The following is a 72089-nucleotide window of genomic DNA, read 5'->3' as shown; positions in this document are numbered from 1 at the left end:
TAAATTAGTCGTGTATTTCCTATAAACATTACTCATATTTGCTTAGTTGCTGTTAATGTTATACTGCCTCTTAAGGCTATTCTCTAGTATTGCTTTTGTTCCCTTATTCTGTTTAATTTGGTCTTCTGAAAAAATAACAGGTCTATGAAGAGGTGCAGTATTTGTGTCCCGAAATGTGATTTGATGAGTACCAATGAAGTCTAGTGAGATCTTCCAGAAACTGAGGGTGACAATACTACTGTAGGACATAAAAAATTGAGATACCCTAGGGCCTCTGTTGGAGAGAGAAGTTTGGAATGCAGCAGCTCCTAGTGTCAAAAACTGATTCTGCAATGTTCTGAACATGATTGTAATGAGCATAGGCACATAGGTAAGCACAAAATACCCGCCAGTGTTTAAACACTGTTTCTTGTAACCTCCTAATATTATAATAGGGAACTTTGGAACTGCCATAGATTTCATACAATTACTGAACAATTATGAATCTATTTTTTTGGACACAGATACCTAAATTACCCATGCAAACTCAGCACATAGTCACCCAATGATTCACTGCCATTGGCTTCAATAGTCATAAAAGGCAGAGTAACAACAGAATAACGTGAACAGATGACACTAGGAGCTCCTGCCTAAATATTGTACATACACAGCTCTGGTTAGGAAAAATCCCTACATAACTGAAATCGGGACAGTGTAAATAAAATTAAAACCGTGGCTGCCTAGGGTTGGATGTCAGTCTGGTGCCTTTCTCATTCCTAAACACAAAATCACTACACTTGCTCCCATGACACACGCACGCTACATGGTACCTGTCCAGGAGCTCCTCAACTGCTTTTGTTGAGGAGCAACAAATGTTGAGGTTGGAAGGGGCCTCTGGAGGTCATCTTGTCTAACCCTCCTGCTCAAGCAGGAACGGCTAGAGGCAGCTGCCCAGGGTTGTGCCCAGTCTGGTTTTGAATATCTCCAAAGATGGGACTCCACAACCTCTCTGGGCAACCTGTGCCAATGTTTGGTCACTCTCACAGTAAAAAATTGTCTTCCTGTGTTCAGATGGAATTTCATGCATTTTAATTTGTGCCTATTGCCTCTTATTCTGTCACTGGGGACCACTGAGATGAGCCTGGCTCTCTTCTTTACTCCCTCTCCCACCTCAGGTATTTATACAGATTGATAAGATCTCCCTGACCATTCTCTTCTCCAGGCTGAACAGTCCCAAATCTCACTGCCTCTCCTCAGAGGAAAGATGCTCCAGTGCCTTAATAATCTCCGCAGCCCTCCACCACCAAGGCCACATATCCACCACACTCAGAATTTTTTCACTCTATGCTTTAGACAAACTTCATAAAATTTTAAGGTGTTGAGTAAAGCAGAAATCCCTCAAGCTTAGATGAAGAAGACAAACAAAAGCAAACCATACGCACAAACAAAAAAAAAAAACCAAACAAAAAACCTACAAAACCCCAATTACTTTTCCTCTGGGCATTTGCATCTTTTTGCACTTTATGAGTAACATCTTTTGAGTAAGCCTTAAATGTGAATTGCTATAAAACATATTGTTAATCTGCTCTCATCCTCAAGAAATGGCACAGACTGATTCAAGTGGTGCTGCTGTCCTGGTTCTGTGTTTTACTTCGGTGACAGATGGCCAACAATTGTCTGTCAAGCTAGTTTTACTTCAGCCATCTGACTGGAAGGTTTCAGCACATTCCATCTTTTCAGAGACAGATTACAGAGTATATTCAGGGTCCAGTTTGAAATCACCAAGGTACTAAAATCAAAATTTTGCCTCTGTGCACAGAACAAAGACAGCAGTTTGAGTTTTCAAAGCAGTAGTAATTTTTATAGCCAACAATTAGCCGCTTTGAAAGAATGCTCAGCACTCCCTGAATATCTCAAGATGCCTTTCAAATGTCTCCAGCTGTGTAATTAAAAATCAATAATCAACTCATGGCTAGACGAGGAGCTGAATTTGACATAAAACTTTCATGTATATAGACTTTACTAGTCACATTCTTGTAGTCTTGAGATTATGAAAGAAAGAGCTGTGAAAAAGTGCTCAAGCATGTTCACATTGTTCCCATCAACCAGTCTAGTGATCTCACTTAATGACAGAGATTCAGTCCCTGAACTCTTTAGAAAACATTTGTCTACTACCACCAAACTCGCCCTAGGAAACCCCTGTACAGCGCTATTACTGCAGTGTACAGATGTGCTCGGCAGTAGCAGACAGCTCAGCTTGCCCACGTAGGCAGGCAGCCATTCCAGACTCTTCGCGTTCTCTTGCGACATAGAGGAGTGTTCAAGAGTCTGTGACCTGCTTTCTCTTGTAATTTCATCATGGCTTTTCAAAAAGGTTGTGCTAAAATCATGAAAGGAAAAAGCCAACTACATGGAAACCTGGGCCCAGTTCTGGGGGAGGAGGATGCTCCCCCAGAGCAGCTGTTAGGCTGATAGAAGTGGGTCAGTTCGTACGGCACCACTCTTATACTGAAAAGCTTCTCTTTCCTTCTACCTTTGTGCACCATTTTTCAGTTTTCTCTCTCCCCTTGTTTTTGTTTTTTTTTACCTTTCTTGATTGCTTCTCTTTTCAAATTTAATTTTTAAAGGCTTTCCCCATCTGTTCTTTTAAACCAGGACATACCTGAGCATCTTGGCAATGCCAGCACAGGGTGCCCATACTGCTCTATGAGTAATGTCAACTGGGAGCTGAGCAAGAAGATTGTGAAGCTGCAGAAACTACACCCTCCATCCTGGAAAAATTTCTGGGTGTTGGAAAAGAACATTATTTAAGATGTGAATTGACCAGACTGCTCAGAGGTAGCTGTGTCCTGTGAGAAATAAATTTTGAGATGCAATTTAAAATAGCAGTGAAATAGAATTTCTGGACAATATTCAGACACTACAATAAGTTAGGACGTACAGAGGTATAAGTAACCTAACCAGACACTGGTGAACGATACTGGCATTGAATCTTCCAGCTGGCTTGGCCATGGTAATGGCAGGAAGCAAAACAAACCACATTAAGAAAAATAATTACAGTTGATATTTATTCGCAAGAATAGTCTTTTATTAAAAAAAAAAACAAAACAACACACAACCTATTTAAGAAATGTTTGTTTGCAGTGTATTTCCAGAGTTTCAGTAGAGAACTGAAGTCACACACTTTGTTTGAAACTAAAGGTTTTCTGTTTGCCGAAAGCTGAATCTGTTTTAGCCTGCCACTTTTAAACCCCAGTTAAACCTCCAGCAAATACTTGCCAAGCCATCCCTCAGGACACTTTTCTCTCTCAAGCGAGATTTGTGCCAAAATCCTGGTTGCTGTTGGACCAACTGCTGCAGAATGGCCACAACCTTCATTCTCCAGTAGTAGCACCAGAGAACAAAAGCAAGGGAGGCATCAGCGCGTGGGCAACACAATGATACAATGATGTTCCAGAGCATCGTTCCATTGGAGATGCCATTCTCCCTCCAGCCAACTTAAACCTATTGGTGTTAAATATGCTTCCCTCTGTTACCTTTCCCTCAGCAGTAGTCCTCAAGCCCTGAGAAGTCTGTGACCTTCAGTCCGATATTGCTGCCATGGTGCCATGTCCCCAGCTTTCATTCAACAGCCCCTTCATGTCTCCAGACTTCTCCACTTTCCACTGTGTAGTACCTCTTTTGTAAAGCGGTGTTTTCAATGAATCTCATCAGTAGGGGCATTTTCTGTGGAAAGTTTACTTACTTATCAGATTTGATCACATCTGGCACGTTTTTGCTAGAGAAGATAAAGCAGCCAAACAATTAATTACTCATGAAAGGTTCATTTTCCAAAGTATGTAAAATCCTGTGGCACAGGCCACTAGAGAAGTACTTGAGGGTACAGTAAAATCTGAGTTTCTTGTTGGCAGTACTTATAAAAAAGAGATTGTATTGTAAAGACTCCTAAAAGTTATAGAAAAATAAAACATTACAAAATATCTGTGGCATTTCAAGAGAAAGAGCAGATGCCACGTGTCAAAATATGCATTGAGATTTTCGCTTTAGATCAGGGAAGGTTTGATGTTTTTTTTCCAATTAAAATGATGGGGAAGCTTTGTTACCATCTAAGAGAAAGCATTGCTTATTGCAATTAATATAAATAAGTCTAATTCAGCAGATATTAATTATGACAGTGGTTAGTTTTAGAAACCAAGAAGATAATAATGAAGTTGATATTGCCTACATTATCAATATTTTATTTTAGAAACTTATAAAAAAGTAAAATACTAGTTATATCTACCTTTGGATAGCTTGCTTGTCTGCAGTTTCACTCTTCAGCCTATGTTTAGGCTTTACTCTTAGTCTTTAGCACAATATGTAAAATCATGTGCAATGTTATAAGTTATGGAAGACATGTTTTAACAAACACCTTCTTTAAAAGCTTCTTAAACAAATCAGAAATAATCCATCTTTTATCATTTGTAGATTTAGTAAAGTTTTTAGGGAATCCTTATGTGCAAAATTATAATTAGAGACCTAAGCATTGACCTTACAAATTCCCATACAGCCAATTAATTTTGTAACTGTGAGAGAAGTTTAAATCATCTAATATGCTTGTGGGAGTGAAGTGAAACTAAACAGAAAATTGTTGATGTTCTCCATATGAAAATAGCTACTTTTCATTTTTTAAAATATGGATCTATAGTTTCCAGTGAACAACCAAAGAAAAAAAATTGTTGATGTTCTCCATATGAAAATAGCTACTTTTCATTTTTTAAAATATGGATCTATAGTTTCCAGTGAACAACCAAAGAAAACTCTTTTTCTTTTTTTCTCTTTTTTTTTTTTTTTTTTTTTTTTTTTTTTTGCAAATTAATATCAGTACTGGGCTTTTCAGTTCAGTTTCCAGAAGAAAATCATCACTTATGTAGAAAAGCAGCAAAAGCACCAATTTCTTCACAAAACCAATTTTCTACCAGCAGAAAAAAGAAAAAATTCTAATGGAAAAAGGCTTCCAGTCTTAATCAAAGCTTCAAAGCTACCATTTGCTACAAAAAAAAGGAAAAATATTTCCTTTGCCATGATTCTTCTGATTATTTGTTGTTGTTGTTGTTGCATCAGCAGAAAGAGGTTACATCTACAGCCCTCTGCATGGGCTGGGAAAATCACATGGCAGCCTTGATTTTAATTACTTGTTTCCCATCTCTAATAAAAACTTCCAGTACCTGTATCCATTTGGGAAGAAGCTTTTATGAGTCTCATTGCAAACTTTAGTGAATTTTGACCACCAAATAAGCTCTTCAGGGACTATAAAATGTTTCCTCTCATTTCCAGGTTCAGATTAGATTATGTGAAACCAAATTTTTGCACATGAGAATTCCTTTGCTCAGGAAGGAGCATTTTTCTAGCAGATTTCCCTTCATTCAGCTTAGCAGTTCCACAAAAATCAGATTTATTGACTTGATAATCAGCCAACCTGTTTCAAAACTTGCAGGCAAGTCCTGAAAAGTATCCTCTGTCTGAAATGTTTGCCCAAGCCTCTGAACACACCGAGGTTTATTTTTACTAATCTATCACTTTTGAAAATCAAACATTTTATTTATCGTATACTTCTGTAACCACACAGCAAAGAACAGGAGACAATTTACCAATCTGCAACCTCTCTCTTTATCTCGGTTCTGATAATGAGGTTACGGCACAAACCCAACCCTCCCAGCCAAAACTTTGTACTGCGGCTCTAAGAAATTCTCTGTTTTACTTTTCAGAAGTATAGAAAAGATGAGTTGTTCCCTTCTTCCTATTTTCAGAGAAACCTCACATTTGTCTTACCTAAAACACATTCTTTATTATGTATTAATTTCCAGTGTCACTTGATTACCAACATAAATTGAAGTTCCTAACTGCTAGTGTAAAAAGTACCAACAGAACACAGTTAAGAAATGAAAATCGAAATCTAAATTCACATTCTTATTGCCAAAAGGTTTCCAAAGTCAAATGGCATTGAAAAAGCTGTTTGTTCCTGCTTCTTTCTCTTGCCAGGAGCTTGACCCACAAGCAACGTAAGACCCTGAAGTCTATGCCTGGGATTTGTCACACCCAACCATAGACCACTGGAGGTTGGACGTCTCAGTCTGACGGAGAGGACCAGGTCTCAGAGGACACCTCCCCTCACATGCCTAACACCCTTGCTGCTGATGGAGCCAGAGGTGGGCTCTGCAGCTGCCTGTGGGCAGCACCTCAGAGTCTGCTGGCTCGCTTTCTGGCACCAAAGCTAGGGCAGACGACTCATACAAGGCTGTTATCAAAATGAGGGAAAATTGTGGTGTTTTACCAATTCACAGCATCAGAGTTGGTCACTGATTTGTTTTGCTCTCCCAGTCACTGCCCAGAAGTCCTTGTCATGTAACAACTGAATCTCTGGCAGATTAAAAATGAGAGCACAATGCTAAGGCTGAGCAGCTCCCTGTTTTGGAGGCTTTGACCTCACATGTCATGTTAAACCAGACATTTCATGTGCAAGTAATTGTCTTGCATTTTCTGGTACACACGTGTCCCTTCAAAACAAGATGCTTTCATAAACTTAATGGAATCTGTTACATACAGGAGCAATGATCACCATGTTGAAATTGACATGTTAATGCCTACAAAACAATCATATTGTTTGCCAAATGCTGTGCTTGACAAAAAAGTATTCTCCATTTTTGAGTTAGCAGAGTAAAAAAGAGCATCAGAGTTTATAACCCCTGACTCTGGGATTACCTACCTAAAAATTCTGTTATCTTTTTTTTTTTTTTTTTTAAATATAAAAAGAAAAAAGACAGAATCTGAATTTTCTTCTATTCAAGACTGGTAGGCGTCAAATTATAAACTGCTAAAGGAGAAAGGTTGTTCAAACCAGAAATTTTAAATTTTAGAGACATGTTTGATAAGAAGTATTAACCTAAGACAAAGCCTGGATAGTTTTAAAACAACAAAAAAAGTCAATGCAATGATAAGCATTGTCCAATGTTTATTTTGGAACTTCTGCTTCCCAAGAAAGTGTCAATATATTGGACTTTCTGGAACAAGCCTTTTATCGGAGCAGTCCAATTCATCACTTCCACCTTAATATCTGTGTTGAAATTTTTCATCTTTTCTTTGTAACATAATTAACTTGATACACTCACGAACTACAAGCCTGGTCTTACACGCTTTGAAGTCAGTAGGAGTATTATTTCTGCCTTCTGCAGAGCAGGGCGAGAAACATGATGGGCTAAACCATTGGGGAGCTCTTACCTCTCAAGGCCTAATGCAAAAGACAAATCAGAAAGTCAGTCTTCATGACTGCACAGCTTTTAGGCTTTACCACGGATACCTGATTTCCCCTATCCCTTTCACAGCGTTATGAACATCATCTCCACTCCTTACATGTGCTGCAGGCACCAGGAGCAACCCACTTTTGGAAAACTATCAGGCAAAATAGACTTTAAATCAGTGCAACTTTGTAGTTTTTGGAAAACTGTATCATTTTGAATGCCATCGCTTGAAACTAGGGCTACAGTTTCCATTGAAGAACCTTAGTGGTTCTTGCAGAAACAGCCATACAACAGTTTCAAGTCAGTTAGTCAAAGGCAGGATTTTCAGTCTGTGTTTTTCAAAGTATTTTGATTCATGTTGCCCTGAGCAAAACAGAAGAGGTTTCTCATTTCGTAAGATTTGTCCTTTCTCTTTATCAGTCCTAGGGAAGAAAAATGGGCTGATCTTGGGAATATGTAATGCTGTGCCTTAATCCTTCACACTCAAAAAATGCTTACAGTTGGGTTTCATGAGTTAAGTTGCTGAAGATAGACAGTTAGTTCTCCTCAAAATTATTTTTTTTCTCCCCTTAAAGGAGGAAAGATGTAGGAATATCTTCTTTTCTAAACCATACATCAGTGAATTCCACATTAAATTATAGCAAATGGTATCTGCGAATTTGGCCAGGGATTTGGAATTTAAAAGTTAAACAGAAAGAGTGATTTCCTAGACTTCAGAAGAAATTTTTTCACTTGCATTGTTGTTTAACATTTTTGCTAGCGATGGTATTCATACAGTTCATCTGATAAGGTCTGAAGCTGCATGTTAACCAAGAAAAAGGTGTTACAAATGGAAATGTGTTAAGAAGCATGAGTAGCTCCAGAAATGTCATCAGCTTTAGCATAGTTTGTGTTTTGTAATTTACCTCACAAATAAAACTTCCTAACAAATTCTTGAAAGGCACAGCATCCTGGTCTGGATCCCCTGAGAGGCTGCATTACTTTCCATCCTAAATATGTTATTTTATGTAACATCGGATTGGGTAGTAGCCTGGCAAAAATACCCTGGGTCCCACGGAACTGCATTGTATGTTTTCCTTCTTTCCACGGTCATTACCTTCTCTCTGGCAGCATCATTCATAAGCCTGAAATTGAGTGTAATGTCTCTGCCAGTCCTGCTTCGCATCAGCAGGCCAGTTCTGCTCCGGGTTACACCAATTTTACAAACATCCATCCAGTACTGATGAGGGCTGTGACTGAAAAGGTTATCAGGCATTTGCTGTTGTTCAATTGCAGCCCATACCTTCTTCAAAGCAGCTAATTGTTTAGCTAATTGTGCTTCAAAACACAGACTGACTTAATCCCATGCCTCTGGCTTACCATCAGGATAGCTTCGGTTCTTTTTGTATTGTCTAGAATACACTTCCAGTAGCAAATTGGAAATATCAACCTTCTGTTATTCTAGGTCACTTAAGGAGTATATATTCGGGCATTAAATATGTAAATCTCATAACTGAGTAACTCTCCATGCAATGTATTTAAGAGAAGTTTCTTAAACTGTCACCAGTACTTACTCAGCAGGATGTGGAAACTTCTATTCATGCTTTGGGTTCCTTTATCTTCAAAATATGAAGTTTCAGAGGTAGTTTAAATGTTTTATAATTATCTATGCAGGAAAAAAAATGCCTGTTCTTGTCACCTAATGTAAGCAAAGGAGAGGAAGAGCCAACAAAATGCAAATTTAGCAGTAGGTGGCTCTGTCAGTTTTTGTTCTGGAAGAGGTTCTCCAGCCTCTGCAATGGAGGTGTCCTCGATGAAGGATGTGAGGCAGGTGCCTTCCCTAACAGTGATAGGTCAAGGACTTCTGGGAATTACAAATAGTCCATGACTTGGAGGTGGTGTGAGAAAAGGAAAATAGGGCAACGGAAATTAGAATTTTGTGAACAACAGAGTTTCTCTTTGGTGACCCAACTGAAAAATTAAACCAAAAAAATTCATTTTGGGGTCAACCCAAAGCACTTGTCCAACTCAAAACGAAACAGCTCATTTTGCTTTCAAATCTCTTTTCAAACTTTGAAAGAAAATGTACATAAAATTCTAAACCAAAACACTATTTTGAAGTGTAAAGCCGAAATAATTTTATTTAGAAAATGTCAGAACAAAACATTTCAGCATGATTTTCCTTGTTTGAGCTATAACTATTGACTGAATTGAAAATCAGCTTGCCTGACAGGAACTACATCTTTATTTTCTTTTGGTCAGTAATTGTTTGTCCCAGACATTTCCCCTGGCTGTAAGGGAAATCTCCTCCGACTTCTACTTCCTTTGTCTGTTCACAATTGACCATCACCTGCCATCCTTCACACACCCACAAGTCACATGTGCCCTGCAAGAAAACCTATGGTGGAAATTCTGCAAAATTTGCTGTGTGGCATTTCCAGGGCTCCAGCTCATGAAGTTCCCATGATAGAGTCTTCTAGCTAGTGGTTTTCAGGGTTGGAGAAGTTAATAAATAGTTGACATGTTTACATTTTTGCAGACAAATGAGTTTTCATCTGGGTTTAGCCCCAGTGTAGAAAGCTTGAGAGATAGATTTGACATTTCTGAGTAGGACAGCCCAACAAGGACAAGGTGGAAGAGCCCTAAAGGAAGTAGAAGAAGGAAATAAGTTAATTATCCATTTGTGAAAGATGAGCTCAACAACGGACAGCATGTGTGGTTCACAGTCTAGACTCTTTATAATCAAGGAAGAAAACACGTACTTTTACAGCAAAGTCTCGTTATTCCGTCCAAAGGCACAATCTTTATAAACCTCTAATGCAGATGAGATGAATGACACCTGGATAATTCCTATTTCCCTCCACCGACTGTAAAGGGAACTGGGTGTTGCCTAGGGATAGGCAGTGTCTGTCAAAGGTCAGTGAGATGAACTCCCCGTTTGGTGCTTACCTTCCTCCTTTGCTGTCAGCTGTCACAATGATAAGAGAAATTATCAAATGATAAGAGAAATGATGTTGGCTAACAACTCTTGACAACATCATCCCTATGAATGCTGTCTGTCACTGTTGGGTCATTTCTGCCTGGACTGTGAACAGGTATGTAATTCATATGTTGTGAGATGCAAATGGAAGTGTGAAGTAAACTATGTTGATTGCATCTAGTGTGACAGGTAACAGGCACCCATGACCCAGATGGATCATATACCAGTCTACTATGTGGGTTCCCACAAGGAAGTGTTATAACTTCAATTCACAGAAAGCTTGTTCACATTAGGTATGGGTGGATGCTTTTGTCTCAAAAATTGTCTGGTTCAGGAACAAGACAGGATAGTTTAATTTCACTTCAATGCCATCCAACTTCAATATCTGATGTAAGACATGTTGAGACTATTTTTGGTCTAACTAATTTCTCTTTCAATTTAATTTATGAAGCTGCCAAGACAGGTCAAGGTAGGTTTCCTGCCGACATTTTTCTCATATTACAGTATCTATTCATGGGGTGACTTCTAGATAACCTTTTAGCAAGAATTTTTGCATTTGTATGTCCCAGATACTCTGTGTTTACAAAATTCACTCTCCTCACCTGCAGTGCCGCCCTGAGTCCTTTATTTGAGGATGTTTGCAGTGCTTTTTCAGACCCGGACAGGATGCCTGTTGCCCTGATAAATAAATGGTAAAGCCTTGCTGAAGAAGTTTTCACCAGTTGCTGAGAATCTGCTATTACATATTTCCTCTGGCTTTCTCACTATTTGTATGCTTTTCATCTCTTTAACCTTCCTTGGTCCAGCCACCAGTGTCCCTGGCTGCACTAGAGGAACTCCTTTGTCTTTGCCCAGGGGACATTGTTGAAGGACTTGTAATGATAGAATAAACTGTTCTTCAGTGACTTGGATTTTTTCCTCTGTCTGGGAACTTGTGTCAAGAGTAGGCACCAAGCACGTCTTTTCTGAAGCACTCTCAAATCCCTGATGCTGCAGAGCACCACACCGTTTGTCCTCAGCATGCCTATGGGGCAGCAAGAAGGCAGCACTCTGAGTTTTCAGTAGCAGCTGCTGCCTGACCGTCTCCATCTCATCTAACCCAGGGGGGACTTTTCACCAGCAGCTGTTCAAGATGGGATCTTGTCTATGGGCATACTGAGGCAGAATCAATGAACCAAACCAATGACTCTCAGGAGTGATGTTATTTTTCCCGCCACCCCGCACAAGAAAAGTTGACCCACATGTTCCCTGCTAAGCCCTGGCCTGTGACAAGTTGAAATTGCAGCCTTATTGTGAAGAAGCATGTCCCAGACCGAGCTCGCAGCCTTTCTGGATATAGAAATACCAGAATACATAAGAATACAGCCACTGGCCCAGTAGCCCCACAGGCACAGTATGTAAATGACGCATATTGTGTGGCTGACATATATAGATGATCCTTTGCATTTGAGTAAAAGAGAAAAGCTCTGTAAATGGCAACATTTGAGGACCAAAATATTTATTATAATAACTTAAAGAGTAAGCATTTATAAAACAATCCATCTGCATATAAATATCACACAGCATTTTCTTTCTAATTTCATAGTTCACTTAAAAGCCTCTGATACAGCTTCATAAATACATTTCCTTGGATATTTTTCAATCAACTCTATAAATAAAATTACTGTATAATTATTACCTTAAAATAAGTTACCATATAAATATGAATGACAAAAATTCTCTCTGAATTAGTCTGAAATACCAGCTTTTCAGGTAAAGGTCAGAAGGGGGCAACATATGCAAGAGAGATTTTCACGTAAAAGGCTCCAAACACCCTGGCTCAGTACCGCTGCCTACCTGGAGCAAAGCTGGCTCCTAGGTGTCAAAGCTCAGCATATAAAATACAGAAACAATTGCATTATTCCTATGGAGGTGAGGAGGACAGGAGCATGCCTTTGAAAATAACTAACGTCCCCTGTTGAAATGGAGCTGCAAACACTGTCCTGGAGTTTTCGTTCTCAAAGGCAGCAGCAGTATGTGTCCTGCCTGTGACCATTTAATTTGCTACTTCTGGCACAAGTGAAAAATATACTGCATCTAGGGGAGGGGAGGGTGGGGGGCGTCTGCAATAGGACATCAGTCCAGGTCACAGCAAGAGTTTCTTAGAGACATGTCTTCAAACTGGATCTGAAATTCTTTCAGTTTTTCATCTTTTTCCCTCCCTTCTTTGGGGCATCAGTACAGGCATTCTCTATGTAGTCAAACAGTAAATCCAGTTCTCCAATGGCTTTAGTCTTTCCATTCTCTCCCAACTAGAAAAGAGCAGAATGTAAGTTTTAGCACTTTGTTATTTTTCAGAAAATTGAAACCAGGTCTGTCAAAGCCCTTGAAATTAGAACTCACTCTCATTCTTTCAAGTACTTCTGTTTGAGTCATTATACCCTAAGATACAAACTAGCTCGTTCAGCTCTAGTTTAGCATATACAGCTACCTGCAATCTGACTTCTGAAGGTTTAAATTTCCATAACGTGTGCAGAGAGTTAACAGAAGTAAAGGGGTGCTGAAAGTGGAAACATCACTAATCCCCTATTTAATACCCCTGCAGGCTTCACTTCCTAAGTAACTTCCAGAGTTTGTTTCATAGTTAGGTCAGCCTTAATCCAACTAAATGACTGGGGTTAGGAACTGTTCTTTTTAAATGTTGGGGGGAAATGTACCTGTTTCATTTTGCTCTTCATTTCTTCCAGGTTCTTTTCTATGTGCTCTCTGTGTCCTGAGAATTCCTAAAAAACGAGAACATTCAGACGTTACATTGGCAACTGTATGCAACGATGTGCTTTTTTTTCCTTTTTCACACCTTTCTATCAGCCTCGGGTCCCATATCTTTGATCTGAGGTTTCCTTTCATATCACTGCCTTTTGCTGCTGTTTGCAGCATTTTGAGATTCAGGAGCAGTGTCAAGAGCCACAACTCAGAGGGAAAGAACCACAACACTACTCACACATTTGCTCAGCTCTGAGGTCAGGGATGCCAAGAACTGTGCCACCTCCTCAGTGTGTGGGTACTGGTCCTTGGCCTCAGTGAGGAGGACATCTTTCAGTACAATCTCCGTAATCGTCTTCATCATATAGCAGCGGTTGGTTTCCTATGTATGCAAATTATGTTAAATATGTTAAATCGTGGCAAGAGATCAACAAGTGCTACAGAAGGATGCACAGAGCAGCCTCCCAGTGTAAGGCTTACCTTGATGTTAGCATAGAGTTGCTGCCCAATGAGCCTGTTGTCCGTGTCCTGGTCCAAGACCCTAGCCTGAGAGGAAAAAAAGGAAATGTCAGGTGGGGGTAGGAACCTTACCTAAAAATTAATAATAAACCCTAAGTTTTTCATCAGTAATAGTGCAGGTGAAATGAGGGAACGGACACCACAGATAGCCTGCTACAGGTGGATAAGCTTGGACACTGTTCCTGTTTCTCCCCTTAACTGGGTGAGACTCAAGGTTAGTATCACTGGAAAATAAATAAGCAGCAGTCTGAATTCCTGTGACCCTCTTAAACGTCATATGTCACAGTGGTTATGATGACTAAACCAGATGCCACAGGTGGCCGACCTCACGCCAGCCCGCAGCACTGCTGGGAGGTGCTGCAGCACTCCATGGAGCCCACCAGCGGCAACACACCCACGGTGAGAGCAGCCAAGGAACCTGCACAAACGGAGCACCGTAAGATGCCAGAGGAGCTGCCTGGCCACGGCTGGAATCATGGACAGGCCCAGGTCCAAATGGACAGGCAAACACAGAAATTTAACCTCATGTTTCACAATTGCCCCAGTCTAGTAGCAGCCACCTGGGAGAAGGAACTGTGCTGTGCCAGGGGCTGCCTTTCCCCAGGGGAGCAGCAGGACAAGAGGCAGCATCTTCCCCCAGCTACGCAACCCAAAAGCAGCAGACACACTTCACATACCCGAGCTCTCCCTTACTGCAAATGCACGTTTTTTTATGGAGAAATGCATGAGAAAGAGAGAGGAATGCCGAAGGTGAGAAGCCAGAGTACTGGCAGAGGAGGAGGTCCTCAGATCCCACCATGAAGGACACACAGGTTACTGTACCATTTTAGCCAAGGTGTAGGTGCGATTCCTGATGTAGGGCTGCTGGAAGTTGATCTTCCTGAGCCTGCAGGCACGATGGGCAGTAGAAGCCACCCCTGCCCTTTTTGGAGGCAGAGGGCTGGTGAGAAGAAGAGGAAGACAGCAACAGCAGCAGAAGACAACCCATCCTGAGAAGCTCTTGGTCAAGGTCTGCATGGATGCCATGGCCCCCAACCCAAAATCGTCCGTCCCAGCACGTTGCAGGTACAGCACTCAGCACTGGTGAGAGAGAGCAGCGTTAGCATCAGAGGGAGTGGGCAAGGCACAGCGAGAAAGGCACAAAGGCTGCACACCTTACCTTTGCTGTGATTCTTGATGTGCTCTGCAGGAGGTGAGATGCACCTTATATAGGGCCACCAACATCTTTCTCAGCTTTTTTTCTTTTTCGGGTACTGGTGGTAAAATAAAAATGACATCAGCAAGTCTCTTACTTTCCAGTATCCTCTTCTGAGAACTACTTAACCACTACAAAACCCACAACTACAACTTCAAGGCCATTATAATCTTTAGTTTCTTATAAAATAAAACAGATTTTAATACGAGGCAAAAGCAGGGGCTTTTACTGGGGCAGGAATCCTGAATTCTTTTTGCATAAAAATGTTCAAGAAGTTTATGGGTTTGTGCCTCCTGTCCTGATTGTAACACACTAATTGGATTGGCAATTTGATGGCAGATAATACTACTTACATAAATTTTTGTTCATTTTCTGTGGTAGTAGACTGGTGCACTGCTGCTGCTGACTGGTATGCACAAGTGGTCAGAGACTGCACCAGACTTGAAGCACTGACAGCCTATGGTTCCTGCGATGCAAATACCCTTTCCTACACAATGGCTCACTGGAGTCACCGCCCACTTGCCCATCACTGCCCTTTCTGAGAGATCAGAAAGTGTGTAGGACCAACACTGCATTTATCACATCCCTGATCTCCAAATTCCCATTTTCCAAAAAATTATCCATATTCCAGGCTGTAACCAGGTGTAATGACCAGAGCTGTGGTCATGCACTTACATATCCAAGGGATTTCCGTCTTGTCAACCCTGTTCTACTAACACAAAGGCAGTGCTGCACCTTCAGTCTGCGATATTATGCAGGGTGCTAAAGGGAAGCTGTGCTCTCTTCAAAGAGTCATTTGCAGCCCAGCTGTCGACAGCAATACATGAGGACACAAAACCAGTAGAAATGCAAACTCCTGGCTCTCTAACACCCACAAGGCACACAGGTGACAAATGTCAGAAATCAGACCTGGAAAACCAAGCCTCCAGCTCTGCCTCTGAGAGTGAACAGGGGCATCCCTGGGGCTGGGCTTCACCCCTTCTCATTGAGGTTCTTGGTGCAAGAGCCAAGATCAGCCTTGCCCCTTTCAGTCAGCTGAAACGCCCAGCTCTTGTGCTTATACCTGAAGGGAAGCAGTTAAAGGCACCAGCTTTACACTTTAGCCTCCTCTGATGCATCCACAGCACAGATTCATCTCTTCATGCCTCAGTCCTGCCTCAGTTGCCCTCAGATATCTGCCCCACCAGCTCTGTGCCCTTGAAGCTGCACCCCCTTGTCCTGGAGCCATCATCAACATGTCCCTTTCCACGTCCCTCTCAGGTACCCACTCCCATGCCCGTTCTCCAACAGCACCCTGACTGCAACAGACAGCAGAAAGCAAGTCTGGGCTCAGGATGTCAGCAACCTAGTTCACACCCCAAATGTACCACAAAGCTATTCAAGAACATGTTTATAAACCCTTTTCCACAAATTTTTCATTTGCCGGGCTAATAGGGCCAGTGGGGAGCAGGATAATGAGAATATGGGAGGCTGATTTATACTTAGCCAAAAGACAGACACTGAAGACCAAACTGAGAGAAATCCAGAGAGGCTGTTTCAAAGGATTGGCCTCCCCCAAAGTGCCTTTCTGTGAACTCCTCTCTAGGTGTTAAACATAGTCTGATAACCAAAGTTTGCTTCTAACTGAGGTTTCTTGCACTTCTCCACCCGCTCATCCAGCAGAAGTCAAGTCCCAAACCCAGAACAAAAGCTGTGAATAGGCATCCAGACCCTACCTGGTCCAGATCCCCCGTCTTTCTGCCCTTCTGGCAGATCCCACCTATCCACCCCTTTGGTCACTTACTCTTGTCAGACATGGGTCCAGCTTGCCTGACCTCTTCTTGCGGCTCCAATCCCATGGAAAGGGTTCATGACCAGGGTAAGTGCTATGCCACTCTCACCTGTTCAAACCGCTGCGAAGAGCCCCCCTGCTCCCAAGCTGCACACACCGCCTGATGGACGTTTATGCAACATCAGGCAGAGGAATGAGGAATTAGATGTTGAATCTCTCTTTTGCCCTCTTTTATGCAGTCATCACAGCATCCCTTCTGTCTGCCTTCTCTAGTATTGGAAACCATACACTGGGAAATACCTATTTTCAAAGAAAATGTTGTTAGACTTGATAAGGCTCTCTTTCCCCCATCTATACTGTTAGCCACCTCTCTCAGTCATACTACTTTTTGGCTGTGCCATGATGTCCTTCTTCTAAGGCTTTAAAAAAGCTTTGTTCAATCGTTCAGTTTACTCCCTGCCTCTAGTATTCACCTTCATTTTCCAAACATTGAAATGCTGAAATGCATATTGTAAGTTCATTAAGTTGTATTTCACAAAATCCTTTTTGATTACATTCCTAAAGCCTTCGCATTATTTAACCTTTTGTTCGCAGTTGTGAGTTGTAACAACTCGTATTCCATCCCTCTAGCTTGCTGTGAGTATGGTCCAGGCCAAAAATGAACATTTAAAATCTTTCTGGAAACTAATTTTAGCAGATTGTGTGGTTCCCGTGCTCACCAGTCTACTCCTGCCCTCTTCCCAACCACCTTCCACCAGGTGACTGCTGGTCCTGGATGTACCACTGAGTAAGTGGCATCACAGCCATGGCTGCATTATTTCCCGTAGCGTGTCAAGAGAATTTCTTTGGAGGTGGAGATACGCCTCCCATTCCCAGGGTCTGCTGTTTCTGTTACAAGATTGCATTGAACAAGGATGTGACCAGCTATCACTGTTAGCACTTCTTTTGACCAGCTCACCACACCCTGGATGGGAGATACACATCCAGCATTGCAACCTATAGAAAGATGGGACTAAAAACCTGTGCTACCGCTAGATCCCACTCCAGTTCCCAGCTGAAGTCTAGAGAGGGAGGAAGGAATCCCGAGGTTTTCTGCTACAGTTGAAGATGAAATTCTTTCTTCTTGAGATGAAGATACTATAAACTTCTGAAAAACAAGCACTGAAGGTGAACCTCGGGGAAGTGCTTACTTAGACACCTCTCCCCAGACAGGCTGCTCTGAACTGTAGAGCTGACAGAAGAGATCAGTGTTAGGAAAGCTGCATTAAATTTAAAATGTGGTACCCTGGCTGAAACCATCACCGGTGGTCTTACTCTAGGGAGAAAGAATAAAGTAGAAAAAGCAAGTCTGAAGAACATGTCCTGAAAAAGCAGCCTTTCTCACTATTACTTTCCCGTGTTAACATCTAGCACGTGCTACGGGAACTGGTAATTTTGTAATTTCTCTTTGAGCCTGAACTATTGATGTCTTATGATACATGATAGTACCAAACTTTTCTTTACAAAACAATATTCTCTTGAAAACAAACAAACAAAAATGAACCCCCAAAAAGACCTCTCCAAGCTCAGGTGGCGGGGGAGTGGATGGGGGTGGGGTGGGAGTGGTAGAAGACTGTGAGGTAAAAAAGTTTTCCCTTTTTAATTTTATGGATTTTTCTAGGTTTAATGTTATTTTTAATGTTTAAGGCTAGTAGCAGTACTTAAAATACTAAAATCTTACAAGAAAACATACCTGCTATGCTTTAATTTTAATTAAAAACTACCAAAGACCTCTGAACTTCTATAAAGTATCCTCTGCATTGTTTTTTAAGTATAATTAATTTTGAAATTGTTCACAGATCGTATTTTCTTCCCGATGCTGTCCCACGAGTTAAACGTCTATCATATCACTGACCTTGCCGATAAACTTTTACAGTGTAATTACACGGGGTTTCCCTAATTCATTAAGAAACCATAGTGGTTGAATATTCTCGACAATGACTTTTGACCCATATTGAAGGCAGAGGATTTTTTGAGGAGGACTGGAACTCTACATCACATCTGCCTCAAAAGCCACAGACACTTCCTTCTTACTTTGAATGAGGCCACAGGTGAATAACCAATACTGTATTTTGATGTTCAGCTGTTCCGTATCAGCAGCAGCGTGCTGGCACACAGGAATTTTCTTTAGTACATTTATGATCAGCTTGGATTATATTGCATTACTAGAAATATCCGCAGGAGCGGACACCAGGCTAGAAGCATTGTCAAGAGTAGGCATATCGAAAAGTGAGCTTGTGTATTGTCTTGGATCTTTTACCTGGCAATTAAATTCTCCTCCCTTAAACATCTGTATGAATGGACCACAGGTCACATAATGCCTAAAACATGCAATCCATATGGAAACGTCCTTAACTTTCAGGTTACACTCATCCCCATTTTGCTTCAGCTCATTTGTGAGCTAGCCCATTGCGTTTTACCTCAGTTCTTCTCTGCTTTTGCCTAGGCTTTCAAGCCTAAAAAGATGAAAGCAGACTTTAAAAATGTTTCAGTTCAGCTCAAGCTCCAGAGTCAGCTTTCTGCCCAGCAATGAAAATGCTAGCAAAGGAAATTGATTCTTTACAAAACCGGAACATAAGCTTTTCTGTAATTCAGCCATTCATTATGGAAACATTCTAGTACACAGGTAAGTGTCTTCTGGGCACGATCATTAGGAATGGCAGAAGGGATTAATTTTCTATGGAGGAAATTATATCAACACAGAGATTGGGAGAGGACATACAGCATTTGACCATTACATTTTTGCTTTTTTTCATGATAGGTTTAATGCTGTGTAAGACACTGTGAACCTTTTAGCAGAAGGAGGAGAAGTATTAAAATTGCTTAGCCTGGGAGTATTAGTTGACTTTGGAAAAGACTCTTGAGTCAGATCTCAGTACAGACACTGCTGACTCAAGGCTTTTTGCAGAAGATGTGCAGTTCACCTACCTACCCTGACAGTAACACTTTTGTTACACAGTGAGTAACACATTTCCTCTGACAGTAACACTTTTGCTTGTATGTCTGGTACTTCAACAAACATCTTTGTCTCTGACCTTCACTTGGTTCTGTTACATAATTTCTGGGTCTGCTAAGTATAAGATGATATATATAATAAACATCACAAACCTGTCATAAAAAATGATCTGTCATAAAAGATCATAAAAAAATCTAAGTGGAAGGGAACTAATAGTTCATTGTGGTCTCAATTTTAAATTACATTCTGGGACAAAAAAAATCCTTGGTTTCAATAATATTATTCTCACCTCAGAAACATTCACGTAGTGAAGATCCAAGAGGAAGCCACCCAGAGACATGCCGAGATCGTACTATACAACTGCTACAGTTATTACTGCTACCCCAGGACCACTGATTTCGTAACTTCCACTGCAGTGCCGGGAGGATTCAGTGATCAATATGAAAACAAACAAAAAAAAACCCACCCAAAAACCAGTGCCAATGCAAGTGCAATAGATGTTAGTCTAGTGGTCCTGCCTCTGCAGACAACTGCTGCCACCATCGGTAAAGCACAAACAAAAGTTTTAATAAGACATTGGTAGGAGCCATTACACAGACAGGAAAAAAGAGAATTCTTGCTGCACGCAGCCTCATGCCACCGAAGGCACCGCTATTAACACTTCCAACAGATGGCTCATTTTTTAAATTCAGAGTGTAAAATCACACACATATTATGGGACTCTGTCACTTTATCTAGTGACCTACATATATCCAACCATGTCTTGCGACTAGTCAGGTCAGGCGAACCAAAACTTCTGTGCTTCCTGTTAATGTGGTGTGGTTGCACAGCAGTGACTCAGTGACATGGCAAAGTGGAATTACTGACATAGCGTATCTCAAAGAAAACCACTTTAACTGGGAACGGAATTTTGCAAGCCGGCTTATAATCCAAAATTCAGTGACAGTTACTCAGGTTAAGAAATAGCCCCGGTATTATGCACCTTGATTTACCAAGTACTACCAGTTTTATCATGTAATAAATCAATACCAACTTGAGTAATTAAACAAAGCCATTTTGCAGGGAAGCAATTATTTAAGGTGAAGTACTTGTGTCCAGACACTGCCCATACATCAGCACTTCCACTGAGGCTCTGAGCTCAGCATCATCTCCTGAAGGTAGAGCCCCTGGCCGCTCAGTTATTCTGTGTAACAGGGCTGCCAGCGAAAGAGGTGACAGTTCCCATGTTGTTAACAGCAGTCTTCTAGCCAGTATCCATCCCTAGGAAGTCAACAGCCCTTCCCCTGCCCAAGGTTATGCTACTGCCCATCTCCCAGGAGAGCCTCTCAGTCAGCAAGTTTCCTGTCGGAGTGGGACTGTTGTCAAAAATACAAGACTTATGGGGCCAAAAGGAGACGAAAAAAAATGGCTACAGTCCAGCAATCAAGATGCTGTTTTCCTGTGTTATCTGTTTTTAGCCACATGTCACATCAGCTAAAATATGTAAACAGGCTGGAGCCAGCTTCCCACTGGATACATGAAGAGCATTTTCCTCACGAGAGCACTGTTCTGGGAATTCAGGGAACCACTCAAGACGGGGGGCACCGAGCCTTGGCAGGTTTCCCCAGCCCCACAAGAGACCTCAGGATGAGAGCTGGGCACCCAGCTCTCCAGAACAGAGTGCATCTGCAGATGCCTGTATCTATCTGTTACACTAACCCAGCAACCTGAAAGGGACTTAGGAACGAAGAAATCCAGAAGTACAGGCTTTCTGCATCCTGTCAGCCATTCCTATTCTACTTTGTCTTGAAGAAAGTGCTTTGGAGACACCCAAGCACATGACAGTATTAAACAAACTCACCTTGAAACAAAAACTATTTTATATATACATATCTATATACATACACACACACGTGTGCATATAAAATATGTGCGTATATCAGATATAAATAGAGTTTAAATGAAAGGCCTGCTCAAAAACTGCACAGGTCACTGCCTTAGTTACCTCAGGAAAAGTAAACTGGCATAAATGTGCATCAGTCACATTTACAAAGTTGATGCATGATTACCAGAAGACTTTATCAAGACCTTTGAAGAAAGTGGGGAGTGAGCAGCTTTAGTTGACCTTCTCTTCTCCACTAAAGAACTGCCTGCACTACGGAGGATTTGCTGCCACAACCGTACCACCAAACTCCCCTGCAAAGAGCAAGCTCATACCAGCAAATGAGTGGGTTTGCTCTTATACTTTTATTCCAGCCCTATGAATGGAATAAACTGACCCAGCAAAAGATGTGTGAGCTGTAAACATCATCAGGCCTTGCTTGCCTTCCCAAAAGGACCACCATCCTCCAGGCGAATCTTGAGCAGGTCTCAGTCGTCCACCCTAACAAGACACTGCAGGACCACTGAGTGCCGTCGTTCAGTTTCTCAGGACTCTTCCCACATGCAGCACATTTGGCATGCCAAGTTCAGATCTGCTAGGCAGGACCCAGTTGCTCCGCTGGCTTCTCTAGTACACAGCCTGCGAAACAGACACCTAACAAAGCCAGCTGACATAGGACACAGATGAACTGTAGCAAGTATCAGACTATTTAGGAAGCTCATTCCCTTTTTTAACATGGAACTCCAGATGTCCTTCTTCAACACAATATTAAACTAGATCGAAAAGCAGAACAAAACTTGGATTTCTATGAAACTGGAGATTTCTGGTTAGCTACCATCCAGTACTCTCTCTCCAGCTTTTGTGGTCAGTGTGATCACTCCCAAGTAACACTTTCCCACCAGGTCCCAATGCAGAGCAAAGCCAAAGAACTGACTGGGCCCCAAAGAGTTAACCACAGCTCCACCTTCCTCTCCTCTCTTCCCCAGGCTCCTGTCTGCAAAGGTTTGAATAACTGCCGAAAGCAGGACGTAAATTTAGGTGTCATCACATGAAAATTACTTGCTTTCTTTATCACATACTTGTGTGCATCTGGGTAATGGAACAATTTTGCTTCAGGCTATGCTAAAATTTGGTCAACGAGGACACAGCAGAACTCCCACTTGCATCAGATGGTGATGGGGGTCTTTGCTGACAAATTTTACCGGACGGTAAGAACTGCTCTGATATCAGAACATTAGGTGCCAGCTCAGCCTTGCAGGAGCAGGCAGATGTGATGAAGCAATCTGGCATTATGCAAATGAGCACAGACTAAATTGTTCACAGCAGCTGTGCTTCCTGCCCCATCTTCAAGTACTATGAATTTACTTGTCAAGTATCATAGCTAGTATTTAGAAATCCCTTTTTCCTCCACTGCTATCTGCCAGAAAATGATGACACCAAGTGTCAGAGAAGGAAGACATCTTGGTACCCGGAATCAAAGAATTTGTGAGTGAAGAAGAAAGCTGGTGGCTGGTAGGTAACTCTGCTTCTTTTCACCTTCCTGCAACATAAAGTAGGTTTCAGGCTGTGGTCCGTAGGTCCAGGAGGAACTCAGGCTACCTGCAAGGCATCGGTGAAGGCAAACCTATTTTCAGGAGGTTGTTACTCAGTATGTAGGGATCTATTAACTGAAAAAAAGATGAAAAAACCCTATACAACAACATACCCATAGTGACTTAAGTACCACTGGAAGAGCACTGGGTGGCCTTAGGACTTAACCCAGACTGTATGTCCGAAAAACATGCCTTGTTGCCTACACCTTCCTTAAATGCAGTCCAGCTCTGATAGCTACACAAACTTGACTGCTTGCATTTGTAAGGTTAACAACATTGATATACTTCACATTATGTTTCAGAACTCACCTTAGTAAGGCATTAAAATTTGAAAGCAAATTTATTGCAAAACTAATGCATTTTAGCAGGATTTTTTTAATTGGATGGGATTATCCACGACCCCCAGTATTCTCCCAAACTTCCCTGCAGACCTGGAAAGCCCCAACCAATTCCTGTCAAACCTTTCAATCCGGAGTTTCAGGGGCAATTTCAGCATTTTAAGTAGAGAAAACCGATGTATTTGTGAAAGGCACTGGAAATTGAGACTCTCAAATGAAAACCCAGAGCCATAAAAGGATGCAAGTGCCTAAATACTATCTTGCTGCTACTGTAAGCATTTGCGTAAACCCTCAAAACCCCTCCTCATGCCCAGGGGCATCCAAACCTCCCTGGAGGAATTGCCTAAATACTAAGAAAGGTGCTTCATCCCTCCTGCTGAAGTCATTCCAGCCCACTTGATTGGGCCAGAGAGAGGATGTTAGAGTGAGCACAGCTTTGGGAATATGGAGATCATTGTTTCAACTCCTAGGCCACCAACCATTTTTATCAATAAAAAAAAAAAGATTCAGCAGAAGAAACTGAGAGCTTGCTTCTCATTCCACAGACAGGCAACAGGCTTATTATCTGGCAAGATGGGAAGTCTTTGAGAAGTTACAGACTGGAATCAAGTCTGCTCTTTGTGGGTTTGCTGGGGGAATGCTTTATTGGCAGGAACATTGGGTAAAGGCAGGCCTTTTCCCAGCTGGCAGCAGTCAGTGAGGAAGAGCCACCTTATTTACTTGTACAGTGGTTGAGAGCTGTAAAGCCCCAGCAGGTATATGCAACTTGGGAACAGCGGCTGAAGACATTCATTTCAATACTTACTGACTAGGTCCATTATTAATGTGCTGGTTTTGCAAATCTTGACCCTAAGTCAACAAGCTCCCAAAGCTGTTTATTCCTTTGATGTATCTCCTATTGGCAACTGCCTTCCCCCTTGTTTGTCTACTTGCTCTCTCCACTTCAAGGCTTCTAAGATTTCCCTGACAGAAAACAATACACGTTCCCTGAACAGCACGCACTTGTAATTGTTAATAAAGGGTGCACTTTTGAACCCTTTTTCCATGTTCAGCTTGCTGGAAAACACAACAGGAAACATGTTTGAAGGTTGGTCTGAAACATTCAGAAAAACAAAACAAAACAACCTCTTGAACTAGATAAACAACAATAGCAGAAAGCAGGCATAAAGAATTTTACATCTGCCTTGAAGAATACAGAGAGCATCCTTCAGAAGCCTTGCACTACCGTTACTCGAAAAAGGTATTTTGTCTATGTTTCCTTTAAATACTTCTGTCCAAAAGTGAATTCAATTAGAACATTTCAGGGAAAAACTAAAATTTGCTCAGATAGGAAAATAACGTCATGATGATGTGTGGGACACCAGGGGCTTCCATTCTCATCTCCAAATTGGGCTTGTACCCCTGTGCAACAAAAATGTCTCCCTCTTTTACCACGTCTACTGTCTCCCTGGCAGAAATCAATATATATGTAGCATACAGCACACATCTAACAAACTCAGAGGTACCCAGATGCATCACTCACGGTGCTAAGCAAAGCTGGCACATATGCTGTTACAGTATCTATGACTTAAAAGCCTCAAAATCGGGCCTGCACACAAACTCTGACAGAGCTGTCAGATAGCCAGGCAAACCTAGAAGATTTAAAAAGAGGACACAGTACAGGTACTACAAAGGGATGAGAGCTCCTGGCCATGAGAACATGTCGAATATGAAGAACGTAGACAGAAGACACCCAAATTAACCCACCCACAATACATTGCAGCAATATTCCCTCCTAAACAAAAATATTTCCATTTTTTAGCCATTGCCAGAAGAAAATCGGCGATTTTCATAAAGGCTGTTGCACACAAATACAGTTTCCCTTTCAGTAGAAACTTTCTGACCAGTTATAACTTATATATTAAGTGCATGCCACAGAATAATCCCAGAAGTCCTCAAGATAAAATACCTTGATTTGTTTCAAAAAACTCCACTTGTAGAAAGCTACTGCAATGCACAATTTCTGGAAGAAGTAGACACTAATTTCTAACACGATCAGTGCCAGATAGCACTCACTTTTCAAATCAACACCTTACTTGTTGCAGACTGGCCTTTTGGGCATTGCAGCTTTCCAGCCTGCGTAGCACCCATCTGCCCTGGGTCACAATTCCAAGTACCTGTACGGCATTCATGATTCCAAGTATCCAGCTTTAGTAACTTAGTCTTTCTGAATATCAGTTCTGAGCTAACACCTTGTCTTTCAAAAGTCTACAGATACTCCAGCTGAACAGGTGAAACATAACTAAATAGACAAGTGCCAACATAAAAGGCTCTATGAATTTATCTGGCATAACCTGGACAGAAACAAATCAAACAACCTTTTTTATTTTCAGTAATACACATACATTATTGTATACAAAATCAAAATGTGAACAAATGTGTACAAAATTAAAATATTTCTTGTATAAAATTTCCAAATTAAGTAATATTAGAACCTGAAGCCACACAAGAAGAACCAAACTGCCTGCTAGCTACCTATTTCCTCTACTTCATGTTAAATTGTTTGCATCACTTGGAAAGATAAAACAAGCTGTCAGCATAAATCACAAACATTTTTCACTGTGACAATGTGACTGACACAACAGTATGTCAGTCTCCCAAAACCAGGGAACTAGGAGGAGAGGTAATTAAAATGTCAAAGTCAAGAAAAAAACATTCTTCTGCATTTACTTTCAGAGATCAACTACTCCTAAATCCCTGAGTTTGAAGTGGGGCTGGAGGAGGCCACTGTTTAAGGTGGCTGAGGTTGCTTTTTCTACAGAAGTTGAAATTAACACCGAACACAGATCTTGCCCACAATAAGACAAATGTTCACATCAGTACATCTGACAAACTGCAATACTGTACACATTGAATTGTAACAGTCATGCTGGCCAAAAAAATGTGGATCGTGAACAAACCCTAGCACTTAAGTGTCCTTTTCTTAAACTCCTGTATGTTCCATGCTAGCTTCATTAAGAAATAATTTTTTGGTAACAGGTTAAAAGTACCAGTAAGTAGTAACCTTTTGTTACAGCACTGTGTTGTACTGACAATTCATAAAGTAACATAAACAAACATACCACGGATAGCTGGTTAAAATCAAGGGAGGTGTTTGGTGAATGATGGTGTTGCCCCTGAATACTGTCCCAGGTCATACTGCACAGCTGCAGCAGAATACCTTGAAAAGTAACACGCAGGTTGCATAAAAAAATAATTATCTCTGTTTCAAGAGGTGCCACTGTAAAAAAAATAAAACCCCACATGGCTGTTGTGATATAATGAATTAAGACATAACTCTCAGATGTAAAGGACCTACATTTTTAACACTGGTTTAAATATTGAAATTTTACATTGGGATGGCAAGTCCTAAGCGTTGGGCCACATTAGTCATAAGTGAAAGGATGCTACATGATATCTACAATGACAATTCTTTGAAATGTACACTACAAACTATAAAAAAAAAAAAAAATAATTTTACAGAACAGCTTCTGTACAACAGGTGGGAGGTATTATGTCTTGCCCCAGAAATCCTTCCTCTTCTGAGCTCGTTCCAGTATCTGAGATGCAAGAGAGCTAGATGCTGCCGAGCGAGCAGAAATCTGAGACAACCTGTCATCTGTGATGAAAAGCAACAAGGGAAAAAGTAAATACGAAGATTAAATATACATATTAAAACACAGTTGACATTCAGGGCAGGCTTTGAAAGTGCAAATATGTTTATGCCCTCTTTCACAACAGATGCTAAAATAGTACCGCAATACACTTTAATTGTATTACTTGGTAACCGATATGCTGGAGAAGAATCTCACTAGAAAGCTACCAGGGTGCGAGGTAAGTTTAGGAGAGCTACATGCCCAACTCTTGACAAACTCAAGAATGAGAGAGATCCTTACTGTCACCTGGGAACTGCCCAATTCTCCAAGTCATCTTTACATTTACTCTCCTGTGTCAGAAGACCTCAGAAATTGCTCCTCTGCCACTGAAGTCTGTATGGACTAGACTCTGATAATAACGTATTCATGAAAGCAACCCACTGTTTCAAGCAAAGCAGACAACCTTAGAATAACGCATGACTAGAATACCAGAACCTATGTTGCCAAAAGAGCCCTTCTATGCCAAACCTGGCTACTGTGTCACAAGCCGAAGAAAACAGGAAGTTTAATACAAAGACAAGAAGAAGCATGCTTTAAAAATGTACTTTTGAAAGGTCTTCCTTTTGAATACAAGGTCCACTTCGCACCCAGCAGAACTCTTAAAATTAAGCAGCTTGGACGCTGCTTCTCTGATAAAGCACAACATTATACTTTAGCATCATTATTAAAATGTTGCTACAGCTCTGTCAAGATGCTCTCTATGAAAAATGACCTTAATTACACCCATTCTCCTGCAACGGATTAAAAAGAACAGTATCACTACTTCCCAGTCCTGTCCTCCACCACCAAAAAAATTTCCAAAAAACAAAAAAAAAAACCCGAAAAAATTCCACAACTCAGTCCTAAGAGGACCTGTACTTTGTCAGTGTTTCAATTAACTTTTCAACCGGATTTCTAAATTCTTAAAATACAGTGATCTAAACAGCCCGTACCCGGCTCATACACTATGCATAATAACTATATTCCCATGTACGAGAAAACTGCTAAATGCACTTCTGCAAACAGACGTGTCATTGGAATAACTCCCAGGTTGTATGTACATGAACAAATATGGGCATATGAAATATCTGTAAGTTGGCACATTGCACCTGTTTCTGAAAGCTCATACATCATCTTTCGGCTCGTAAGGGCAAAAAAAGGGGGAAAAAAAAGAAACAGCAATTACAGCACTTAGTCTGTGTGCAGCAAGCTTGTGGGAAGCTGCAGACTACTATAGGATTTTGCATGTTTTATGTAGACACACAGATGCTTGGCTGAGCCATCTGCACAACCCACACATTTTCCAGTCAACTGCAATGAGTAAAATAGAGAATCAGCCAGAATCTTGGTTAAAACCAAGGAGCAAACAAGCACAAGGCGTACAGAAAAAAGCTTTTGGTTGCTCTGGGGTATATCTATAAATAAACTGCAATCAGATACAAGCTTGCTCTGCCCATACTCTAATCTGAACTAAACACAGGTGATTGCAACTAGCACAGCACCACACCAAGCTCAGCCTCATATACCATGCAAAGAAATAATGTATAGCAGATCAAGCTAATGAGGCTACAGTGCTCTTGGTTGACTCACGCTACTGAGTATATTTTGTCTGCCCACAGAAGGGCCAGGAAGATGCACTGGTGGGCTGTGCACTGGCTGCTCCCCTAGGTTAACTTCACAGTAAACAGAAAAAAAGGCCAAAACAGCAATCAGAATAACAGGATGCCGTAAGCACCACTAATGCACTGAGCAGAAGAACAGGTGTGAAAATTAAAGCCAGAGAAATCATTTTATGCTGCATATCTGGTGCTGAAGTCTCACAAGTAAAATCTTTCATTTAAAATTTTTCGATACCTTTTTAAAGTTGCAACAGAAGTTACTGCAGTTGCAACCTCGGCTGTGATCATTTTGCAGTTTGCTTCTGTTGCTATCAACAGAAAGGCTTAAAAAAATGTGTGAGGAAGCAACAATTTTAGGTATGGAACCGAGCAAGCTACAGCAACTATATTGAGCTACAATTGTCTATTTAATTTTCAACCACATTTAATGATTTATTCATACTAGAAGACACCTTCATATCTACACTTCAGATTACTAGGATGAATATTTTCAATTTTGATGAAATAATGAAGTAGTTATTCATGCAAACACATAAACTAGCATTACTTACTGCATTCAGAAACTTCTCACAATAGTGCAAGAGTTAAAATTAATCTAGGTAATATACACATGATACAATAATACTTTGGGATGAGAAATACCTTGATCATTATAGTTTCTTTCCTGAAGGGGTAACTGGAAAGATCTCATTTTTGGATTGCCAACATTCCCTAAGACAGAAAGTCAAAGGCACAGTTTTGAATCATTTCAAAATAGACAAAGGATAATACTTCATTTTAGCACATTTAAAAATGTTACAACACTATTTCCAAAACGTGAGTTGTATAAGTGGCAAACATACCAAAAACTCCACAAGACTCCTTTAGGTTAAGGTAAAAGAAACTTACTCCACTGTATTATTCTCAAGGTACATATCTCTGGTAGGTGCTACAAGTTACCTTAGTGAACTGTACTTAAGGTGGAAAGCTAGAACACAGCACCGATTCTAACCTCTTTCCAAGGAAATTCTCTGGATTTCACCATCCTACCTAACCTGAGAGCTACTTGTTCCATTCTAGAATGGAAATGCTACTTTAGTTTAGCTAATCTTCATAGTAAAAGGACCAAGAACTGTGGGACCTTAAGCAGCTACAAAAAGTCTTTCTGGAAGGGGGACTTAAGCACATAAACTTTATTTTGACAACAGGGTGAAGGGTGCTTTTCTTTATCAAATTTATGTCCCCAGTACCCTAAACATTGTTTAAAATCTTTGAAATGCTCCAGCACAATTTCCTTCTCAGCCAAGAAATGGCTTTTTTCAATATCCAATAAACCTTTCATATATGCCTTTTTTGTTTGCATATCCTGCAGAAACATTTAAGGAGCTTATCTCTCAGAAATCCAGAACTCCTGCAAAAAAACATGACACTATAAAGGTCCCCAGTTACGTACCACTGTTGGTAATTGCAGCTGGAAACGCATCCAGTTGTAGCCTAAAGATTAAAAATTACAACTGTCCATGCTAAACCAAATTACTCTCATAATGATTAAGTACTTCTTGAAACTAGTAAGGCAAAATTAGACAACAGACAATTAGAATACAACATTAGTGAAAGGTGAAACTAAGGTGGAGAGTTGTGCACAGTTCCTCAGCAAGACTAAACATATAGTAGAAAAGCTTTTGTTTACAAACAACACATTCTTTGTAGAGTCTGTAAGGCAGCAAGCTCAGCACTCTCTTGTCCTGAACACTGCACAGTAGACATTTCCATCCTGCAGCACTCTATCACAGCCAGTTAATACACAAAACCCACCATTATGCTGGAATTCTGGATCCTTGAGAGTCCCTTGAATACGACGAGAGGGACTCCAGTAAGGCATAGAGCAGCTTTTGGCTGTCTTCAGCACAGGAGATGTAGGTGAATGCTCTTGATGGGCTGCAGCAAGAGGAACTTGCTCATCAGTAACACTGTTAGGAGACCACTGATGCTGCCTAAGTGGCAGAGGATCCATAGTTCCCAGCCCAGCAGGTGGAGAGGTAAGGAGTGAAGCAGCTTTCACTTCCACACCAGGCTAAAACACAATAGAAAAAGGGGGAAAAAAAAGAGAAAAAAATCCCAAACAAACAAACAAACAACAAAAAAAACCCAACCACAAAACCCCAACATCTCATATACAGCCTTCCAGCACAGATCCCTACATATGCACCAAATGTTGGCCTTACACTGTTACACTTCTCATGAAGGTACTGGAAGAATAAGTATTTCAAGCTTGTGAGACAACTTAAAGAAAATGTATTCCTAATAACGTATTTAACACGGTCTGAAAGTAATCCAGTCAGGTCAAACCAAAGGCATATTTTTTTCACAGCAAAAAACTGTGTTTGTATATTTTAAACCTACATAACCAACTTCTCATGCAATTGTGTCTCCTTCTATTACAGAACTTAAGTACAGAAGACATACACAGTGAAATGCTAGCTGTGTTTGTAGAATGCAGACTAAGTGCAACTTGACAAAAAAAAAAAAAAAAAATCACAATTTTGAGAGGAAGACAGTTAAACAACTCCTATATGTTTCTATTTTCCTTTTAGTAACTATGCAAACTGCGAAGTAAAAGCACAAAAGTAAGGAGAATGAAACTATTATGGCACATTCACCTATCTTGTACATAGGCAGCCAACCTCTCCTTGAATTTCTTCCAAGTCAAGGAATCTGGAGCTGTGCCCTATGTCAGTGGCAAACTACAGGAACATTAATGGGGAAATGAACAACTCCTGATGGTAACTTATCTACTTTTTTTTTTTTAACAGATCCTGTGCATTTAGCAGAAAAAACCAAACTGGAGCTCACTCCAAAATTCTTAACTCCTTGCTTAACACTACAAAAAAAATTATTTATTCAGACATCAGCCTTTTATAGTCACAGATGCTGAGAATTTTAGAATAGTAAATGGCAACTCAATAAAACGATTTATTAAATAGATTATTCATAATTACTTAAAAAGCACATTCCTAAATGCATAATGGTAAATCTCTTTTCTGACTCACCTGGAAGGACCTTCTTTTTGAAGCTTCTCTTGCACCTTGCTTAGCTGAAGAAGGCTCTGTTCCTAAACCTTGTGTTCTCCACTGTGAAGATGAAGACTTGCATCTTGGAGGAGATACTAGAACTGCACCTCCTATTGTAGTGGAGAAGATGAAAAATGCTTTATTACCTTAAATAACCTAATAAATCAATTCATACATGTCCTTTTTTTTGGTTAGTTCTTGAAATACTGCTTTGCATTTAAAAGTCTTTTTACCAACGGCTGGGGTAGTGAGATCATGATGAGTCCTCTGAGCTCCACCAAGTGCTCTCAGCTTTGGAGTAGGAAGCCTGCCGCCTGTCCTCGAGGATACAGACGAAGAATCTGACACAGCTGCAGAAGAATTCAATACTAAGGCATTCTCACTGGAAAGAAAAAAAAAAAAGAAAAAAAAAAGAAAAAAAAAAAGAGAAATAACTAAAATATTAGCTAAGGACTCAGGTTCTTGCACTCATGCATTTAGTTTCTAATACATTCCTACAATGAAGCCTACGGCAAGACAGCGCCATAAAACACTAACAGCCTGTAGCTAAAACATATGTTTGCAATGGGGAGTCCTGGATTCCAGCCCCTGAGCCTCTAAAACACAGTTTCTGTATTTTATTTTTTTTTTAATGTAACTGGATAAAATACATAAACAGTCTCAATGTGCAAATTCTGGCTCCCTCTGTCCCAATAAACTTTGAATGTATTGCTGCGCATTAGCAGAAACTCAACAGGAGGGCTGGAAAGAGTACTCAACCAGAAAAACTTTGAACCCGGTGGCCACCTTAGAGGTGGGAATCTGAGTTTGACTCTTTTCAGTCAATGTAGTAGAACTGAAACCAAGTATCCCACGCTTATGTAATCGCTCTAGCTCCCAGGTTATTAAACACATCAGCACTACCACTTCTGTCTTCTTCCTCCAGGTGCATTTCAAAAGCAGGTGGTTGCATATCCACACTGTGCAAGGAACCTGATCCTATCAGTGCATGCTAGACAAGCTCTTAGGACATGTAGGCAAAGAATGCCTCATTTCTAGCTCTCAAGCGGGCACAGGTAATGCGCAGGTGTTCAGCTGCTCTGCATGGCCAAGTCCAGAGCATATCTCAGCACACACACGACCACACTGCGGGATGAAGGAAAATCTTCAATGTCAATCAGAGACTCAGAGACACACCTATGAACTAGATAATCTCTAGAATTAGAAAGAAACTTAGAAACGTTTTCAGGATGATGGTTGTGAAAGCCTGAATTTAATTTCTATATGAGTCTAGCACCTCAGTCTTTTCTTTGCCTGGGTTTTACATACAGAATATTATCGCCAAAGGAGACAATTAAAATTCCTTACCTTTAATTTGTCCTGAAACACCAAAGATAAAACCCAGTAAGGAATACAAAATGCTTAGATAGTACGGTGACAAGGGCCAAAGTTATTCAGATTTAAATATCGACCAAACTAAAATATTGTTCTACTGAAAAAAAGTATGCAAAATTTGCACAGTAAAATGCCAGAGACTTCTGTAATTACATATAAGATGGGTCCTTCCACAGTCAAATACAGTGCTACGTACTGTACTATGCACATACTGAATTGACCTCTTATTATTTCTGTATACTGCTCCACCATCTTCTCACCTGTGCTCAGTAACATAATCACCTGCAACTACTGGATGCTAGTTATTTTTTTTCCCCAAGCCCTTTATCTTTTCCCATGAATATTTAAGAAAAACAGATGCTTAAGTACAATATTAGCATGCGTCCTATCCTTTCAGTCCTATCAACACTACACTTTCAATTTGAAGCAAATGGTAAGCTTTAATTTTCACTACACTTGGCTGCTGTGTAATGAACAGTCTGTTCTGAGAGGCCCATACTACAAATTTTATAGTTTTGGGAAAAAAAAACATCAGCATTGTTCATGCTTCTACATACTTCCATCTTGCAAGTTAGAAATCCAGTATTCCTAATGACAGATCCATTTTCATCAAGCAGCTCAGTGTCTTGAACCTTCTCATTCCTTAACATACTATTAAAAACAAAAGTAATGTCACACCAACTTATACTCTCTTAAATAAATCTCATTTAAAACCAAAAATGAGTTAACCTACAAATTGTTGAGATGTTAGAGGAAAAAATTACATATATACACCACAAAAAAGTTCAGCTTTACCCTTCAATTTTCTTATCTTCACTGGCATCCTTATTCTTCTCTTCTAACTGCTGAGCCACGACTGCAGTCTGTTCATCTTGGTCTTCTTCCTTTTCTGTTGATTGTTGATTCTCCCTTTCTTCAGTACCTTCTTGTTCACTCCAAACTAAACGCCTTTTGACAGGAACAGTTAAAGCATCTGACATGTCCTTCTTCTCAGTGCTGTCCTGGTGTGGCTGTTCTTGGGAGTCAGGTTGCTGCAGAGTTCTGGGGCTTGGTGCAGTCTCTTTTTCAGAAATTCTAGGTAAGAAAGAAAGCAGTGTTCCATACTATTGACTTCCACAATACGTATGTGTCTATGCAGAATACATTCATCCAGTTCAGTCCTTTGCCAAAAGTACAGCTCAGATATGAAAAAGTGGTATAGTAGACATGATGAATGGTTAAATTTACACTGAAGTTTTACCTGACGTTTAAGCACAACCCATTTTCAAACTAGTCTATGAAAATTCTTTCTGGATTACCATTTCCAAAAATGCAATGTAAAATTAGGGCTCTTCTTCCAATTTAAACAAGTTAGATTATCAGAAGTGCTCAAAAAATAACTAGTTCCGTGCATAGGGACTGCCTGACGGCACAATTCTGAAAGCCAAGCAGTTTGAAACTACTCTTTAGGCACAACTTAAAACTCTCAGCTGCTCCCAGAAATCTGCATAAATTAGCCCAGTGCACAGAAATGAGATCAGTAAGAGGATCTGTTTAACATCTTCCAGTGGTGTTTAACATCTTTGTCAACAACACAGACATTGGGATTGAGTGTGCCCTCAGCAAGCTTGCCAACGACACCAAGCTGTGTGGCATGGTCGGCACGCTGGAGGGAAGGGATGCCATCCAGAGGGACCTTGACAGGCTTGAGAGGTGGGCCTGTGAGAACTTAATGAAGTTCAACCAGGCCAAGTGCAAGGTCCTGCATGTGGGTCAGGGCAACTCCAAGCCCAAATATAGGCTGGGCAGAGAATGGATTGAGAACAGCCCTGAGGAGAAAGACTAGGGGGATGCTAGTGTATGAGAAGCTCAGCATGAGCTGGCAACATACACTTGCATCCCAGAAAGCCAACTGTATCCTGGGCTGTATCACAAGAACCACAAGCAGCAGGTCAAGGGAGATGATGCTCCCCCTCTACTCCACTCTCATGAGACCCCACCTGGAGTACTGTGTTCAGCTGTGGGGCCCCCAACATAATAAGGGCATGGATCTGATGAAGTGAGTCCAGAGGAGGACTACAAACATGATCAGAGGGCTGAAGCACCTCTCCTATGAAGACAGGATGAGAGCATTGGGGTTGCTGAGCCTGGGGAACAGCAGCTTTCCAGTACCTAAGAGGGTTACAAGAAAGCTGGAGAGGGACTTTTTACAAGGGCATGTAGTGATAGGGCAAGGGGTAATGGCTTTAAGCTGTAAGAGGATAGATTTAGATTAGATATTAGAAAGAAATTCTTTACTGTGCGGGTGGCAAGACACTGGAGCAGGTTGCCCAGAGAAGTTGTGGCTGCCCCATCCCTGGAAGCGTTCAAGGTCGGGTTGGATGGAGCTTTGAGCAACCTGGTCCAGTAGAGAAGGTGTCCCTGCCCATGGCAGATGACGTAGATGATCTTTAAGGTTCCTTTCATTCCAAACAATTACATGATTCTATGATGTGTATTTCACAGATAAAAAATCAAACCAGCAAACCAAAAAATTTACACCATACTTAATATCACACATTGTAGTGTAATAAATAATGTTTTCCATCACATCATCCACTAACCCGTATTAGAGCTACGGTCATGCACATGGGTAGATCTCCCTCACACACAGAGGACTACTGTGTGTACGCAGTCTAAGTGGACTACAAAGAGAGGCACTCAGGGCGCTGTTTTTAAATCACATCTCAGAGAAGACAAATTGCTTTTATTTTCCTCCTTGCTTCAGCCATAGCAGCCTGTACATTTTACTAAAATACTAATTCTGAATTTTCCTGGCAAGGGATTTAACATCTGCCAATTCTGATGGCCTTCAAAGAAAGGAGAAAATGGATGTACACCATTCCAGTTCCTAAGTCTACATCTCAGAATTAAATGGTGTCTGAGACTTGACCACAAGTTTAATTAATCTGCACAAGAACATTAATAACATCTGAGTACACAAAACATATTTCCTTATCATTCCAGTGGAAAGAAGAGTATTACTTCAGTATGACTCAAGTGTGAAATTCCTCCAGACTTGATGAGACTAAGGTTGCCACACCAAATATGCACTTGTAGACAATTATAAAGGAGTAACTTTCTCTTCTTCCAGAAGACTGAACTTTGCCTCATTTTCAATTTGAGCACACATCAACTGATGTACCTGTGAAAAGGCAAATGCCCTCATCTGTTCTGCAGAATTTACATATCATAGAACTGTACAAAAATCTAGGTTGGAAGGGTCCTTGAAAGACCATTTGCTCCAACTTTCTATGGGGAAAGGGAGCCTAGATGAGATGATCAAGCACCCTGTCCAATTCCATCTTGAATAAAGTCAAACATCCAAAATCTCACAACTATGCTAAGTCTATATTCAGCATTTTACTCTGTTTCAAAGCTGAAGAATAATAGGCAGGAACGACAACCTTACCCAGCAAGATCTAGTGCTCTGATGTTGTGGCTGATGCCTTCTTCTGAACTGGAATTTGAGGACACATCCCAAAGACTGTTATTATCGGACAGGATCTGATTAAGATGATATCGGGAGAAGTGTGTTCCCTCTACTCGTTGCCTGTAAGCCTTTGCTCTTTCTCGAAGTTCTCTCACCTACACATCAAAGTTTCATGAGTTGCATGTCTGTTTAAAGTTCACTAATAGGCTATTATAAAGTATTTGCATTAGCTAATGGCAGCTAGAGGAGAAAGGCAAGTTACTCATAAAATAGGGCCACCCACAGCACAAACACTGCATGCTGCAGTAAATGCAACATAAGGAAAGCAAAAATAACAAAAGTATGTATTTAGTAAGCCTGTTTGAGCCACGAAGACAAAGCAAGACTGTCAATTATTCATTCAATTAGCACGAAAAGTTATGCAACAACTATGAGTAAGTTTAGTGCTGGATTCTAATTTTTCCATCAGCAGACAAGTGCTCCGAACACTGAAACAGGAACTTAAATGCAACCAACCTCCATATACCACATGGAATTTAGGGTGTTTTGAGATGCCTAAAAAGAGGAATACAGAATTATTTTTAAATTTCTTATTTGTCTTTCAACACTGTATTGTTATTATCGCCCTTGTAACTTTATTACAGTCTAAGTGAGAAATTAAATACTAAAAATCTGTCAACATAGCTCTATGCTGCCTCCCTAAGATTCAGTTTAATAGCTGTAAAACAAGTATCAGCACTGGTATTTCACCAGTTCTTGCCAAGCTTGAGGAAACTGATTTAGGTTTCTATGCATTAGCACTCAAAAGTACATTCACCACTAATTTATGATTATTTCAAGTCAACAGGTCTATGTGCATGTGTAATACTGAGTTTGCAAACTGTGAAAACTGCAACTGTCTCTAGCTATATTAAACTTAGCAAGGAGCTAATGATAACATGAAAACTCTTGATGCGACTGTAAGACATAATAAAAAAATCATTCTTTCTAGGCTACCAGTAACTGTAGTAATGAGATACAAAACTGTTCAGATGTCAGGTTTAGTCTTAAAATAATAAAAGTGATGAGCCCTCTCTTTAGAGGTTATACTGCTGATTATACACTATCGTTTTTATGGTTAAAACTATTTAAACACTCACACCATTTGTGTCCTCCACCCAAACACAATTAAAGTGCAGGAAGAAAAAGCAACAACAAAATTTTATGGTTTAAGTTATTTAAAATAACTTTGTATTGTCTGAATTCTGGCTTACTAAAAAATGGTTCACAGGAGAAAAGTATTTTGTCAAAGAGCAGGAAACAAATACTGACATTTCCCCATTTCCCCTAGCACATTTACATAGCTTTTCTTATTTGGTCTTCTTTCATTATAGACTTTGCATCATTCTTCCTGTAACGAACAGAGTTAGCAGGCCAAATTCTGCTAAACCCACTAAAACTAACTGGATGCAGCAGATGGAAACCCACTAAGCCCACACCAGCTAACATCCCACAATTTGACCCACAAAACTTCCAAAGAAAAGCCCATTAAAAATAGATGCTTCTCATTTTAAGAGGACAGTTTAAAGTTTGAGGTGCACGTGATTTACTGGGTTATTCACTTCAAGAAGAATGAAAAATTAATTATGATAGACACAACAGAAGGAATATAAATCCAGAGCAACGGGACACTGCAGGGGGAGGAAGAATACCATGTTTCCAGTAAATTGTGAAGAAGTACAAAGGACAACTGTCTCCTTCAGTGACTCAGCAGGCAGCATTATCTCAGCAGGACACAGGCCCCAGAGAGTCCTACTGTGATTATGTATTGTCTGCATTAATTTTTCAAAAGCATAATTCAAAGAGATTTTTTCATTCAACTGCTGAAAAAAAAATAATATATTGTAGAGTAGCAGTCCAGGAATAATTGCTACAGCTAAGGTCATACCAGGATTCTATTACGGTGTTCACCTGTTTGGGCTCAGAACTACAGACCCAAAGTTACCCATGTGTGGTCGCAACTGAGGGGGAAACCAGACTGAATCAGTCAGAGCTTATCATCTAATCACTTAGACTAAGTGAGAGATGCTCTGCAGGCACCTTTGGCAGGGGTGAGTCTCCACAACCCACCAGATGTAGAGGTTAGATACAGGTTTGAAGAACATTTCATGTCTGTGCATTAGCACAGGAACTAGAATCAAGTCATGTAGAAACCAAAAGGACTATTGGGCAGCCTATACTGTGAATGGCCAAAGTACCTTTGTTGCTTTACAATAAAACCAATGCACTTAACCTGCTGTTAACATATCTCTCAAATGGCTAGATTCTTTCTTATATCTCAACTGTGCATGAAATACTTTATTCAGTCCTGCTATTTTAGCCATGCTGGATCCTATTGTGCGGTTCTTAAAACAAAAAAGTTGATGGATGCTACAAGAAAAACAAGTTTGGCCAAGAATCAGGTCTATCACAATTTTTATTCTTGTATTATCAGAGGTTTTAAGAATTAACCTTGTTTTTCTTCCAACCTGTCTTGAAGACTGGAAAATTCCAAGCTTTAACCCAGTTCTCTGCTTTTACGACACCCACAAGAAGCTTCTTAAGAATTATAACCCTCAGTGATGCATATGGAAATACTAACAAGACAACAGCAAATTTTAAAATGCCATATAGAAAAAAATCCTACACGGGAACACATTTACACAAGCTAAATGTTAATTCTTTGCCTACTAGCAAAACTAGTTTGATATGCTGTACTGGTCTTGGCTGGGATAGAGTTAAATTTCCTCATAGCAACTCCTATGTTGCTATGTTTTGGATTTGTGCTGAAAACAAGAGTTCGTAACAAAGGGATATTTTAGTTACTGCTGAACAATGCTTACACAGCATCAAGGCCTTTTCTGCTTCTCAGACTGCCCTGCCAGTGAGCAGGCTGGGGATGCACAAGACACTGGAAGGGGACAGCTGGGACAACTGACCCCAACTGACCAAAGGGATACTCCATACCATATGGCATCACACCCTGCAAGAAAAGCTGAGGGAAGAAGGAAGGAGGAGACATTTGGAGTTGCAGTGTTTGTCTTCCCAAGTAACCATTACACACGATGGTACCCCACTTTCTGGGAGGTGGCTGAACGCCTGCCTGCCCACGGGAAGTAGCGAGTGAATTCTGTGTTTTGCTTTGCTCATGCACACGGCTTTTGCTTTACCTATTAAACTGTCTTCATCCCAACCCACAAGCTTTCTCACTTTTACCTTCCCAGTTCTATCCTCTATCCCACTGCAGGGGAGTGAACAACTGGCTGTGTGGGGCTCAGCTGCGTGCTGGGGTTAAACCACCACGCATGCTCACAGGCATGGGGTTTGAAGTCTAACAGAGACGGGAGAAATTCACGTAATTCCAATTATAAAAGGCTCTTCTACATGAACTCATACTAAGATCTAATGTAAGCATGCATACATAAAAACATGTATGTAATCACAAATGTGTAATCTAAGCACATTTGTCATCAATAAATATTTGTTATTATAAAAATTAGTTTGGTTCTTCCAGCTACTCCTTCATTTAGAAGGCCATAAAAATTCTGATAATTCTTTTTCTAATTCTTCATGTCTACTGCCAAGTGACTTCTTTCTAGTCTCCTGTAATTCCCCTGTCAGCTAGAAAATCTCCATGGAAAAGTCTACAGTGTGGGAATCTGTTGGTTCTCATACATTCTAATTAAATGGTGCACATACGTACTTCCAACATCTCTGAAACACAACCTCTAAAGGATCCTGCCTGGTAAAACAGAACATCCATCCTCCACTTGCAGTCCCCTCATTCCTTCCCTCGACTGTACTGCAGTGACTCCTCCCGGCAGCTGTGCCGCAAACACAACGTACTCCAAGGCAACACATCCCTTTCCCTTTACTTGCCTACCAGTTAGCTGCTCTTGAAGCTGAGCACTGCTCCTGTTTTGAATGTAACTGATGCAACATTCAATCTTACATGCCATTAAAATGACATAATATTCTACAGAAGCATTCTGTATACCACTTAGGCTGAATGCAATAATTCAGAATATTCTACAGCCTTAGTTACGGTAAATCTAATGCATGTATCAATACATAACAAAAATAAAAATATTGCTTGTTTTCAGTCCTCTAATATCCTCTTGAGGCTGTTTGCACAGAACTGATTACCTGATGCACACATATACAAAATTTGATTACAAATCAGTGAATGCTACGATATACTTTAAACTCCAAGACCTATTTCTCATTATTTTGTATGTATTCAATATATACCTCTTTTTGCCTAAAAATAAAATCACTTGCTAGGTTAAGTCCAATGAGAAAACACAGAACTGAACGCTACCACACTACTACTGCAGTTCTCAGAGAACTTTATTTTAAAATCTCAAAGAGCAACACCCTAGAGCCATTTGCTCCAGCTCCACCTTCCACATCAGCTTGGTCCCAAGTGATGAGGAAACTCACATTTCAGCAGCACACAGTGGATGCAGAGATAAACCCATCTGGACTGTTGCATTGTGGCAAGATGTCACTGCCCTGGTGGAGAACCTTGTGAAGGTATGTCACGCACATGCTCATGCACCCAAGAGCTGGGCCACTGAAGAACATCAAAGCAATCAGCAGATAGATCAGGCTGCCGAGACTGATGTGGCTCAAGCAGATCTCAGGCCATCAAAGAGAAGATGCAACACAGATGGGTGGACTTGACCATGGAAACTACTGCACAGGTTATCCATGAATTCGAAACATGCACTGCAATTAAGCAAGCCAAGCGTTTAAAGCCTCTCTGGTATGGAGAACGATGGCCAAAATATAAACGTGGGGAGACCTGGCAGATCAACTATTATCACACTCCCACAAACCCATCAAGGCACGTGCCATGTGCTAACGGTAGAAGCAACCATCAGATAGATAGAAACATACCCTGTGCCCCATATCACTGCCTGGAACACGATCCTGGGCCTTGAAAAGCGAGTCTTAAGGTGACATGGTAGCCCAGAAAGAATTGAGTCAGACAACCAGGCTCATTTCCAAAACAACCTCATAGACACCTGGGCCAAAGAGCATGGCAACGAGTTGGGTGTATCTCACCCTCAGTCATGCACCAGTCTCCAGGAAAATCCAACAATACAACAGACCGCTAAAGACTACACTGAAAGCAATGGGTGGTGGGACCTTCAAACATCAGAACACACATTCAGCAAAAGCCACCTGGTTAGTCACAGCTAGAGGATCTGCCAACCGAGCTGGCCCTGCCCAATCAAAGCTTGTACATACTGTGTAAGGGAAACAAAACTCCTCCCTCACTTTGGATGTCACATTAATATATTCTTTAAGTCACATCATCTCTAATTTTTTTTTGCTATATAGTATACTGACTTGTCAGGACCTAATTGTCTTTGTATACTCATGTTTGGGAGCTTAGTCATGAGCATTACAGTCTCAAAACTGTATCTTATAAACACCACAATTCAAAGATTTTGCATCTATAAATCAAAATACAAATCATACTCAGGTTTCAGATTTTTTAAGAATACTCACCTGGTTGGGAACTTTACTCCTAATACGATACCAAGCTCCATCTTTGTAGAAATACTGGGCTGGAGACAAAAATTTTGACCTATATTCAGTGTTCATCTTCCTAAGAAATCAAGAATGAGGGAGGGGAAAAAAAAACAAAAGATGGAAAAAGTAAAGCTTGCTATCCAGAATACTCTTTAAAAGAGTTATATCAACAATCTTAAGTAGATTTGCATTTAAATGCCAGGGTTGAGATGTGAAAGACATGCTTTGAAACACAATTCATCCATACCAACACAACTAGGAAAGCTGTGAAAAGGCTCAGAGCTGGTGGCTCTTCCCGTAGTTACTCCTGTTGGTTTTTCCTCACAACCCTTCTGCCAGAAGCTTTTGCCCTGACAGCCGTATCAGCAGATCATAACACACGCATCAGTCTCAATCACTTCAGGCAAAGCACAGCACCTTGGTTTAAGTCACTGATGGAAGGTGCATTTAAGTTAAAATGTCTGGTTTGGCACTAACGTATCCAAGCCCTTTCTTTCTATGAACTTCACTCTAGAGGCACTCTGCATATCAGAGCAGAGGGGGTATGTGTGTAAACTCTTGGGGCTAGAAACACCTGACTACCAGAACAATGATCAGTATAATTCATGTAGGTCCTACTGGCTTTGATCTTCAAAAGGCCTCAGCACTTGAAAAGATGGATTCTTTTTCCCTACTGCCACACACAGAAAAATTAACATCATCTAACCTATAGCAGGCAATAAGCAATACTTCAAGTCCTTAAGCACTGAACTGTGGATTTATCAGCTTAAATCTGAACAGGTTTTTGTTTTTAATCTTGCTTCAGAACACTACTAACTTTATTTTAATATATTCAGCATTGGGTGAAAAATCTCTCTTTTTCAGTTCTTCTTCCGAAACGGATCATAAAGGCCTGAAGTCAAAGAATAAAATGCACCTTGTAAAAAGAAAAATACCAGTACAAAAAAACCCCTTCTTTCCATATGTGCTGTTCTTTGAAACTGACAATTTCCTTCAGTTTTGATTGCAAAATTAATGGATTAGCTCAAAAAACACATCACTGCCATGCCTTGATCCCAGTCATTCTGCTGCAAAAGCAGGTCATGCAATACAGCTTGCATACAAAGTGACAGTCCTGTCTGCATATTGAGAACCTGCACATTTTGCCAGTTACCTGCCCAGTGACTGTTTTAGAAAACTTTGCCTTGTGCTACCACACTGAGGGCGTAAAGGCAGAAATTTGCCCTTAAATGAAAAAAGTCATAGCAAATGATCAAGAATTTTACACACTGCTCACTGCAAAACTGACTACAATCTAATATATCAAAGAGCTATGAAAACCGGAGTTAAGGGTTTTGCCTACATTATAGCCACTCACTTTTCCAAAAAAGCAGTTTTATTTCATAGAATTCCAGGTGATCATTTTGTAATTATCTCCTGATATCCAACAGCATTCAGACCTAGGTAAGTCTCCTCTCCTATCTTTAATCTAATGCCTTAACGCTGCCAGAAAGTCATGCAAATGAAAGCAATCACTGGGACATACAGTAAGCACAAAGACAGCAGAGATGGATTAATTTGTGCATTTTAAAACCTACATCCACTCTGGGCTTTTATTTCTCTTAGCATATCTCAGATATGTAGAAAATGGAAACGAGTTCAGTTCCTGCAATGTAGGTGTGTGGCAGAAGAAAAAAGATACTTTGATAGTGCTCAGTAACATACAATTTAATTTATTTCTATGCTTGTCAGATTACCCTAAATGGGACAGATTTCTTTCCTCCCCTTTACGTCATGTGTTTGCTTTTGTTACTCTGGGACAGGTGGTGGTACAGACTAGAAAAAACATACGTGAAGTACAATCACCACAGTTTTAAGGTGTGACAAACAAGCACGGGAGAGCAGTTTCAAAGGTGACTACAACGTCCAAAGCACTCACTGAAGTAGCAGCACTACACCAGTGTAATTTCATGCACGTTAAATTTATTAGTAATATTATTATTGCATCAGAAGACTCAACTGAACGAGTGTGGATAACCACACTCTCACTCACGATAAGCTTCCACTCTCACTGCCCCAAAAAGGGGATGGAAATTAACACCATCTTTAGATGTACCCACAGGAAGCTCAATCCCAGTACTGCAAGGGGGCATTTGCTCCTGCAGCTAGCTGTAGCATGGTGTTGTTAAAATCCATCATCCATAATTCTAAACATCAGGCTGCCATATACCTATTCACTAAGCTATTTTTCCTATTTTATACATACCCACGACTTGCATGTACAGAGAAGGGCTTTGGATTGGTATGTTGCTTATTTTTTTGTTTAGGATGTTTCTGTTCTGATTTCCCTTGTTTTGCTGCATCTTCTGCTGGCTTTTGAAATGGTTCTTCCCTCTTATTCTAAGGCAAAGATAATTTTAAAAATAACACATTAATTAACAATCTGAAAACCCTCATATTCCTTTTGACGTCAAGTTTTCACAAAAAATTATTTTTAGTGTTAGCTGTTTTGCATATTTAATGCAAACAAGAATATTACATTGCTTTGTTAATACGAAAATAAATTAGCGAAATGCCAAAGCTAAGGTTCCGAGTACAACATTCAGCCAGTTTGACAATCCATTTTGTATGCTTTATAAAATGAATTTAACACAAAACACAGAAATAAAATGATAGCTGTGCATTCTAACCTGGTGTAAGATTTAACATGTATATTTCTGGAATTTGTAATTAAAAAAAAAAACACAACCTCTTAGCTTTATACTCAAGAAATATAAACCCATTCATAATAAACCAAAAGGCAACTTTTTAATTTGCTGCCATTCTGGTTAATAAAGGGTCAGACTGACTCCTTCAGTTTTCACATCAAAGATATTTTTTTTCCTGCTTATTTTATCCTCTTGGAAATCTCAAGCATGATTTCTGATTCAGGTACAGATCTTCACACATAATGTTCAAATTCAAGAAGAAGAAAAAAATAAAAAGAAAAAAAAAAGCCCACCAAAATCCCCCAAAACATTTTCAAATTATTAATCACAGAAGAGACACCAGTAGAAACAAAAAGGTTTTGACACTTTCACCAAAATTCCCTTCTCATGCCTTCTCTTCCTTCATTTTGTTAGCTCTCTTGGGAAAACATAACCTGAATTTCCAGTATTACAAAGAAATGCTTCCTGAAAGCTTCATGCCTTTCAAGCTTTCTTCACATCTGCTAAAAGAGACAAAAGGGACATAAAATTCCTCATTCCCAGATGAGATTTATGAGTTGTAAATGATCAAGTCTCTAAGCCAACAATTGTCTTTAAGAGCCTCAGAAGTACCAACGGTTTAAACTGAGCTACAGGCAGTCCACATTAAGTATGCATTTTGCTCAGCAATGGGCAATGACAATGGCTCTTTCTGTTTTATCAGGGAACAGAAATGGGTACTGAAGAGACTTGTATGTGGTCCTTCTACCTGAAGGATGGTTAGCTAACCTGCAGAAATTTAGACAACACTACACTTGGCAACTTGCTACAAACATAGACATTCATATGTCCACCTTGCAAAACAGGTTAGCTGTCATGCAGTCTAAATTGCTCTCACCTGGTTTTAGAAGGTCTCAGTCTGAAACAATTCCATTTTCATTAAATGTATCTGGTAAAACAGCCGTAGCAATGTTTCCTAAAAGTCCACTTAAGTTTGTCCAAGCCAACAGCAAGGCAAGGAAATGCAAGGCCTCAGCCAAATTACTTTCACAAAAGACATTTTAATGTTCTGAACTGAGTAACAGCCCATGTAGGCTACACAACGCCCTGTTACAGCCCTGTGCTAAATACAGTTACTTACCTTGCAACTTATCAAGGCAAAGGGAAATTAATTGTAACCCTGCCTCCATGTTTCTTCAAATTACTACTGACTGAAAATCAGTTCCAATTGTGGCATCTTCCATTCACCAAAGTATTTTTTTTTAATTCACACTATGTCTGATTTATGAGATCCAAAAAGTTCCAGACCTCCCACTCAGCCCTCCTGCATACCAAGAGACTACACTGGTACCAAAGAGAGCATAAATCCAAGATTTATATTTTAGAAACTATCCTAATGACTAAAACCAGTATTTCGATTTTCAATTTAAAAAAAAAAGAAAAAAGAAAAAAAGATAAAACAAGCCACTTGAAAATTCATAAATTAAGGTGACAGGAAAAACACACTTAAAATGTCATTGTACACCGAACAAATGCACTACAGAAACTACAGAACCCGCTAAAGAAACCCCTAAGAGCAAACAGAGCTGTACAGTGTTGTTTTCAGTCTTTTATACTAAACCACTACTGAGTCCAGTCCATTAGCAACAGCTCTAAAATGTAACTAAAAAATTTCTGAATAAACCCACCCCCACGTTACAGAAAAGAACCATCAGAATTATAGAAGTATACTAATGTCTTTTTTTTTTTTTTTTTTTAGGGAAATATTTACTTGTTCACAAACTGGAAATTCTTTCTCTTCTGAACCATCTCTGTCTTGTGGACCTTTAACAGGAGAAGACTCTTTGAAATTCCTCTCATATGCAGTTTCAGAAGCAATTGCAGGAGATTTAGATGGAGGCATGGATTTACTTGTGTTGCAAATAACCTTAGGGGGAAAGAAAACAAAAAAGTATACGAGTGTGATTTGCTTAACTTAAGGCTAAATTTTCAAAACCAGTTAAATAATTCATGCAAACACACTCACATATGAGCAGAGAGATGGCCATGCGTACAAATACAGCACATGCAGACTAATTTAAGTTCTAGGACAAACTGAAGAGAAACTTAATCTGATAAAAATACATTTAAAAGTGACCATGTCAGACACCATTAAACCTGTGGTCAAATGCTGTTTTTACTATAGTTCACTAACAGAGGTTTTGTTTATTTCGTAAGACAGTTCACCTTCAGAGTTGTATGTAGGATCATATTTTTTAAAACATATGCCGTGAGTCCTCAGTACATGTCCAGTCCATAAGTAACAGACAACTGTTCTGTGTTTTAGAACTGGATGCTTAGGGCTTGGGCAATTTGAGCCATCCACTATTTTCGAATCAATATTGTATCACAAATCAAGGTAGAGAATTTGCCCAATACATGGTCAGGTATCATCTCCTCATGGGGGTGCCCAATTAAAACATCATGCCATATGTCACAAGCATACATTTTCCCCAGCTTTGCTGTGACAGTTTAGGTCTGACTTATAACCTACCTTGGATACTTTCACTGAATCTCTTCAAGGGAAAGGTATTATCATTATTCAGTATTCAGGTATATTCTCCATCACATCAAGAGCAATGAAAAGAGTATCAGTTGTTTAAGATGTATAATTTTTATCACTAAATTCTCATCTTAAGTTTAGAACCTGCAAACATTCATATATATTTAAATTTTTGCAAAGTTCTATTTATCTAAGGATTTGTAGTCCCTACAGACTTATTCTTATGGCATCTTATTCTGTATAAGCTGTGAAAAGAAGTTTGCTATTTTAGATTCCACAGTCTTTCTTCTGAAATAGCACAATGTTCACAAGCATCAATAATGAAATTATCAAACTGATTTCTAATAGAATCAAATGGAATTCTCTACGAAATTTTCCATAAGGTGACTTTCTGGCACCTGCCTCTTCCTCAGACGGTCCTTTGGCTTCTATACTATTGTCATGCATTTCACTGAGTTTTCCTTGGATAAGGGACTGCTGGGAAACAGGTATCTCACAGTAAGTCCAACAGAAAAAGACAGGATAGTGATTGATCCTACTTATCAACATTTATTGCCTCTGCAAGCCATTACAGAACAAATCTGCTACCTGTGGGTAAAAACAGAAAGTGCACCATCTGTAGCAATCCCATTAATGTATATGCTCCTAGTGAAGAAATAGAAGGCAAAATAAGAGCGAAGTGCCCATTTTATACTGAAGAATGACCAAAAGATGGACTGTCTCTCCTAAGTCCTGACCCCAGTAACAATGAACTGAAAACACATCCTTGTGGTCTAATTAGAAATAACAGCATTTCCAATCCTAGAAAATCCTAACACTCATAAGACGTATTAAAATGCCACAGGAGGATCTTAAAATCAGAAGCCTCTACCTATAAACACAAGCAGTCCTCATGACAGAAAAAACACTACAGAGAGGCACTTTAGGGCTTAGAAGCGTACGTGCACAGAGACGGAGACTGAGAGTAAGAAACTGTGTTAACCCATAAAAGACCATGAGAATAAATAGCGAAACCTGAATGATTTCAGTGGCAAGATATGTTATTACAATACAGAACACCTGAACATTCCTCTGCTGATTAGCTATATACTAGGTAACATGAAAATGATAAAAATGAAGGGTAATGTTGAGTAGGATCTCAGTCCCTAAGGTAAATTAACGCAAACAGAAGAAAACAGTCCTGTTAGAAAGGACAGAATACAACCAGGCGTAAGCAGAACAAGTAATTAGGCCTGACTACAACAAAGAATAACAGGGAAACAAGTCTAATACTTCCGTGTATTGGGAGGAAAACCAAAAATAATAATCATGTAACAACATTCAAGTCTGTCATTCCCCCATTAAAAGAGCAAGCAAGGAAATCCTGGAAGACAAGCAACTTTGCTGATATATAAAAGAAAATATTTACTTTTTGGATTCTTTAAAGTTACCTCTTCAGCCGCAAGTATTGGTGACTTTTCATGAGGGCTCTTCCAAACAAACTGGCTTTGATATTCAGAATTTCTGGGGAAAGTATTTAAATAAATATTCATGCCTGCTTTCCTCTGAAGATCTCTGTGAAGCTGACAACATAAAAAATAAAAAACAAAAAACAACACCAATTGTTCCCTTTCCTAGAATGTTTTGCAAGTCAGGTATCTTTCGATGCATACTTTCAAACCATTGGTTTAGCTTTCAGTTGTATGAATTACATGAATGTAAAGCACATTTTCTCATTACAGCCAACAACCCCAAAAAGTCTGTAACTATTGGCTAAATCCTTGTTTAACTGAAATCAGTAGTGATGGCACATGAAGGGCAAATTCCTATTGACCTAAGTGGAACTAAAATCTGGTCTCAAAAGTACTGTTCTCCCAACAGCGAAGCTGCAATGTAGAATATCAAAATACAGAACTAAGACACAGTTACACAACACAGGCTGGTGTATGTGCATTAAATTACTGTGAATCATCAGATTAGTAATTTTTATACTGGTCAATTAAAAAAAAAAAAACCAACAACAACCAGAAAAAAACCCAAATCTTCCCTTACCCCATTACCCATTTTTTCTAATTCCTTTTTTGGAGATGAAAATGCTTCATTTTGATTTGGTGGAGCTGCAGAAGGTGATCTCTTCATGTTGTTTTCTGCAAGGGCAAAAGCTGTTTCACCTCTACAATCTACTGAATGTGACTGAACTTTTGGGGGGAGTCTGGGTCCTTCTGGTGTTTCAATTTTTTCCTGATTCACAGCACTGTTATTGTCATCTGTGTGACCCTCTGCAGTCGTAACAGCTTCAGCTTCAAGTGGGTCATTCAAATCACAATCTGCTGTCCATTCAAAGAACTTTGAAATCTGTGGATTGTGGTAAGGTACCCTTCTCTTGGAAATGAATTTTGGTTCCCTTGCAATTCCTGAAAAAGACACATTAGGTTTAACAAAAACATTCTATTGAACACATAGTACTACAAGAATAAACTGGAAGTTTATCATACAACTGATTACTAGAAAAAACTATTTTAGGATCTGAACAATGACAGCCTATGAATTATGGGCATGTCTACGAAATTCTGCCTTCCTTCCTACCTGCAAATGCCTTTTCTTTCCACTAAAGAGGGATGCGAACATGGTGCTCCAGGCCCATGTTGGATAAAACCTTAGAAAGCAAATATGGCCCCAGGACAATCTTTTGCAGCTTGATTCTGGGAGCCGAACAACAACAACATTAACAGACAGTGAAAAGAATGCAGTTAACAGAATAACCAATCTGCAGCAGTAAGAGTATGCCACAAATACTTCTCATTACACATGGACAACACAACTTGTTGAACAGGTTCTCACCGACTGCAATAGGACACTGACAGATCCCTATCCATCTAATACAACTGTGATTTAAAAACATCTCAGCTGGTGACTTTTTACAGTACAAACAAAAAAACAATTAAAAAATTGTAAAAAGACTATGTAACAAAACTAGGTATCAGGTTATTGTAAAGAATTGCTGGCCTTCGCACATGCACATGAAAATAACACTACCTCACCATTTTAAGAAAAGCATTGAGTAACTGAGCACATTTAGAGCAGGAAATCATAATCCAACTGCAAACCGCTCAACTGCAACAGAAAAATAAGTGAAGATCCCTAACTGGCTGAAAGAAACAGTTTCTTAGGAGAGAGAAAAACCTCCATCTCATGAAAATGCAATGTAGAAAGAGAGAACAACCTACAGTGAAAGGTATACAGAATGTCTGGATGCCCAACCACACATACATACAGGTGGTAGGAAATAATTCCAGCAGAAAAACACTGGAAAAGCAGCAGGAAGGAACTCAGAGCACCTGCTGCTGTTAACTTTTTGTGGTGATGTTCCAAGTCATTCTCAAAACTGCTAACTGTGTTTCAACAGGAAGCACCTTAAGTGAACCATCAATAAAAGCCTGCAAGTCCTATGAGGTGACAAGTGACATTTGAAGACATAGCTCGTTAAATGGCCAGAAGAGGTGGGAGTGAAAATGAATGCAAAGATGCACCAAGCATGACAAAAACATCACTACAACGTGAGGAGGAAAAATTGCTGTACTGCTAACTCATGACTTTATTGCAAGTTTTGTAAAATTTGCAGTTTTGTTTGACTAAAAAAGAAGTATGGATTACAATTTTACAAAGAAGTTAGTGGTTGGATGCTTGGGTGTTTCAGAATTCGAGGACATTATACTCTTAAATACAGGCACCCATACACAGACCAATGCACTAGGGAAAGCAAGGTTAAAGAAATATGTATTTTGCAGTAATGGAAGAAAGCAGTAATATATATAAAGCATAGTGTTTAGCAAGAAAAGATTATTTATTACAATGTCTAGCATCTCAACTAAAAACAAGCCCTACTCCCAGTAGTCAGTTCTTAATTACTAGGCTGTAATTTAGAAGAGTTAACACATCGTGGGAATGAATATACTGGACTCCGACTGCACAGTGCCGCTGCACTGAACTGCACTCTCTTGTTAATCTGTCTTGTTCCACTACAATAATTCCTACTTTTTACCGCTCCTTTTCAGAGCGCTGCAGTTGTCGTCATTCTCCACCCTACTCCTATGCCTCAACTCCCTACGGGTCGTTCAATCCAGATGCTACCTCCTTTGTCTTTTGCTTCCAGTCCCCACATTCCCCTGCCATAATGCCTACAAGCCCTAACTCCTAGACTACAGCACAAGTTTTTTCCTTTAGTGCTCATCTTTTTCAGTTAGTTGTTCCTGTTAAGTCTTCACAAAAATCTTACTTTGTATAAGACTTTGCCCAAAGTTAGTCTCTTAAATATGGAATTTCACTCACTGTTTCCATCACTACAGGTAATGTATGGGTTAACACGGCATCTGCGCTTCACCTTTGGGACTCAACTTAGGCCGCACCTGGGCAGCAACCACGTATTTTTTCAGGTTTTACTAACACTAAAAGCACTAATATGCAAAGAAAGCTTCAGCGTAGCCAGAAAGAATACGGCACTCAAAAACATATCCTAAATCAGGGGTCCTCAAACTTTTTAACCAGGGGGCCGGCGCGCGGATGCAGTGGCAGGCAGTCATCTGCGGCTGCTTGGTTCCCCCCCAACCCCCGGCGGGGGGGTCTGTAAATACCGGGGGCCGGACTGAGGACCCTGGGGGGCTGTATCCAGCCCATGGGCCGTAGTTTGAGGACCCCTGTAAATGATGACGAGGAATGTACTTTTAACTGCGTGAAGCGCACGAACTGCAGGCACCAAGGAGCCACCTTGGTCACCGACCCCCGCCGGGCCCAGGCTCGCCCCGACCCCAGCCGGCTCGGGCTGCGCTTACCGAACTGATCCGACCGCAGTCCGGCCCACAGGCACTTCTGCTGCTGGGAAGGGCTACAAAACTCTGGGCTTTTCCATTTGAAGTTTCTCTTATATTCACTGAGCCCCTGCAGCAGAGAAGTACCGAGAAGTACGCAAAAGGCCTGTCTGTATCTCCGAGTAAAGTTTCGGGAACAAACACAGCCCGATCCCTCCCGAACCCCCGCGACTGAACTCGTTCCGTCTGTACTGGGCAGCGCGCCTCGGGGCACAGATCTCCCCCTTCCCGCCTCGCCGGTGGCACCCCCGGAACGGCTGCACCCCCTCCTCCTGCCGGCTGCGGGGCGCCGCCGGGCCCGCCGCCCCCCAGGCCCAGGGCCCCGCCCGCCCGGGCAGCGCACGGCCCGCCCCCGACGCGGCCCGGCAGCCCCACGCCGCCTCACCCTGAAGCGCACGGGCATGGCGGGGCGCGGGCCTGCCGGGCCGCGGCCGTCAACACCGCCGTTCCCTGGCAAAGCCGCCGGGCTGGCCCGCCCCGTCTCCCCGGGCGCCTGCGCGGGGCCCGCCCAGCGGGGGCGGGGAGCGCCGCGGCCCGGCCACATCCCCCCGCCACATCCCCCCGCCACATCCCCCCGCGGCGCTGCCCTCGGGGGCCATGTTGGCCGGGCGCGGCCGCTGCCCGCCCTCACAGCGAAGCCCTCTGGGGCCTTGCGGGTCGGGGCCGGCCGTCGCCCGCCCTCACAGCGCTGCCCTCGGGGGCCATGTTGGTCGGGCGCGGCCGTCGCCTTATCCACGTTAAAAGCCTTTTCCCCGACCTGTGGCAGGGTAAGGACGCTGTGCCGCCCGTGCTGCCCGTCTGGAGGAGGCTGACGGGCAGGCGTGTTCGCCCAGCAGCCTGTCAGCCAGCCGGGCAGGGCGCGCGGAGCTAATGCAGCGCAAGGCCAGGGGAATACTGGCTGCCCGGTTAAAAAATAACACCAAAAACCAACATGCCCGTGCTGGCAGCGTTACGTTGGCACAAAAACAGCGTTTAGAGAGAGGAAAAATAAGACCCCTTACCTTTCTGGAGCCTGTGCGGTGGCATGCCAGCTGCAGATCCTCCTCCATCACCTGGCCTGACCTCGCCGCGGTCAGCAGATCCTAATCCACCTTGTGCAGCTCGTCCCTCAGGCTCACTTTTGTGGCTGCCTTCCCACTGCTATTCCATCCTGACTCTTGGATTGCATCAAATTAAGGTGAACCAAGAAGGTGGTAAATTAAGCGGTTGAGATAGAAGTACTAAACAAAATGGTATAGGCGATCTGTCTACAATCCCTCTGCTTGTGGCTGCAGACCCTCGTCTTCCTTCTCAGTAGGGCCTGACTCTGGTTGCTGATGCCTCCAGTGCAGTGTAAACTTTGTGAGCAAGGGCTTTGTCAAATCTGCATCTGCACCCTGCCAGGCATGGGAGGAATGATTTGGTGCCAGTCACACTGCCTTAAGTGGAGTTTAGGTCTGGTCAGACCCTGTATAAAAGGTGAGCAACAGTTTTTTACATCAGTGCAAGGGAGGAGAGAATACCAATCTCTAACAAAAGGCTGGCAAGCAGAGTAAAACATTATTCTGCAGCATAAACAGTGGAGGGGGAAAGGAAGAAATGTGCTGCATTGGTAGTGTTTCCAAGTTTCACACATCTTTACTAATGAATTTCAAGATAAAGACAAGAATTTTGTTATTGCTGATTACCCTTGAAACTGCAAAGTCCACCAAATAGTTTGGTTTATTATTACAATTGTTTATTTCGCAATGTTCAATCAGGTCTTGTTCAGTACATTTTCTAAAGTAATGTGCGAACTTGTTACAGAATGTGAAAAGCCAGCTGGCATACTCCTTGTTGAAAATACAGATTGCAGGTTTGCCAAGAATCTCTCCTCTTTGATATGTATGGAAACCAGGCCAAACATAATTTTAGTATGTTTTTAGGGTGTTTTCCAGTTAACCAAACTATAATAATGCGTTTAAAGGTGGTTTGGGGCTGTCTGGATTCAGACAGGTCTGATTCTTTAAAGCAGAAACATAACATGACACCAACACCATCCTGAAATGCAGGGTATTGTATTTCTTAACAATGTCTTTTCCTCTTTTTTTTTTAAAGATAAAGCAAAATAAATTAACCTGAAGCAATGGAATTCACATTCCTCTGTATGCACTGATTGATTTAAGTTGCATTTTAAATCTTCTCTTTATAGCTAAGAGATATGTGGAGGAAGCGCTTTAAATATGTCAACCACTGAGCTACTGGGATCTTTACCTCATGCACTTTATCACTGCTGATGAATACTAGCTACTTCAAGTTCGATGTATACAGATTACTGAACACACAGTTATTCCAGGTAATATGATGTAAGAATTCTAAAATGCTTATGCTGGTAACAATATTTTAATATGAGTGCTGAATAAATAATGAAATCATAAAAATGCATCCATGTGTAGAAAAAATTACAGTGCATTCACAAGATCATGGTCTTGAAAAGAAGGAAAAGGTTGTTTCCAGTTTTGTGGAAAATAAACTAGTTGGGACTGACATGAATGTGCATCCCTCAGTAACTGGTCAGTATTATTAATTGGATCCCATTGTTTAAAAAAAAAAGCATTTAAAGCTTGTGTTGCTACATAACACATTTAAATAGTTCTGAGTTCAAGTCACTTCACATTTCTGTAACACTTCAGAGGTTGGCCATCTTCCTCCTTTATTTTCTATACAGCAAATATAAGTATTTTATTTTGCCTTGCTGATACTTACTCCAGATTTAGATCTTCTTGTTGCTGTTCTTCAAATGAATCGACAGATGTGGTTTATCTTGCTAAACCACATATGAAAATGCTTTCAATTTTTTATGTATGTAATTTGAAATGGATAATTTGTGACCCATATATTTTTCTTTTCATATCGTTTGTTTGCCCTTTATCTTCAGTACATCTTGCTGCATATACAGACCCTTATCTTTGACCTTCCCTGTCTCTTGACCTCAGCCCCCCTGAGTCCTGACTTCAAGTGCTTAATTAAGTTAAATTTTCCCTGAGCACCTTGCACTTGAATTTCATTCAGCCTGTGAATAGCTATTACATCTAACTAAATGGGGGCCTTTTTATGACCTGTTTCTCATGCTGCTTGTAAACTCCTATCACAGGCAACCCTGCTTTAAAGAGTCGGTAACCTAGAGTCTCCTTCTTTCCTTTTGCTTCAACATTGATGGTCCCTCCTGCCAAAACTGAAAGCATGATGTATCAGCAATCTTCCCTCCAGCCAAAGAAGGCTAGATACAGCTTGCAGTGGAGCCTGTCAACTCCACCCCATGTGTCAGCCTGAAGGAATCAAATGAGAGCAATGAAACATATTTTCTACCTCCAGTCTGTAGCCTCTGGCACTTACTAGTACGGGAGCAAAGGAGGAGCAGTAGCACAGCTGGCCTGGCTCAAGTCCCATGGTTTTACTCTTAATGTTTCTCGTGCAAACTTGTCCCAGATTATTTTACAACTCATTTAGAAACTGCAGTGTTAAAACTACTTTAGGTTTAGTAGTCATTTCAATCCGCTTTTCAAGTGACAGAGCTGATCCAGCAGTTGTTGAAAGGCAGTGTTTTGTTGCTTATAGAGGTCTAGGTTCAAAGGTATCCTGGCTTCACGTCTCAGTAGTGGTTCTTGAGCTTGGCAAAAGCATTAACTGTTACCATCTCCCACTAGTCTGTCCCTCTGATATAATTTCATCCTGAATTGCAGAGAAGCCTATGTAGTTCATCTTTCTAATCATAAAAGAGGTTCATAAAATGAATGTGAAATGTGGATAGACAGGTCTCAGCCCACCATCCACTTTTTTGTGTATTGTGCACTATCTCTTAGGGCAAAACACTGTCAAAAGTGACTGTTGCCTTTGACAACTTCATCTTTTACCCACCCAAGGCCAGACACATACAGCAGTTTTCCATAACTGATGGCTGCCGGCCAACTCAGGGTGATCTTGAAACTCCAAAACGTCTCAGATAGGACCACTTTTGAAATCAGCACCCTTAGCCTTTCTTGGCATTGCTCCCTCTCTAAAGTGAGAATAATATGAGATTTCTAACCATGGTTTAGTATCTGCTAATCATGAGTTTATTTTGATTTATAAAAGCACAAGATATTTTTAAAAAAGTGTAGAATTCAGGTTCAGAAACAGAACAAGGTATCTCAAATGTGTGTAGCTGATGCAAGGGCAGCAGTGGCTAACTTTGTTTCTTAGATTTGAAGAAAAAGCAAAGTAGGAAAGCGTATGTCATTTTGATCTAATTTTGATCTAATGTTTGCCTGGAGAGCACAGCAAAACCACAGCTGCTCATCCTTTAGCAAGGAAGCGTGCACCAAACTTGTAGCAATAAACAATAGCGATCTCTGTTTCTGTAGGATGCACAGGATGTTACTTTGTGATATTGGTGCAGCTCTACACACTCACTCATTACCAGTCTACATGGCTGTTCATAATGTAGAAATAATGTCCTTTCAGTTTCTAAAGGTGCATAAGATTTACACACTGCAGTAGCAAAATTGTGCAATGCTGACATAAATAATCTGTTATGACAACCCCTCAGGGAGTAACTCCTGTTGGCAGGATGTGTGTAATTCCGGGATGGTCTGTGCGTTGGTAGCTACACCGTAACAGTGGAAACAGGATCTTGGCCTCGGGTATCTCACGGCTCGGGTAGGCAGGCTCAGCTGTGTTGGCAAGGTAATGCGGTTCAACTTCAAAAGGGGAGGCGAAGAGGCTAATAGTCACTATAGAGGGCCATCTGCTAGACAGACAAAACTGTCTATGATGTATTAAGAAAACGTTTTGTAAGAGACATGCTGAACTTTCTGATAAATGAAACCTGTAATTTTTCATTTCTTACTCTGCTCTGCATGCCATCTGTAACAATAATCTGTTATCACACTGTTGGTGCTATATACACCCATCAGTAAGAAATCACACTTCTGTGGTGCTGACTCATAGCCATTTAGAAGGGAAGGCTCATTAAGGAAATTAGCCACACTGTCCAAAGGAGATTGTCCTTTACTTTTTGGAATACAAATGTGAGCAGCTCTGCTTCCCTGGCACACCTGGTGATGTCCTTCAGGAGGTGGACAGACAGAAGTCTGTTTCAACAGCCCTGTAGGACAGAGTGAAAATGTTCAAACAAGTTCAGGTTTTGTGTATTTAGGTCAACACAGTTCCTCTGGCAATACTGTGGCAAAAGAACATCTAAAAATTGTTCTTGCTCTGGTAATAATGATTTATCACCGCAGTTGGCCACAGTGTCTGTCATCTGTGCTGGTATCTGTATCTTTTCTATAAAACTATCAACTATAAAAAAGTTGATAATGCAATAGAGTCATGTTTTGAAAAAAATAAATGTAAAACTACTGTGTTTTATAGTACAAATATTGAAAGAGATATTATTAATAGCTTGAAATACCCCGTACCAGTTAGCCGGAACAGTGTTGAGGACAGGCTGGGAAGGGGACAAGCTGCAGGAAAAGCCATTAGTGGCATTTGCATATTCCCTCTCCTTATCAGGAACTCATCTGTGGTGGATACCAGGGGTAGTTGGCTCCAGACAGAGAGCTTGTTACCCCCTTTCTCCCTTACTGGTGGCAACTGGAGAAGTAGCATATTACTTTGTAGTATGCACTTATTGGGTCACCACAGCAGCTTATGGTGATGGTTTTCTGTCACAGAGGCAGAGAATTATTTTTATGAAGTGGCAGCAGTTCTCAAGATCCTGAATCATATCAATTTTTTTATCTGCCATTGTGTCCATTAGCCCTCCAGTAACTGCAATGCAAATGTTCTTGTTCTTCTTGTTTCCACCTTTTGTTAAACAAAATATCAGCAGATAGCAAGCCTTCACAGCTTGACCATATACCTATACCAAACACAGACCAGACTTTGATCTTCAGCCTTTTTCAATCGGTGCCTCTTCCATACTGACTCCTACGAGCACACAGGATTAACAATAATGCTCCAGCAGTTAGATTTATCCACATTTATCCACAAACTACAAAAATTGTTAGATATTACTGTGCCAGCTACATCGCATCTAGGAAAACTAGATTTGATGCACACAATTACTTGACTAGCTCCAGTGCCTTCTAATGAGGTGATTTGAAGGCATCGATGAGAGCAGCGTAGCAGAGGTACCCAAATTGTATTCATGCATTCTCCTCGAGTAAGTATGTTTTGCAGCCAGGTATAGGACCTGCTGTCACTAGCAGTGGCCACCACCACTGCTGCCACTGGTGTCCCTGCCAGTGATGGTACCTGGCTTTAAAAGCCTGTGAAACCCAAATTGAGAAACTTGTCTCCTCTCAAAGAGTGCCAGTAAATACAGCAAGCAGGACATCTGAACGTGCCCTGCTCTAGCTGCCCTCAGTAGACAGGCCAACACAAATCTGCAAGTAAACAGGATCTTGTAGTCCTGGACTAACCACCAGCCTGAATACCTTGGTCTTCCGGCATTTTTCTGCACTAGGTACACACAGCAGCTGATATACGTCTCTTAGCTGTATTCAGGTATTGCAAGGAATCTGTTTGTGTACCTCGTTCTGACACATGGCTCTGTCTGTTCACAAAGACAAGAGCTTCTGAACAATCTGTATAAGCCTTTGGTTACTGCAGCTCAGCTTTTCAGTTGGAATTATATTAGGAAATACACAATAACATTTTAGGGCACTGAATACTGAACACTGGAGCCTTATGGTGCAAAGTGCAGCAGGCATGTGTCTGAATGTGCTAAAGAAATGTTCCAGTTTATATTGGTTTGAGTATATTCTGTCCATACCATGCCAGTTTTATGCTGGACTAGATATTACCAGTTCCCCCCAGACAATATAAAGCCAGTATAAACACCAGATTGCATACTCTGGATAATTCACCAGAAGTGCCATCATGTGTTCCTGCCCCATCCATTTGGACTGGTAGGTGATCCAGTGGCACACAAACCAGATTTTAATGATCTTGTCAGCATGTCCTTACTAAAACTGAAGTTTCTTAATTGTCTCAGCCTTTCTTCTGTCTGGCATACATATGAGCACAAAGAAATCTAATATTTACCAGTGCAGCTGTTTCCTACCTCCTTCCCCATCTGCAGCCCCCTGGGACACCATGCTAATAGAGTTTTGTGTAAATAGCAGTTGGCAAAAATACTGAAGTCCCTCCTAAGGCAGATATGACATCACTGTGACACATGCATCTTGAGTTTCTTTAGAAAATTATATCCAAATAATATTATAATCCAGATAATGCCCACCTGAGAAACTGAGCAAGCTGAGGGTGTTCCTGGAGGGCCTCATCCATCTCCAACTGGAGCTAGTGTCAGTCTTTGGGTGGGCTGCAGGGGAGGCAGGTGTGGAGCCACAGGCAGAGCCTGGTCCTACTCTGGTGGTCCTGGGGAGAGGCCTGGTGGTGGTCCATGTTGCTCTTTGTGGACTTGCTAAGTGCACAACTTGCATGATTGATCCTGACTCTGCACTTTCCCAGCTGAAGGAAAGCCACTGCATGGGGATGGGCTGAGGCCAGGCAGCATCACAGCGGGAACTGTCGCTCAGGCAGGGACCAAGCACCGTGGCCTTGGCTGGAAGCAGCTCCCTGAGGACAGGGGTCGTTCCCAGCTGCAGCCTCCCTGTGGGACCGCCTGAGGACCTCTTCCTTGGCTGCACTGACCTGCATTGTCCCCAGGCCCTGGCAGCCAGGCCTCCCGGTGGGGCGATGCTCTCAGGGCCTTTACAAAATGGGTACAGTGGGGCCTTCCCATGTTTACAGCTGCTTTGCACACACACGATGCTTTCTCATATTTTTTTTCAGTCTGGAGCAAAATCTGAAGTTCCCAATATTGTTGGAAAGGAAAATGCCACCCAGCCAGAAATCTGGTCCTTATCGCAGCTGCTCAGTCCTAGTGCCCAAAAGTCCAGTTTCAATCGATTTAGTCTTGGATGCCTTTTTCAATTTCAGATAAACCAGAGCTTTCAGTACTTAACAGCTTTTAGAAAATATATGCAATTAAATATGATATATTTGATTCATTTCAAAATACTTGACTTGCAGTGGTAGACTTCCAGATATAATTTAATTAGGTTTTTCTTTCCGTGACAGTACCTGGAACAAAATCCTGCAATTACCTTCTCATAAGTAGCTCCCACTGAAATCAGTGGAGCAACCTCAGAGGTATGGTCTGCCGAAGGTATCTCTTCTCTTTCCACAGACCAGATTAACTGCTTTACAGGCCAGATCTAGACATAGGGTCATTGGTTGATCATCTCTGCTAAGAGATCTAAAAAGGATTATGTATTATAACCTATGTTCTATTCAGTAGCCTGAACTTGGCCCATGTGAGCCATGCCTTGATGTCATTCATGGGAGCAGTGTGTAGTTGTGAATTCTGGCAAAGCTTTTTCTCAAGTAAGTAGACTGTCTCAGGTAAAATCTGTATAAATTTTGTAGTTTTTTAATCTGAAATCTGGAATGGTAGCAAAGGGTTTTGTAATCAAAACGGGTACGTCCCCACCTGCAGATGTGTTGGGTGTCACCATCATCAGCTGGAACAAGCTGTCAAAATCCAGCCCTCGGTTACAATATACAGTAAAAAGATAAAGTTGTAGCTGTGATGTCCAGAAAGTCCACTGACATAAGGAACAACATTCCTGGTGACCTCAAGAGGAGGAAGAGCCATCCTGTTCTGAAGACGGGGATGGTGAAAGCATTAATGCAAAGAGCAGTATCATAGCGATTGAAAACCAACAGTGGTGGTACTTAACTGTTTTTAAACATTACTTCAGGTAGGTCTTCTACCACTTCTAGTAGCATAACCAAATTTAAATGCTGTCAACAGAACAAAGCAGTTCTTCATCCCCACCAGGGTGTAAAAGTTGCAGGAAAGAATGTGAGTAGTAGGTAGATTTTAAAATACTAATTTAAAAATAGAAGCGCATAGGAAAAAGCTTATTCTCTTGGCTGACTTATTCTGGAAGTTTCCATTTGGGTTTGGATTTGTGCATACAAAAAAGTAGGGTTAACATTTTCAGAAAATCCCATTGGTCCCTTTTTTTTTAATGTGTAAATACCCCCCTGACTGCACAGTCTCCAGTGCAGCAGCATGGTAAAGACAGGCTATTTGTGACTGCTTAACACCCATTTGCAAAACTGTTGGGGCCACCAAGGCAAGCAGAAAACTACCACCTTATATTTGGAGAAAAGTGTCCAGGGCAAAGCACTGCAGAACTGTAGTAAATACTTAGCTATGTATCCATGTGTATCCTCCAGTGTGACATTAATCTCCCACAAAGTATTTTCTCTGGTGGAGACATGGAAATAATTAGAAGTTAAATATTTCTTTTGCAATCACCTGAGGAAAAAAATCCTAAATTTTCCAATTGAAAGTCTTCACATTTTCTAAATACTTCTTTGTTGGGGAGAAAATTAAAAAGAAATACGAGTCACAGTCCGCTCTGGTCTTAGCAGAAATTAGACTTTGTAGAAATAATATCAGAAAGAAGTTTGAAAATCATTAGATATGTTAATTGAACAGTAGCAACAAGATCCAAGAAGGCAATCCAGCTTGATTGCATCAGCACAGCTGGTGTATTGGTCTTACTTAAGAAAATAGGTGGGTTTGGTTTTCTCTCCATTAAGCCTGGGTCATGCTGGCAGTCTCTGTGAAGTTGTTGACTTTTCAAGCTTAGAAAAACTATTTGACAGTTAATGTTTGATTTTTTTTTCTGCTCCCTCCCAGACATAGCCATCCTCAAATAAACAATTTGCTGTTATAGAGGATGTTAGTTGGTTTCTGTCACAACATGCTGCATCTGTTCAGACTTCTAACTTTAAAATTTAACTCTAATGCAGCAGCTCTTCCAAGTGATTTTCCTCCTAATCTTTGTACATCTGTACTTGCTCCACCCCTGACACTCACTGAACACTGAAAGCATGGTATTAAGACCGCTTAAAGATGACATATTTCTCGCATTTCTTCTGTCTACAAAATACTTAATCCTCAACAAATGATGCTTTTCTAATCCATTTTTTACATTCATTGAGAACCATGGCTCATCTCTCAGACATACTTCTCGTTGTGTTTTGAATTGGATTATTTAAGAAGCACTGATAAAATGCCTTTGTTGGCATAGCGTCACCTCCATTAGACTGAGAAGTTTTATTTGCTTCCTGGGCACTTTGGCTAATCCAAATGGCAGAAAGGCTTGCTGGAAGAGGGATGTGTGGCAGAACACAAGACCAGGGGCCACACATCACACAGAGAGCAGGACCAACTACTGAGGTGCTGGAGTAAAGGTTACACATTGACAGGAGCTTTTATCAACAGTTTCTGTCAGAAGAACTCATAGGGGATCCCAGTATTAATTTAAAGCTCAGCTCCTAACAGCTTCCAGAAGAGACTGGCAGAAGTACCACATTCTTCTGTGCTCATGGGGAGTGACTTGTCAAGCAGCTCAGGGTTTCAGATTGCTTCCTGCCTCCTCACCAGGGCAAGTTGAATCTTCAGTCTCTGAATGGGGACAATGCAGATTTTATGGCATGATGGTTTCTCTGAAGACCTGAGTGCTGAGTTTCTTTTCAGTATTGTCCTGAATCCGTTAAACCGTATATTAATGCACAATACTAGAAATCTTCTACTGTAATCTAGTCATTAAAACTGCAGTCTGTTCTGTGGCTTGCTCAGTGCAGAAAGACTGAAGTCAACAATTTCTTCTGTTGTGTTTTGGTCAATAAATCTGCTGGTCCAGATTCATTCCTGGTACAATTCCAGTGCTGCAATGTGGATAGATGTAGTCTTTTTTTCTCCCTCCCTGAATTAAATTGTCCAACCAAAAATATGACAAATCTTCAAAAGTACTTTGCTAAAGCAAGGCTGAAAATATCATTGAACAAAGACAAATGGAGGAATTTTAATTCAAAATTTACTGCAGGTTTGCTGACAACTGGTTGTTAGGCTGATCTATTCCAGGTTAAGTTTAGACAATAATCATAAATCAAAGTGAAATACAAGATGAGTTAAATAAAGCTATTTAGAAACATTTATTTTTTCAGATGTACCTTTCAGGGCTTCCAGGCAATGCATGGACTGTTGACAACTGTGTGATGACTTGGGCAGATGAAGTGGCAATGAGTGAGAACTGCCTGAGTAAAGCACTTTTCTATTCTTCTGTTTTATTACTGCATTGCCTCTGGCTTCAAAACCTAGGCAGAGGCCAGCTGGAGTGGGCAGGCAAATTTACAGATGTTAGTGCTTGCCTTTGGCATTTTTTTTCACCAAGGTCCAGGATATCATCTGCAGTCTTCTAAGGGCTGATGTTCTGTTCGGAGGTGAAAGGCAAAACGTGCCGGAGCGTCCAGGGTACCGATTGATAACGTAGGACATTGTGCTTCATCATTTGAAAGTATATTCTCATTGTTTTTCATTAAGAGAGAGATGTGAAAACCACAGCCCGCGTTGCCACTGGGACCCGGCACGATGGGACTGTCACCACTAGGTGGCACGAACCTGATGCAGCAGAAAACATGTCTGAAAAAATGCTGAAACGTTTAATGCTTTGCCGAGCAGCTGCCATCCAGTAAGTGAAAGGACGGTACCACCACCACGCTAGCCATCAGCACAGGACTGGACCTGAAAGTGCACATCTTTCTGGTTTGCACAACAGTCTTCTAGATAACGGGGGAAGGAGGATGTGTTTGGAACAGAACCTCTGCGTTGCCTTCTCCCCCTGGGGCAAAATGAAAGTCCATTACTACTAACGAGCTTTTTCTGCATTTCTGCAGCCAAGTATTTAAAGGACACACTTTTTTTTCTCCCCCCACCTGGAGCTGCAGTGATTTGGACAGCTAGGACCACATCATAAAAATGAGGCTAGCTGGCTGCTATTGCTGTCCCATTCCCTTTGGCCATGGCCACACAGTTCACTCGGTGCAACCTTGCTTTTAGGCCTCAAGGTTGTAAACTGAAGTGTCTCAGCTCTGCTTCACCTCCAGGCCAGCGCTGACACTGCGCTGCAGGTCCAGGGAGAGCTGCTGTCATGGTGTCCTCTGAGTGAGATGTCAATCTGGAAGCTTTGGATGGTTCTGCCAGCAGGTATTAGATACTTCCAGTTAAAGCAAGTGATCCTCAAGATTTTTGTAGGAGTATGCACTCTGATGTACTGCTGACTTTTTATTCAAATTTGCTAATATCTAATCCATTGCTTTAAGCAGCATTTTTAGGTAAATGTGATAACTGATCTCAAAATACAGGAAAACTGGCCTCACTGTTTACAACAAAGTTGACTGAGAGCTACAGAAGTATGTTCTGGTTAGGCTTACAACTCTTGGTTAAGCTTTTGTAACAATTTTTTATTTCTGCATCATTATAGATGTGGAATGCACTTTAAAGAGTGAGAGTATGTGCTTTAGATGTGTTATCATATATGCAGAAGGCACTCAAAACCAAGAAAATGGAAGGTCCTGGTACTAAAACACCTATGCTTTAAATGAGATTAAGTGCAGGATAAGATGACAATAAACAAAGGCCTGGATGGAAGGCTGGCAATGGTGAACAGTCAGACTTAGTAATATGACCATATCTTATTTCCTCCTCAGATTTTTTTAATACAGTAAATTTATTGTAATAGGATTTCTGGACAGCATCCACTTTGAAAGCTTGTGCGGAGGTTAGCAATAGAAGATTGTCTGGAAAAAAATTGAGGCATGTCAAAGGATTTTAAGGGAGTCTGAGGTTTCAGGAAGCAAAAGAACAGAGACTATTTCTTTAAAAATACTTTTAAAAATTCCCATTTCTTATACAGACAGCATGTTTTAATACATCACTCTTATATAAGTTCCTGAGTCATTCGTGTCAAATGTGAATTTGGTTTGGTTTCCTGGAAGTCTGATGCTACACCCAGACACTACAGTGACGGAGGCTGTACACATGAAGCCAGTCAAAAACTGCGTGCAGTGGTAAGAAAGAGTTTCCTTACAGGAAACTTGATTTTTGGCATAAAACAAAGAAAGTTCTCAATTTTGGCCAATGAATTAAAAAAGGGGGGAAGTGTTCTTTTTTATATAACACGGAGGAAAGCAAACTATTTCTGAGAAAATCTTCATTTTGCCAAAGCCTGATTTTTCATCAGCACAAGTTTCAGGTGACAATTCTCAAACATTTCTAAAGCATGTATGTGAATTCTCGCACTGTATGTCCCTTCCCTGAGGAGGACTGCAGTTTACTTGTGCTTGTCAATTACATGCAATTTAGACACAGATTTATTGCGGACAGCACTTACAAACAGATGCTGGTAGCCACAGAAGCCCTGAAGCTTGAAGCTTGCACAGGGGCAGGAGTTTTGTTTGAGGGTCTTTGCTTGGAGCGGGCTTTCTCCTCAGGCAAAAATGTTTCACCATCCTTTTCTCCTGTCTGTGGAGCCAGAGCTTGGTCCCACCGTATTTCCCCTTGGCAGTGACCAGCCCTTGCGAGGCACGGGGCTGCTGTGGCCACGCGGCCATTACAGGGGCACAGCTGATGCCGGGGAAGAGCCCAGGAAGCAAAACTTACCTGCAAAATTGTAACCGGTTTTTGAAACAGTACCTGCAAAGGCAAAGAGTGAATTACTGGGACTCTGTATTTGCCAAATAAATAAAAAAAGAATGAGCCTACCAGCTCATATCAGGGACATACGATCAAAACTCTGCAAATTCAAAACATCCAGTATTCACCCTCTATCCTTTCTAAAGAGAGACTGGAACCGGGGATGTTTCGCAGTCAGTCGCTGTGTGCTATTTCAGAGGCCAAAAGAAAGTCAGGGGGAGGCACTCGTTGCAGCTAGATACCAAAAAGCACAGCCTTGCACTTCCTCATAAAAATCTGCTTTGCCCCTTTCCTGCCCAGCCCTTCACAGGCCCCCACCCAGAGTGAAAAACATTTCTGCACCACTTTCCTGAGCAGAATGGCATGTTTGTTAGTGATGGGCCTGTTACATTTGGATCTGTGTTACAATCAAAGGAAGTAATTTTGACCAAATCTTCCTGGGACAATCCCCCAGCTTATTAGATCTTTTTCTCTAACATCTGTTCCTTCTAAAAATATATCTAAAGATCAGCAACTGGAAATCTGTTGTACTAGTAGCAGCAGTTGAATTATTAGTATTTTATTTTCCTGAAGGAAAGTGTTTTCTTATGTCAAAACATGGCATGATAGTGCTGTCTGAGGTGCTACACAGAACATCTGTACTCATTTCCATTAACTGCTAGCACTCTGGATCAATATTCAAATGCAGGGATTTGTTCTCTGTGATACCACCAAGCATCTAAAAACTGTCTCTAAAAATTGGGCGGTTAATGTGAACCAGGCATTTTTAAATAGATCAGCCAGCCCACCCATGATTATAAGCCTGAACATAAGGGAGCATGTTTTACAAGGTCAATTCCAATTAAAGCTCCTCTCCCAACCCAAATATCTTTAATCTCTGAAGACTACTTGTATGCATCGTTTCACTTATGCAAGTCTGTTTTGTGATTACTTCCAATTACTTCCCTACCCACGTAGCTTTCTCACCCTCATCACCATGGCTATGAATATACACGTAAAGATGAAACTGGCCCTAGCGTACTACAGCTGCTTTCCTCTGCTGCTTTTTTGTAGGCCAGCCTTCACAATGTGATTTAATACTTGAGAATAAGCTGGCACGTGGGGGAAGGGGAGAGAACTGCTCAGATGATGATGCTTAGTACATCACTTTCCTGCTATTTTAGTTAGCAGGAGTAACATTTTTACTCTAGCATAAAGTTGCAAATATGCTAAAAAGAGCAGAGGAGAGGGTTTTTTTGATGGCAGAAATAGAATGAAATTCTAGTCTTAAACATGGATCAGAGTCAAAACTCCAGGTCTAAACTGGAGGGAGGTTCAAATGTCAAGAGCAGATTTTCATCTTAATTCTCTGCAAAGAAATCTGAAGGAGCTCCACACTTTGTCAAATGTAGTGTTTTCTTGGAAACCTCACTGAGAGCACAGTTTGAATCAAAGTGTGTGTATCTAATCTTTGGTATTTTGATTTGAGTTGCGCAAGAAACCCACTTGTGAACTCTGGCTCAGTCCAGGATTGAGAATAGAAACTTGTTCCAGCCCATTTTAATTAAAAGATATGTTTTAGGAATGTTAATACTGCAGAAGTCAATCAGGACACGGACCATTGTATTATTTGAACAGAGTAGAAAGGCATCTTCCTCCAAACTCTACCAAAATATACTGATTTATTTCTTACTTTTCAACAGACATAAGAAATTATGGGCTTCTGCAGCTCTTTTGTGCCAGAAAATAGGAACGATTCTGCCTGATTCAGTGTTTGCTTCCCTACTTTACATCAGCCTGGTAGTACAAAGGGAGGTGGGAAACAGGGGGTCTCCTGAGCTGGCTGACAGCTCCCTGGGGAGCTGCCGGCTGGCACTGAGCTGCTGGTACCCATCAGTGCACGCGAAGAGGAAAGGCGGGGAGGGAGGTGGCCGAGCCTGCCATGCTCCTGTCTGGTCCCCAGCTGCTGCCCAGACCAGTGGGAGGGACACCCGCTCCTCAGGACAGCAGAGCAGCCTCTGGGCTATAACTGGCTTTTCTGAGACAGCTCAGCTCAGCTCAAGCGTGCCGGAAAATCAGGCCCAGTGGAGTTACACCAGTATGCATGACAGCAGGTTAGGGCCCTGGCTGCCCTGGCTCTTTAGTTTCCTAGTTTCACGTTGGTCACACAATATGACTAATTTGTTAGGAATAATAGCGCTGCACTCAGATATGGCCTCCTCAGAAATACCTTCCTTGCAGGCTTATTAAGGGCAACCTTTATAAAAAAACAAATGCATTTGCTTTAGTTTCTAAGAACAGAATGACTCTTCAAAGTCACAGAAACTCCCTTCAAATGACACCATCTTGCTGATGGTATTTATTATATATTAAGTATTATATAAAAGTATATATATAAAAAATGTATTATATAAAAGTATTAGGTAGCACCATGCTGCATTTGAATGGTGCTTTTGGACAGGCTGCTTCTCCACCCCCTCAAAAAAGAATACATCTAAATCCATGTTTTTGAACAGGTATCATCTCCTTTTTACCAGACATTCCCTCCAGTACCGAGGCCTGGGGTTTGCTGGTGTGGGACTGTCACTGCATAGTACGCTGGTAGTGCCAAGACCTTGAAATAAAGGTCTGAATTAAAGGAAGCAGATATTTAACAGAAAGGAGATCCCAAGCACATACAGAACATTTCTAATCAGTGCTCATAAACGCAACTGATAGTAAAGGAATCCTGCCCTTGAACTGATTGCTCCAATCAGGTTTAGTTTTAATTGAGTTCAGATGTAAATGGTTTTTAAAAAGGAAGCAGTACTGTAAAAATAACTAGGGTTTGCATACTTCCAGTTGGGATTGGTGGTGAATTTTGAAATTCCTTTTCTACTTGTGTCAAGTATGTGAATTTCTAGCATATTTTTCTTTCTCTGGCATAGGAAGATAAAAATATCTGTATTGGTGCACCTCACCCAAAACACAAGGAGCCAGAAAGGCTTTATACCTGAGTGTCCTCCTATAGGTTCAGTCTCCATCACTTCTGCAGGTCTAGCAAATCTAGCCCCAAGTGTTAAGCATGGGTTTCCTAGGAAAGCTGGTGATTGGATGAACATGAATAAAACCGGCATAAAATGGCAAATGTTCTGGTAAAATATCAGCTTCAAGATAAAAGGCATTCCTTTGAACATGGAAATATTTTGGGGAATGCCCGGGAAATTTTCCATTGCCCACAATAACAGTTAATCTGTAAACTCTGCCTCACCCCTTCCCACCGTATTTCAACTTGAAAACTTTATAAGGTCATATTAGAAAACAAGAGGTACTAGGAAAGATGATGTATTAAATCGGTATATTTATTACATATACCTACAGAATTGCTTGGTTTTGAGGAGAAAAAGAACAAACATATACATTTGAATGAAAGAATATAGTATACATTTATGAAAGTTTGCTGCATGGAGCACGTATTTTCTACTTCTTACAGAAAATCTCCCAGACACTTGTGGTCTTCACAGAACTTACTACAATAAGCGGGTTAACAGGCAAACTCTACCTGAAATGTTATTCCAAATAAGCACACTTGATTGAAGACTTTGTGTACTTTCTGCAGGAGCTGCCCATGTTCTGAGGAGTCAGGAGTTATACCTGTTTTGACTAAAGTAGACCTTTGGAGCAGATGTTGTATTGATCAGATTTCTAGGACACACATCACTGTAGAATCCAAGTCACCTTAGGCAGCATATTTCAGAGCCATGTATAAAGAACATTGATTTTTGGATACCTGTTTCTAAGTGGAGAAAATGCAACATCTGCATCTTTCTTCTCCCTGAACTTGCACCTGGTATTTCCAATTCTTTCCATGCAGGCTGGCTGTAAAGCACTTTCTTGTGTCATCCCCTCTGCATGTTTCTAATACCTAATCCCACTGAAGTCACAGCAGCCATCTTCCTGTGGACAAGATCAAACCCTGAAGATGCAGAATAAGACCAAGGTGAAGGAGAAAGGCATACACTACTTCAGTTCCACAGTTTCACACTGAAAGCCCCTTTTCTGCTAGTAAACTGTATATAGTGCTTTGTCCAGGTAAAAACACTTTGGAAGAAGCCATGCTGTTGCCAAGGATCAGACAGCAAACATCTGTCCTTCACCCATTACCCCTACCAGCTCATTCTTAACTGATTCTCAGATTAGGAAGTGGGGCATCATTATAGAAATAGAGAACACACTGAAACAAAATAACGGTCCTGTGAGAAGAAAGGAGATTTTTCACAGACCAACCACTTAGATCTGAAGGCAGAAGCAAAGGGCTATGCTATTATTGGTACCCTTGTCACCTTGGCCACCAATATTCAAGAAGCCCTGCCTGAAAATTATTTTCTTCACACATTTTTGCAAATGCAACAAAAAAAACCATGACCACAGAATAAGTTTAGGTTTAAATCAGCAGTAACTCTTGTGGACTGGAGACTGTCATTACATAATGGTGCTCAGTGACGCTTGTAAATTGAGGTGGTCCCTGCAGGGAGCAAACATTGCACATGGCCATGTGTAATACACTGTGCTCTGCTTCTTTGAGCAGTGGCACGGCCAGACTCTAAGTAAAGTCCAGAGAGTAGGCCCAGCTCACCACACAGAGGTATACAGCATATTTGAACTTCATCTCAAATTTTTATCCAATGTTGAGAACTTTAGACAACCTGCTCTTGTAAGCTACACTGGTAGATACAGGGGACTCGCATTAAAATCTTGGCCTTGTTGATGAATATAGGCTATTTTAAAAGTCTTGCGTTAGTAGCACTGCAGTTAGATGTTGTATGACTAAGGCAGGTAATTATGGAGAGAGAGAGACTCTTTATACTAATTGATAGGTTATGTTCTCTATTAATGTAGGGAGTTCATCCACTATGCTTTAGCTAGACACATGGAAGGTTTTAAAAGTGCCTTTGACACTAGGAGCTACTATGAAATATATTGCAACATAAAGTTATTTCAGAAAATCTAGCCTTGTTTATCACAGTGACATTAGGAAGCCAGTAAGGATTATTTTTGTGAGCAAAAGGTGCAGAATTGGGCCCAACTTTTGATAGGCTGCCTGAATAGATCTATGCAATTGTTGCTGCATTTATTTCTGTTTGTAACTAAATGCTAGTTGCTTTCTATGGGAATTTGAATTGTGTTCTGTGTATTATTTACACATGTTGAAAGAAGCATTGATGTACGATAGGAGCCAGTATAAGACTGTAGCAGGGGAAAGCTATTAAAACATATACACGCTGAACTCATTAGCTAAATTTATCTTGTATTATTTTTAGTAAAAGTCCAGATGACTGTGTATCCCCATTACATCTCCCTGGGCTTGTAAATGATCTATTTGTTAAAAAAAAAACAACAAAAAACCCCACAACACCTTAATACAAATTCATCACATGATTTTTCTTTCAGAAACATGTTTCATCCACAATCTTGCACAAGACTGAGGGGCCACAGAGGCTGCCTCTGTAGCTCAGTGGTTGCAGCACTAGGAAGACCCACATCAAACCCCCACCTTCAGCCTGTATGTCCTGCCTCCCCAGCTGAGTGCCTTTAATTAAGGGACAGTTACTCTGTGTATAAGGGAACCTCTGCAGTAGAGGAGGCAGTGCAATAAAGTAAGTTGAAAACTGGTGGCTTGCTGGCTGCAAAGGAGGTGTGGAGTCAAGCATCCTCAGGCAGTGGAAGGTGTCCAGCTTGTATTCACCACATCTTAGGTCCGTTTGTCTTCAGGAGAAAGAAAAACAGCAGAGATCAGGCAGCAAGAAATCCTGAACAGCAGCAGAGGCCCTTAGGGGGACAGGCTGCTAGTCACAGTGGCTTTTATAGCTCCCCTGGCCAGGTATCTTGTTGTCCTCTAACTCCATGAAGTGCTGTGGCTCAGAGCTGTAGCTCTAGCAGGTGAAAGCCAGTAATTTACAGAGCATTTCATCTTGGCCTGTAGCAGGGATTTTGCCATACTCCAGTGAAAGTCAAAACTCAGTTCTAATGAGAGCACCATTAATATCTACCAAGACCTCCCAGCTGAACAAAGCCCTCTGCACCACTGCTTGCTCCACCCCAGCATCACACTTCCACACTCATTTTCCCTGCTGCTCAAGTGTGAAGTGCCCTCAGGATGCTGGCAAGCCATCATCTTCTTCCAGCCTTTCCTCTTCTCAGATGCTGTTCTCTACATGTCATTCAAAACCAAAACAGGGAACAAGAGCACCCTGGCTAATTATGCTTTATTCCACTGGCTCCTGACATCTTTCCTCTTGGAAAACAGTGAGACCCTGACTGTGGCAGGGGAAACTGGGACCTGCTGGGGGAGTTATACAGCAATTGTATCTATTTCAGGATAATTCAGGCACACCTCATTACTTCTGGTGTACCATTGATTTTACTGCAGTTAAATCCTGGAGGACTCAGACATTCACAAAATGGATGCTTCCTGGAGATGCTTTAGTAACACTTCACCCCTCCCCCACTTTTTGATTCACCAGCTCAAATAAACTTCAAACAGGAATCTTCCTCTGATAGTGTCAAAATGTTGGCTAAAA

General features: G+C 41.0%; 2 protein-coding genes across 6 annotated transcripts; both read right to left on the bottom strand.

Moving 5' to 3' along the window:
* Nucleotides 1–11731: 11731 nt before the first annotated feature.
* IL22 (interleukin 22) lies at nucleotides 11732–21296 on the bottom strand. Its single transcript, XM_005242062.4, has 6 exons — nucleotides 14636–21296; nucleotides 14299–14556; nucleotides 13438–13503; nucleotides 13196–13339; nucleotides 12912–12977; nucleotides 11732–12506 (listed from the first exon to the last, which is right to left on the bottom strand). The coding sequence occupies exons 2-6, from the start codon at nucleotides 14500–14502 to the stop codon at nucleotides 12393–12395; spliced, it is 594 nt and encodes a 197-aa protein (XP_005242119.2). The 5' UTR covers nucleotides 14503–14556; nucleotides 14636–21296; the 3' UTR covers nucleotides 11732–12392.
* Nucleotides 21297–25570: 4274 nt separating this feature from the next.
* Nucleotides 25571–53225, bottom strand: MDM1 (Mdm1 nuclear protein). 5 transcript variants are annotated; one of them, XM_013302917.3, is made up of 15 exons: nucleotides 52991–53216; nucleotides 51954–52059; nucleotides 49177–49538; nucleotides 48576–48707; nucleotides 46375–46530; nucleotides 44183–44316; nucleotides 41914–42013; nucleotides 36892–36930; nucleotides 36355–36530; nucleotides 33720–33998; nucleotides 31784–31932; nucleotides 31530–31660; nucleotides 30295–30553; nucleotides 29143–29211; nucleotides 25571–26865 (listed from the first exon to the last, which is right to left on the bottom strand). In XM_013302917.3, exons 1-15 carry the CDS (start codon nucleotides 53036–53038, stop codon nucleotides 26759–26761), a joined length of 2247 nt encoding a protein of 748 aa, XP_013158371.2. In that variant the 5' UTR covers nucleotides 53039–53216; the 3' UTR covers nucleotides 25571–26758. The 5 variants fall into 5 exon arrangements, with proteins under 5 accessions (XP_013158371.2, XP_055664299.1, XP_027649206.1 ...); XM_055808324.1 differs by lacking the exon at nucleotides 52991–53216 and adding an exon at nucleotides 52375–52475; XM_027793405.2 differs by lacking the exon at nucleotides 36892–36930 and having other exon boundaries at nucleotides 52991–53225.
* Nucleotides 53226–72089: the final 18864 nt, after the last annotated feature.

Source organism: Falco peregrinus, chromosome 6, assembly GCF_023634155.1.
Source record: "Falco peregrinus isolate bFalPer1 chromosome 6, bFalPer1.pri, whole genome shotgun sequence".
Taxonomy (NCBI): domain Eukaryota; kingdom Metazoa; phylum Chordata; class Aves; order Falconiformes; family Falconidae; genus Falco; species Falco peregrinus.
The sequence above is the reverse complement of the archived record's forward strand: the minus strand, read 5'-3'. Positions and strand labels throughout refer to the sequence as shown.

Excerpts from the sequence above, each read along its gene's own strand:
- MDM1 (XM_013302917.3), bottom strand. The coding sequence starts at position 53,038 with ATGGAGGAGGATCTGCAGCTGGCATGCCACCGCACAGGCTCCAGAAAG. Across the intron at positions 52,060-52,990 it reads ACCGCACAGGCTCCAGAAAG|GGGCTCAGTGAATATAAGAG; the intron begins GTAAGGGGTCTT and ends TCTCTGCTGCAG. Across the intron at positions 36,531-36,891 it reads ATTCCATGTGGTATATGGAG|GTGAGAGAACTTCGAGAAAG; the intron begins GTTGGTTGCATT and ends TTTGATGTGTAG.
- IL22 (XM_005242062.4), bottom strand. The coding sequence starts at position 14,502 with ATGGCATCCATGCAGACCTTGACCAAGAGCTTCTCAGGATGGGTTGTC. Across the intron at positions 13,340-13,437 it reads AACTCTATGCTAACATCAAG|GAAACCAACCGCTGCTATAT; the intron begins GTAAGCCTTACA and ends TTGCATACATAG. Across the intron at positions 12,507-12,911 it reads TGAAGAGCAAAATGAAACAG|TTGGGAGAGAATGGAAAGAC; the intron begins GTACATTTCCCC and ends GCTCTTTTCTAG.